This window comes from Gossypium raimondii, chromosome 13, assembly GCF_025698545.1.
Source record: "Gossypium raimondii isolate GPD5lz chromosome 13, ASM2569854v1, whole genome shotgun sequence".
NCBI lineage: Eukaryota > Viridiplantae > Streptophyta > Magnoliopsida > Malvales > Malvaceae > Gossypium > Gossypium raimondii.
The window spans coordinates 49,939,506-49,996,025 of record NC_068577.1 but is presented as its reverse complement, the minus strand read 5'-3'; the positions used below and the strand labels follow the sequence as shown (position 1 = coordinate 49,996,025).

Here is a 56,520-nt window from a genome sequence, read left to right as displayed (position 1 = left end):
AGCTGTATTTAATGGTTTCTGTTTTGTAAGGATGAGTAGTGAGGGGTTTTCCCTTCTCCAACAGAAAGATTGCGACTTTATCTCAACAAAAGTCCCTCCTTTAGTTTGGTCCAATCTACACAACACAATAAATTGAGACTCTTTTAAAAAAATTATAAACTATAATATAATGAAATAAAAAGATATACTAGTAATTTCATTAAAATAATGCGTTTTATTACTTTAAGTGAATAAGATATTTTCTAACAAAATTAAAAAAAAAAACATTTTTCATTCAATCACATAAAGTCATAAATATAAGGTTGACTTAAATGACTTTATTAGTTAAAACTCAAAGATGTCGTCAAATTAAGAATAAAAATATTACAAGAAAGAAGAGGAAGGAGGTAGAATTATACCTACAACAATAGTAGATTCAGCAGACCACAAATGGGAGTCGCCATGGGCAGCAAGCAGGTGCAGCGGCCAATTGAATACCTACAGCCCGCACAGCCAAGCAGGATGACAGGAGAGAGAAGGATTATCGCGCCAAAGCCGACGATGACCGTTCGAAAAATTATTTTAGAATCTCAATCTCTCAAATATAAAGTAAAAATTAATAACTTCAATTGATTGATGTTGATGGATGATGTATTACTCAAATGAAATTTGACTCTATTTAACTTGTAGAAAATTTCTTCTATTGCCATGGTTATAGGAAAATAGAGAAGGTTGAATGCTAGTAACAGTTGATTTTTTTGGGAAAAATTGAAATTCTTCATTAGCTTTAATGTTAGGAGTTGGAATTTGGAAACTAGAGGAGGTTTAGAGAAGCCAAGGAGTTGGAGATGAAGCGTTTATGGCGAAGAATTTAAGGCCCCTTTTATTTTATTTTATTTTATTTTCTTGTCTTCAATGAGGCGTCGATCAAAAGACTTAAAAGACTAAAGATTTTTTTCCCAACATTAAAAGCTGAAGAAAAAATGCACTCCCAAACTACCCCCAGGGCCGGACCTGTATATCTAATAATAATCAAAAGCATAGTTCGGACTATGCTTAACCTTTTACAATAGCTAGTGAGGAAACCAGGGGCAAGTAAGAGTCTTCACCCTGACTTCTAACTTCGTCCCTAATGATGGCATTAAGGGTCAAGTCAGATTTAGTAAGGAAGGAAGGTCATTTGTTTCTAAACGAGCAGAAGTGAATAATCTATGATACTGTGGTTAGAATTTTGTTTGTCATATTTTGAAGTTACAAGACTATTACAACATGCTTTCTGTAACATCTTCAAAATCCCCCTGGTCGTAAATAATATGAGATAAAATCTTACCGAAATAAGGTATAAGATCAAAGAAAACAAAAGTTGAAATATATCAAAAGAGAGTAAAATCAAGAAGTGTGACATGATGTATTAAGGAAGGGACTAAATCGTAAATATGTGAAAATTTTTTGGCTCAAGTGTAAATATTCAAAATTTAGGGGATCAAAGTGTAAAAATAAGAAATTTGAAGGACCAAAAGTGAAAATAATCCAATTTACTAAGATATGGAATTGGCATGTAGGGACCAAATTGAATAGGTGAAGAATTATGAGGGACTAAATCACAATTTTACCAAATTAAATGATGATTCAAGGATGAAACTTTAAAAGATCATGAAGGGTAAAATGGTCAATTAGCAAGAGGGAGAATTCTAGAATGTAATGATGATGTTGATGATATTTTGGTAATTTTTTTAATTAGTTAAATATTATTTTATTAATATTTTACTTAGATATTTATTATTATTTTATTTAAAAAGCGGTAGTATAAAAAGTAAGGAAGGATGATAATGAAGGAAATTTATCATCCTTCCAACGTGAGTGAAAGGGTGAGAAAGGAAGTTTTCTTTTCTTTACAATTTAGTCCTTTGTCATGAAAACCTATATTTTTACCCAAAATTTTTAAAATTTCCTTGGATATTAAAGAGAGAAGATGAAGTAGAGATTTTAGAGAATATGTTCATCAATTTAGAAGTAAGAAAATAGTAGATGAAAGGTGGAGAAAATGAGAAAAAAAGGAAGGAAAGTGGTGAATATGAGAAATGCATGGAAATGAAGAAGAAATGAAGAAATTATTGACAAAGGAGGTAAGTTCTTGTATTTCAATAGATTGAGTTAAAGATGTTTTGAGTGAGATGTATGAAACATGTATTTAATATAAATACTAGAAATAGAAAGTATTTGATGAAGAATAGAGACTTAAAACACTAAATTGGTAAGAGAGAATGTGATTTATATGGTGAAAAGTACTAAGATTAAGAAATGAATATGTAATCTACACATAAACATAAGTGTCTAAATTGTATAGTAATCAAAAGTATGGCAATTATGTGTGAATGAATGAAAGATAGTGCAAAGAACCATGGAAAAGAAAATAATTTTTTCATTAAAACAATTTGGATAGTAGCAATGACTTAACTTTGAAAATTCACCTAAAATTATAGAAATTTATTTAGAGATTGAATTAAATATGTAATTAAATTTTATTGAGTCTAGTTTCATATGGAAGAAACGGTGAAAGAAACGAAATTTTATAGTTTGAGAGATATTAATTTTTGTGAAACAAGGTCGGAGTGAATTCGGGTTCCCCTGTTCTGACTTTGGAAAATCATAAAAAAATTATTAGGGTTTTAAATTTATATGTTTAAATTCTTAATGAACGTATTTTCAAGAGAAACAAACGGAAACATCATCCAAACCCCGTAATAAGAGATAATTAATTTTAATAAAGAAAGGTCGAAGCTGTCAAACAGCAGAACAGGGACAAATTTAAAGAAATTATTGTACTTATTGGATAAGTCATAAATTCCTAAATTTTTATGGTAAAAATATATTTGAGTCTAATTTCAAAAACATCAAGCGGATCTTAATTTCGAATTCTGTAACTCAAGATATAAATAATTTAGTGACTATGACTCAAGTGGACAGCTTTGATATGAACACATAAGTAAATAGTGAAATTATAGATAATGTTACATATAAACATGTTATATACTAAAAGTTAAAGATTCTAACAAATATATATAAAAATGATGTGGAATGGAGAGGAGGAGGAGGAAAAAATATGACTATATATATAGTAGATGAATTTGAAATGTTTGAAATGGTTGTAAGTGATGGAATGATTAATACATACGAGTATGTTTAAACGAATTGATAAAATAATAAGTGAATAATTGTTAATTGATGTGATATTGAATTCTTTGTTAAAATTTTATGAAGAATTAAATTGATTGGCACAATTTAGAAATAAATATGAAATATACATAAAGTGGGTAAACTACTTTTGAAAGTGCAAGTCCTCCAATGGTCTTATTTGTAAAACTTTAATATTTGTGTTAATTTTATATATTTTGTTATCTTTGATTGAATATCATGTTTTTATGAGGACTTGATATTAGAAATAGATGTAAGTGGATGATATGTAAAATGAAGTGGCGGTTATGACATCTAAATATATATCCAAGTAATGATAAAAAAATAAAAATAAAAATAAAGCTTGGAACTTGTAGGAAAATGGAGACGACGTTATGATGACAAGTTCGCCATGTCACAACGTGGAAACCCCAATGTCGCAACGACAGTTCAAAATTTTTTATGAACTATACAATTTGGCCTTTGATCAATTGTGAATGTTTTAATGAGCTCCTTTAACTCATAATTAGTTCTATCGTAAATTCAATTATTACTAAAATTTTAATTATCTATTGTGAATGTTTTAATAACCTATATTAATTAAATAATATGATACATTGATCTGAAATTTTCAGTAGTTGCTTCGGCAATGAATGTGACATCCTGATGCCTTAACTCGATGACCGGGTCAAGTATGGGGGTGTTACACTTTCTGTTTACTTTTTACGCTTAAATAGTTTTTATATTATGTGTTGATTATTTTTAACTTGTAAGAAGATGTTTATTAAGTGATATTTATCACGATTTTATGCAAAATAATAGAAGTTTTTGTAAGAGAAAACTAGATTAATTATGGGATATGGGAGTCCTTAAGATATTTTATCTCTCTTCTTTTATGATCATTCTTTGACTTTAATGAAGAGATATTTTGAGTTTATTTAGAAAGAAATTATGGAGGATTATTCTGAAAATTTACTAAAATATTATCAATTCTCTACAATCATGCTACACACCTATAAAAGAATAGTTTTCCATATACTTGAAATAGAATTAGTATTTTGTGAGCACTAATATATTTACTTTGAGAGACTTTTTTTTGTCTTTTGTGAAAATTTATTGTACATATCTTTGAGTGTGCTTACTAGCTTTCGCTAAGAAAGTTTGGGTTGAGTGCGAGTGCATACAAACTGTATAATCTTTGTGGTTGCAACAATTATCCTTGATGAGCTTGGGTAGATTGAGTTGGTTAACAAAACTTGTATTGTTTAAGTATATATAGTGGATTCATGCTTTAGATAAGGCCTTGTTGATCCGAATTAAATATTTCAAAGAATCAATAATGATAATTTTTTAAAACTTTAACAGATTTATAAATTGGTACATAAGCTAGCTAAATCAAAGTTCTCATGACCTCAAATTTATAAAAATTACAAATAAAAGGACTTAAACTCACTTACTAATTAATGATCAAATGCTTAGGAGAATTTTTGAAGGTTTTCCAAGCTCTCAATTATGATGGACGGTGGAAAGAAAGAAAAAGACGAAATCCCATTTTTTTTTGAATTCACTTACTAATTAATAAAAGGACTTGAATTCACTTACTAATTAATGATCAAATGCTTAGGACCCTCTTCATCACACAGTGCAAATGATGATGCAAAGGAATTAGTCTTCATCATGTCTTCCATTTACTTGTTATCTATTGAATTCTTTAATCACATCTATTGATAGATAGGTTTCCCTTTTTCTTTCTGTCCGATCATATAGTGTGCTAGGTTATGAAATTTTTGGTCCTTGTGAAACTTGATATGTATTAGTCTACTTCTATGCTTAGCCCACTGCTGTTCCTCTGATTGTCTTATGCTATTTTGCTGATTCAATTGCCATTTCATAAGAGGTATCGACTGGAACAGCCCCAAAATCCAATCTGAACCAACCGGAATGTTCGGATGTCGTCCAAGGAGTTCATCAATACACAGAAGAGTACGAAACAATATGCAGAGAAAGCACTAGAAGTAGAAAAACTCTGTTTTTGAGAAAAGGGCAAATAAGAAAGAGGGTGATCCTACAAGGATCGACTATTATCACCTGCAATAAGGATATTTTTATAAACATGTTCAAAGATGGGTCGGACCTACTTTTAACAATGTATTTTTAAATTCAGGATAATCTTGATTATCAAAATTTAAGAAAAGTAAAAGTTAAATGCCCAATTTTTATTAGATATTATAATTATTTAAGTTTATTTTTACTTAATTAATATTTAGAAACTACTTTGTATTAGTTTACTAAATTAAACCAAAAAGTTACCAAATTTATCATTAAAAATATATATTCTATAAAAGAAGTCAAATTTAAAAAATCTTTGAAAAACTTTAGAGGCCAAACACAAATTTTTCCTTTTTCTAGACACTAATTATAATATCAAAATAAAATATTTTAAAACTTAAAGGGGCTTAAAAGAAATTTTACAAAATTAGTGGGGCGAGGCCCTGCCACCCCCTCAATTCGTCTTTACATGCGTGGGTCTCTAGTTCCACCACACTCAGTTGGCATATGTGGGTTCACGAGTGATGCTAGGAAATTTTTGTGGGGGCCAGAATTAAATTGTATCTTTTAATAAGAGCTAAAAATATAATTTTATCATTTTAATAGCTTATGTTTTTTTTAATTTTTTCAAAGATTAAATCAATATTTTATCATTTTGGAGGTCAAAGTGAAATTTTACCTTGTACTAACTTAAAATTTCATAAATTTTAAAAGGTTAAAAATGAGATTTCACATTTTAGGGGGTCAAAGCCCCTGCCAACCTCTTGATGCTACCCTTGTGTGGGTTTTGTTTGATTATATTTCACTTGCTCGATCATTTGTACTTTATATTAATTTGATCATTTATACTCGTATATATATATATATTGTATTTGTGATTATTTTATATTTGTCTTTGTAAACTTTGAAGAAAAAAAATCTAGTTTTGGGGCACTTATGAGTCTAAACCCTAAGGCAAAACCCATGTCGTTTTTCCTTACTAGGAGATTTCTCTTCAGTTACATATTCCCTCTAGCAGTTGTAGGCGCATCTCATTTATCCCCTAAACGCTAACACAAATGGAAACTCCATCACCTAAATGAAGTTAATTTTCAAGATTCATTTATCTTGATCAACACTGGGAAAGTACAATCTCCTACCTAACCTCAAGTGTTCAATGATATCTTACAAGACAGATACAATGTGTGTTAATACAGGTGATCAGGTAGGCCATTTGTTTTGTTTGCTAAACAAGAGCAGATATAGCTATTGTGATTACATTTAGTTTTAGCCTAAGGAGAGTGGGTTTCTCATATCTTATCTCACGAGGGCCTTCTCATATCTTATCTCACGAAAGCCTAATTTAGGAATATTTTTCAAAAGTGCTTTTCACTTATGGGGAGAAACTAAAATTATTATCTTTTGAAAAAAAGTGTTTTTGGGCCAAATTTTGAATTGAGAGAAGCACTTTTTCTCTCAAAAAGCAGCTTATTTAAAAATATTTTTGTCACAAAAGTGTTTCTTAGAAGTGATACGAGCCAAGGAGGTGACACTCAAGGGGTTGTTTTTCCTAGTGGTCCAATCACTCGAAGCAAGGCACGACAATTAAAATCAAAGATGAATGCTTTTGTCCAATACTTTGTTGCTACAAATTTAAGTCATCATGTTCGTGACGTTGACAAATACGAGAATGCAATTCACTGGACCAATCTTGGAATAGTGAAAGCCCATAAATTGGTGGATTAATCTTTTATGTATCTTGTTATTACTATTATTTACTTAATTCTCATTGGTTGGGACACATCACTTATGAGTTAAGTAATTTTATTGGTTAAGTTATTATTTATTTATTTTCTTAGATAATTTTAAAGAGTTTTTATTAGGATTCAATTACTCTTGAAAGAGTTTTATTAGGATTCAATTACTCTTTTAATTTGCCTATAAATAGGCTTGCTTTCTACACATTGGTGGGGGAATAAAAAGAGAGTATTTGTTTTCTTCCAAATTTGCGTGAGGCAAATTTTTGAGAGTAGAGTGATTCTTCTCTTCCTATTTAGTTTGGAGTTTGTTACTTTTGAGGGTATTTCGGAGTTACAAATATTCAAATTTCTTTCTCGTTCATCGGTGTTTCTAGAGGTTCTTCTTCTAGGGGTTTCGTAGGGAGCCGCTTAATCATTGGCGTTTTTTGTTACAAGTTAACCAAGGGTTCCATAGGGCAAATCTATCCTTTTATTATTATTATTTAACTAATTTTATTTATTCTCGTTTTATTTCTAATTTGTGTTTCTCTTGTGTCTAGATCCGGGATTTCCGCATCAGTTGGTATCAGTTTCAGGCCATTCGGTATTATTTTTGAAGCTAAAATCATATCCGAAACGAGTCAAAATACCAAAAACACTTCTCATCGGTTTCGTCGATTTTTTCTCTCCTCTTATTCTTTAAAAGAAACAAAAAGCGAAAAAAAACCGCAAAAAAAAGAAGAAAAAACAAAAAGCGCAAAAAAAAGTTGCCTACCTTTCATACGTAGGTTTCTTCTTTTCCTATTATTGTTATTATTTTTATTTTATTTTCCCAAAATTGAATTTCTTTTCCTTCTTCTTTTCTTGACTCAAGTATAATTAAAGGTTCAATTTTTGAAAATCTTAAGACACCAAATGTTTCCGATTTTTTTTTTTAAATTGGGTAGAGTTTTCTTAAGTGTTCTTCTTATTAAAGCTTTTTTTTTACTCTAGAGTTAAGGATCGTTGCAGGTCTACGTTTTCTTTTTTGTTTCTCTTACGCTTTCTAACACTTTGTTTCTTCTTGTGTTAGCAGATATTAAAGGCACGCACAATTCCTTGATCTGTGTAGCCTCCATTACAAATTGCCTCATCAAGTTTATTGGCCTCTTAGAGCAAATAGGGTCTTCATTGTCTCTTTGAAGTTTGCACCTCCGTTATTTGATCTTGATTAGTAACCCTCTCCAAACATATTTACAAGTTTTGAATCATTCAGAGAGTTATTCTTTTGAGAGCTAACGAGTGAGGTTATTACTATTTTTTCTTTCTTGTTCCTGTTTGTTTGATCTTTTACAGATACCATGCCGCTCACTAGATCCCAAACTAGTAAAAATGAAAAGGATGACCAAAAAAGAGAGAACGATCCTTTGGTCGAGTTGTTACAAAAAGAGATGAAAAAGTTGCAAACTTAATTCGAACATCGCATGACCCAGATGTTACAAGAGCAAAGGGAGTATCTTGATACAAAACTTACAACTCAAGAGAGATACATTGCCGATAATTACAAAAAGTTGAACGAAGCCTTTATAAGCCGATCAAATTCGCGAGATCGAACTTTTAAACGAAGGGAGGACCATGTTTTTGATGATGACTTTGAGTCCGAGTATGTACCTAGAGAAAGGTTGGAACGAAACAATGACACCCCAAACCAAAATTTCCTTCTTTCTCGGGGAAGAATGATCCCGATGCTTACCTTGATTGGGAGGAAAAGATGGAAGCGTCTTTGCTTGTTACAATTACTCGATGAGAAAAAGGTAACATACTGTCATCGAGTTCATTAATTATGCACTAACATGGTGGAATCAATTATGTAAAAGCGAGGATTCTTTATAGAGAGCAACTGTTACTACTTGGGTTAAAATGAAGCGCATCTTGCGAAAACGGTTTGTTCCACCATACTATTATCGAGAACTCCATCAAAGACTCCAACATCTTGTTCAAGGAGATAGATCTGTGGATGACTACTACAAAGGGATGGAGACTATTCAGATTAGAGCCAATCTTTGTTGAAGAGGCTGAAGTGACTATGGCTAGATTCCTTGTCGGCCTAAAGCCTGAGATTGCAAATCGAGTTGAGTTACAACACTACATGGATGTTGAAGAGATGCTTCAAACTGCACTCACCATTGAAAAGTAATTACGAAAGAAAGGGACAACGAGGGGTGTTAGTTCAGTTTCTAATCCAGCTTGGAGAGGAAATTGGCAAAAACAAGATGATAGATTGTGGAATGGGAGAGATGCACAGTTCAAGCCAAATGAGCCTAGAACTTACTCCAAAGATAGAGGTATGCCTAATTCACTTAAAGGTTCTACTTCTACTAATCGAGCTTCATCTTCTTCTTCTACTTCTCCTAGTGTCATTAAGCAGCCAAAATATATTACTTGCTTCAAATGCCAAGGAAGGGGTCATTATGCTCGAGAATGCCCTAATAAAAAGTCATTGGTGATTCGAGAAGATGGCGAGGTTGATTTTGAGTCTGATAACGAAAATGAGATGCCTCCTTTGGAAGATGCTGATGATGTGCATACTCATGATGAGTATGAAGAATACTTGGAGTTTGGTGAGAAAGCACTTGTTGCTCGAAGGGCTTTAAATGTCCAATTTAAAGAGGAAGGGCGCGAACAAAGAGATAACATTTTCCACACGAGATGTTTGATTAGTGGACAACCTAGTTCATTGATCATCGATAGCGGAAGTTGCACCAATGTGGTAAGTTTTTCCCTTATTGAGAAACTTGGCCTACCTTGTGTGAAGCATCCAATGCCATACCGCTTGCAATGGCTGAATGATAGTGGTGAGGTAAAAGTATCTAAACAATGCTTAGTTTCATTTTCCATTGGTAGATACTCTGATAAAGTTTTGTGTGATGTTGTTCAAATGCAAGCTGGGCACATATTACTTGGGCGGCCATGCAGTTTGATCGACGAGTAAATCATGATGGTTTCCTTATGAGTTAAGTAATTTTATTGGTTAGGTTATTATTTATTTATTTTCTTAGATAATTTTAAAGAGTTTTTATTAGGATTCAATTACTCTTGAAAGAGTTTTATTAGGATTCAATTACTCTTGTAATTTGCCTATAAATAGGCTTGCTTTCTACACATTGGAAGGAGAAAAAAAAGAGAGTATTTGTTTTCTTCCAAATTTGTGTGAGGCAATTTTTTGAGAGTAGAGTGATTCTTCTCTTGCTATTTAGTTTGGAGTTTGTTACTTTCGAGGGTATTTCGGAGGTTCTTCTTCTAGGGGTTTCGTAGGGAGCCGCTCAATCATTAGCGTTTTTGGTTGCAAGTTAACCAAGGGTTCCAAAGGGCAAATCTATCCTTTTATTATTATTATTATTTAACTAATTTTATTTATTCTCGTTTTATTTCTAATTTGTGTTTCTCTTTTTCGAAATAATAGACTATGCTTACCAAAGTGTTCAATGCGAGAATTGTTGGTTCGAGAGGCTCATAGTGGTGGTCTTATGGGTCATTTTGGAGTCACTAAGACTTATGATGTTTTACATGAACAGTTTTATTGGCCTAACATACGAAAACTTATTGAGAAAATTTGCTCTACTTGCATTACTTGTAAACAAGCTAAATCCACTGTGATGCCTCATGGTCTATATACTCTTCTTCCTGTTCCTAGTTCACCTTGGACTGACATTTCAATGGATTTTGTAATGGGTTTACCAAGGACAAAGCGTGGACGAGATAGCATCTTTGTGGTTGTGGATCGATTTTCTAAAATGGCTCATTTCATTTCATGCCATAAGACTGATGATGCAACCCATGTTGCCGATCTATTTTTCCGTGAAGTTGTGAGATTACATGGAATCCCAAGGACTATCGTTTCCGATAGAGATGCAAAATTTCTTAGTCACTTTTGGAAGGTGTTATGGGGTAAGTTAGGTACTAAACTACTTTACTCTACTACATGCCACCCTCAAACTGATGGTCAAACCGAGGTGGTAAATCGAGTTTTGGGATCTTTGCTTAGAGCCATAATAGGTAAGAATGTTAAATCTTAGGAAGAATGGATACCCTATGTTGAGTTTGCTTATAATCGTTCTGTTCATTCTTCCACAGGTTTTACTCCTTTTGAGATTATATATGGCTTTAATCCACTTACTGTTTTAGATTTGCTTCATTTACCTTTGAATGAGATTGCTAATTTAGATGGTGAAAGGAAAGCTGATTTAGTGAAATAGATCCATGAGAAGGCTCGTAAAGCCATTGAGAAAAAGAATGAGTCCAATGCACATCGAGCTAATAAAGGGCGAAAGCAAGTCTTGTTTGAACCTGGAGATTGGGTATGGGTACATATGAGGAAGGAACGATTTCCTTTTAAGAGAAAGAATAAACTTGATGCACGAGAGGATGGACCATTCCAGGTACTCGAGGAAATAAATGGCAATGCTTATCGTATTGATCTTCTTGGTGAGTATAGTGTTAGTACTACTTTCAATGTTTCTGATCTTTCTCCTTTTGAATTTGATGTAGGTTCAGATTTGAGGACGAATCTTCTTGAAGAGGGGGAGAATGATACGAGCCAAGGAGGTGACACACAAGGGGTTATTTTTCCTAGTGGTCCAATCACTCGAAGCAAGGCACGACAATTAAAATCAAAGATGAATGCTTTTGTCCAATACTTTGTTGCTACAAATTTAAGTCATCATGTTCGTGACGTTGACAAATACGGGAATGCAATTCACTAGACCAATATTGGAATAGTGAAAGCCCATAAATTGGTGGATTAATCTTTTATGTATATTATTATTATTATATTTACTTAATTCTCATTGGTTGGGACACATCACTTATGAGTTAAGTAATTTTATTGGTTAGGTTATTATTTATTTATTTTCTTAGATAATTTTAAAGAGTTTTTATTAGGATTCAATTACTCTTGAAAGAGTTTTATTAGGATTCAATTACTCTTGTAATTTGCCTATAAATAGGCTTACTTTCTACACATTGGAGGGGGAATAAAAAGAGAGTATTTGTTTTCTTCCAAATTTGTGTGAGGCAAATTTTTGAGAGTAGAGTGATTCTTCTCTTGCTATTTAGTTTGGAGTTTGTTACTTTGAGGTATTTGAGTTACAAATATTCAAATTTCTTTCCGTTCATCGGTGTTTCTAGAGGTTCTTCTTCTAGGGGTTTTGTAGGGAGCTGCTCAATCATTGGCGTTTTTGGTTACAAGTTAACCAAGGGTTCCAAAGGGCAAATCTATCCTTTTATTATTATTATTATTATTATTATTATTATTATTATTATTATTATTATTATTATTTAACTAATTTTATTTATTCTCGTTTTATTTCTAATTTGTGTTTCTCTTGTGTCTAGATCCGGATTTCCGCATCAAGAAGCAATACTAAATAGACCAAAATCCATTCCATTTATGTTTGGGTAACATTTTTTGTTTTAATTATATTTATCATGTATTGTATTTGTATAACTTATCAGATATTTTGTATAGGAAAAAGAAAACTTTTCAACATTATTCTTTTTTCATGTTTATTTTCCAATAAGTTAGTGTATTTACGTTATATCATTTTGTGTCTAATCTATTATAATATTGCAGATGCCAATTGAGTCTTAACTCGATTGGTATGAGTATTGTTGTCAATACAGGAGGGCATAGGTTTGAGTGTACTAAAGCATATTATCCTCCTATTTATGGGTTCGGGAAGGACTATGGTAGTTCTAGACATTGTGTTAAAAAAAGCAGATATAATTCGAACCTATAATGAGTTTAATAAAATAAATGTAAATTTTGTTAAAAAGAAATAATGTATAAAAAAAACTTTTTAAGGGTTGGATAATGGTGAATGAAACTCCTTGAAAGAGGGCAATCAGGAATTCTTTATTACCTCTAGTTAGGATTACATTAATGCCTTCATTTTCTCTTATTTATTATATTTATTTCCATGATAGTTTATGATAAATGGAGTCATTTATAAAAGATATGATTTACATTGAGATCAATAGGAGTAGAAATTACTCTCTTTTTTTAAATAGATATGATATATAGTTTTTTTTTTTTTTGTAAAAAGGAAAGAGTTAAAAAAACTACCAAGAAATAATAGGGTTTGAACACCCAGATATGCTATCCACCCTGACAAGATGACTGACTAAAGAGGGGCACTATGAAATATTGAGTACCAATCGACGCTTCCTTCATCATACTAGCCAACGAATGTGTGACGAAGTTTACCTCTCGTGGGATCTGCTTAAAGACAACATTCCAATCACGACTTATTAGCTCCCGAATTCTAATGACCAAATCTCTTTGAACCCCCCATCACGTCGTCAGTGATATCTTTAAAAGCAAAAGCACAATCTGTTTCCACAAAGATATCTCGCCATTGAGCATCCCATGCTATAATAAGTCCGTCATAGATCGCCCAGAGTTCCACTTGCTCCACACCACTTCTACCAATATTTTTAACTATCCCACAAACCCGATTACCAAAATCATCTCTCGCCACCGCTGTCGAAGCTGCCAAACCTAATACTGGATCATGAGCCCCGTCAGTATTTATTTTAATGATGCCCGTAGAAAGTGGGAGCCAACGGCTACACCTAGCTGGTCTTCTATTGCAGACAGCCAGTCTTCTAGTTGTGCATTTAAGAGCTCCAACCAAGTTCCATGAAGAGTTAAGGATAGACTCCTTACTGAATGGAACATGTTGGAACACATACCAACATCTCTGTTTCCAAATCCTCCAACAGAGTATACCAATCAGAGACCTCCAATCAATTTCATGATAAGTTAAGCCCAATATTATGCCATAAATTCATGTATTTTTTTAAGAATTTAGTCTTTTTACTTTTCATATTTCAAAATTCAAGTATAACGGTCTTTATTAGTTTTTTTAATCCCTAAATAACCTTACTTCTTTCTCCATTTTTACATTTTGTAAAAGAAAATTTTAAAAAGCTAAACACAAGAAAAACATGTTTACCATGGCTATCTTTGGTTTCAATAAGACATTAGTATTTTTTCCTTTTTTTTTTAAATATCATTTTATTTATAATAACCCCTTTGTGTTTGTGGTTTTGTAAAAGTGCGAGAAAGTAAAATAAATAAATAAATAAATTAATGTAAAAGTTAGGTGTGAATAAAAATCTTATTTGGTGGATATCATGATCTTGTAGGGACCAATGTCTACTTGTATGAAAATCCTGATTTTCTCTTAAAATTAAACTTTAATTCAATATTTAATTGAGTAGGATTAACACTAGCTTTTGAATTTTAGGGTGATTATTAGTGCATTAAAGATTATTATTGTAATGGATTTTGGTATAGTTAATAAACTTAACATATAATAATTCTTTCCTAATCTATAAATAAAAGGATAGTGCACTTCAAAGCACTCGAATCTACGTCCTCCTCTATTGACAATAATACCTATACCAATTAAGTTAAGACTCAATTAACTAATTTATAAGTTTTTTAATACATATATAAAATAATGATCTTCATGTGAAAATAAAAAACTATTATTTCTTTGAAGGAATTATCTAACAAACCCAAATAAAAGGGTTTTCTAAGTTGAAAAAGTTTGGTTTATCTGATATTTTAGGTTGTTAGATTTCATTCTGTTGAATTTTCTTTATGGTCAAATGTATGTGACCCACCATTTTTCTTTTCTTTTCTTAGCTATTTAAAAAATATATATAACATGCATTTAGAAGAAAATACATCCTATTAATAATAAAACGCTTTATCATACCGAAATAAATAAATTTATAAACAAAATCCTAACAATTATAATATTTTTCTGTTATTTTTAATATAATGTCTAAAATTATTTATAGCTCCCTCCGAACCCATAAATAGTAAGATAATGCGTTCTAATGCACTCGAATCTACATCCTCCTGCATTAACAACAATACTCATATCAATCGAGTTAATACTCATTCGAAAATAATATTAATAGTTTCTCTCAAAGGAAAGTTTCTAGATTTTCCTTCTTTTCTCTGTTTAGAATTCCCGTAACACCTTTCCATTGCAATTTGTCTGGTAAAAAATCTTCCTCTTCTCTTGCTTCTTGCCTTACTCTATGCTGGGTTTCCATTTTAACATCGTTTAGTCCCTCTACTACATTTTACTAATGTTTCTTTCTCAGTTTTACGCTCATCGTTATCTAATTACTGGTTTAACTTGTTGCCATTCTAGATTTCATTGGTGGTGGGGAAGGGGGAGAGGGACGGAGTGGAGAGGATTTTTTTATTTAATATTAATATTAATATTAATATGAATTTAAATTTATTATTATATTTTTTAAAAATATTTATGTATTTTATATATTTCTTTGAATTTTTTGAAAATTCAAGTTAAATTGAAAATATTTGTAAATTCTAAGAGTTAATATTTGAAACTTATAACTAAATCAATATAATATATAAAAATTAAGGGTTAAATTTATTATAATACTGATTTTTTAACTGCCATTATTTGTTTGTGATTTTAATAGTAGTGATAATGACCAAATTATGTAATGTGAGTGTTTAAATTGTAAACTTTTTATCATGGGTGCTTAAAATGAAAATTTTTATAGTTGGATGACTATGTAAGTAAATTGCCTTATTTTTACCCTTAAAAATTTTTTATATCAAACAAATAATTAAATATTTTAACGTACATAAATTAAATGAATAAAATATAAAAATATGTAAATTTGCATATAAAGTTAAAAAAGTATGCAACACTAATTGAATTTTACTTTAGTAGAAGTGGATCCCCCATATTTTTTATGACAAATATGCGTATATTTATAGACACACATGAATCATCCTTCATTCTTGAATATTCTCACCTTCTCCTCTAATTAGCTTCTGATATCTTCTTCTCAAACTCTTTTCTTGGGGGGTGGGTTTAATTATTCACTCAAAGGAGAAGGAGAGATGATGAGAATGGAATCACTTGGAAAATCATTTGAAGGCCAAGTTTTGAAGAAAGATTTTAAATTTACATTCGAGTCATGGCCTATATAAAAAATTTGCAGCAAATGTGATGATGCTGATGACGACTTCGAGGAATTATTAACCTCCTAGGCAAGTCTAATGCTTGGCTTTTTATCCTCCTTTTTTTTTATTTTCTTTTTCTTTTTTGGGGTTTTTATCATGTTTGGTTGCTGAGAAAATGGAGGATAGATACTATATGAATAAGATTTGAAGGCTATGTATGTCTTTCAGTAACCAAACAGCTCTTCTTCTTTTTCTTGATTTGGAGTTCTTGGATGCTCCGACACTGTAAGAGAAAGCTTTGTGAATTGTGAAGACATTAAATTGCTTTTAATTCATTGTTCTTCCTTGTTTACATTATATAAATCATCTTTCATTAACATTATAAAAGTCTAAGGATGTTTGAATTAGTTGGTGAGTGAATATTCCAGCTCCATTGTTTCTCGGGAAAATTAAAGTTCTCTATTCTGAGAAAATTCAAGTGTTGACAGATAACATTCCTCAAATTACTCAATTTAATTTTTACAGAATTAATTACATGAATCATCTCTGGAAATGCTGATTAAATTAATCTAATGATTCGGATTCCATCCATGTGTTCAGTTAGTTAATCTGTACATCAGGTTTAAATTATTATAATTAATACAAATATATTCAATTTTTTATACAGAATACCGACTTAAACGTGTTGAGATGTGTTTATCTTTGTATTTAAATGTCGAGTAAAATTATATTTTATACACGTAATTTAGGTCAGGGAAGTATAGTACTTGAGGATAAGTATGATGAAACTCCACTTAATTTCATAATTAAAGTTTAGCTGACACGTGTCTTAATTAATTGGAAGTGACACATAATTGCAAAGGAAAACAAGGAATCATCCATTAATTAACAATTTTCTAATCGTTAATGACTCACAGCCAAAAGTTAATACAATCATATTTCCTTTTAATTATAACAATTAATGGTGGATTAGCTCAACTACAGTCCATTACAATTCTAGAATATTAGGACCCCATAACATTTTTATTAAATTTGGTTATTTTAAATTAAATTATATAATGTAAAATATAAAAATAATTAAATAAACACAGAAAAATTCATGTACCAAATTGATATAAATTATTTAATCGGTATCACATCAATATTGACTGTATCGATTGGTATGCATACCATTTCGGTCTTCAATCGATAAAAAAAATAAACTAATATATACTTAATTATTTATGTTAAAAATAAAATAAAAGTAGAAATGATCAGATTTACATTTTATTACCTTTTTTTAAGCTTAGTTCCCACTTCATACTTTTGAAGTGGATAGTGGGAAAAATGAATGATATATGATGAATTGCCTTTCAATTGGGTGGATTGCCTTGTTGTCATGTTTTTTTCTGTTACTTTTAAAAAATAATATATGAAAATTAAACAGTTTTGCAGCCTTAAATTATAATTTTTTGGTCTTACTTTTATTATAAAATTTACTTTTCTGAAAAGTGCTTTTTATATTGGTGGATGACAAAATGCGGAGATGAGATTCTATTTAGCAACTTTCTTATTTTTAAAAATATATTTTAATTTTACCTAAATTATTAAATAAATTTATTATTTTTAATTTAAGTATTTAAATTTTGATTTCACTACTAAAGTTGGTATTTATTGTTAGTATGGTTAAAAAAACATCTCAACTAATTAAATTTTACCACATCATCGTTTCATTAAAATATAATTAAATACGATTTATTTTAATATTTATATTAATATTAAATAAAAATAAATATATAAATATTCGATAAAATAAAATAAAATTTATCTTCATGGACGATGAGTACGGTTTGGGGTTGATCGGAATATCGAGTGGAAAGGAGCGATGAAGTGAGATCATGTTCAGCCATTTCTGATTGAATCAAAAAAGAAGAAATTTAGTGTAAAAAAAATGGGTTTTTCTTTTTCTGAGATTTAAAATGTGAGATTTGAAAGAAAAGAATTGAATGAATGTTAAAATAAAATATTAATAAGACAATGACGTGATAAAATATTTCTCGTTTTCAAAATTGACAAAAATAAAATTATTTCGATTATTTTGGAGGAATTAATTTAAAAGGAAAATTTCATTCCCTCTGAAATAGGGATCAGAAATATGTGAATTATGGTGGTATTATATGGGAAACTGAGTATTTTTCACAACAAAGTCGCAAAAAGACGCCTAATGGAAAAAAAAAATTACATTTCTAATTAGCCAAAATTGACTGCAATATTTTACAGATCAACTGTTGTGATTAAATGTTAAATAGAACACAAATTTGAAGGAAAAATGCAGTGCTGGTAAGTGTCACGATCATTTTGGAAGTTTTCTTTCAACATAAGAAACATGCACTCCTCGACCGAGTGGTGTTCCGGTCTTCAAGACCTTTCAAGAATGACCTAATCGCTAGATGTTCCGAAGCATATGTCATGAATGCCGCTAATATAAGCCCTCCAACGACCATCAGACCCAACCTGGTGCGTAAAATTCACGGACCATGAAAATTAGTACAACTATGAACAAGGACTTTCAAACATCTAACTGGATTTCAAAAAAATACGGGAGAAAACAAGATCATCTCAGTAGAAATTACCTCATGAACAGAGCGGTGATCCCAAAAATACATGGTAAGGATGGGGCTGCGATAGCCAAAAAAGCCATCCCCAACCCATAATACCAAGTAACAATATCGCAAGAGGATGCCTGTCGATAACCTGTAAAGATCATAAGAAAATCGTCAACCAATGCTAAATTTATACAAAAAGGGAACGGACGTCATATTTTATCATGACCATGCATGATTTATGCATTTACTCCAAGTAAACAAACCTTTTCTAGAATCCGAATCAATAGGATCCATACGAGAGGAAACTGGCCCTGGTTCTCTTTTTCCCCACAGATAAATCAAATGAAGAAATGCTCCGAATGAAAGAAAGAAGATTGAAAACGTCCACTCATACATCAAGAGCAAACCAGTCCATGGCATCAATTGTCGAGGCACAATTGAAATAGAAATTCCAAGGGACACCACAGCAGCCATAAAGCATACGAAAACTGAAATTGCACCCAAGTATGCAGGCACCTTGTTCTGTGCACTGTTAGGAAACTGGATAGAATCACACCAACTAATAGAAGTGAGAAATTAACTAGTTTACAACAATTTCATTAGACAAACCAGAAAGAGATCAGTGTAAATGATGAATAGAGGAAACGAACCTGACTGTTTGCGTTAATGGTAGAAGATGAAGAAACACTAGTGTAAGCAACTGTCCCACTCGACCTAATTATGTGGTAGAAGTGTCTGACCTGATTGCATAATGAAGTTCTGCAAACTGAACCCCCTGTCTGCACCAAAAAGTAATATGGTTTCAGTACCGGAAAACAATCATCTAGGCACTAATTTCAGGAAAGCATAATGATCGATAGCTACTAACCTGAATGAAAGAACGATAGAAACAAAAAAGTAAAGCACAGAAAGGTAAGAGGAAAAGGAATTTGACTAGAAGCTCATCATTTGGATTTTTGCCTCCCCCAGTTCCAGGAAGGGACTCTTTAAGCTGTTCCCTAACATTCTGCAGCAACAGCAAACAGATTATATTGACATTCGTCCTATCTACAGAAGATTTTGGAAATATATCATAGATTTCATATAAATTTTTGCAAAGAGTTCAGTAATACCTGCCAGACATCGACCGGTTTCAAGAGCCAAGATGTCCACCAATCCCAAGGTTTAAGGGGGCCAAGTGTATAGTGAATTACACGAAGTTCACTCTCATCTACCATCCACTGCAAAGAAATAATGCAAAAAAATTAAGGATACTTAACCAGGAAATAAGAATATAATATGCAAAACCAGAAATTTGTCTCTTATTTTGGCTTTAGCATAAGTTTCATCATGGTATAGGAGAAAAAGGAATTCCTGGTAAACAAAGAAAAGAATTGAAACAAACCCTCATGATCTAAAAACAAGAGAAAGCATACAAAAGTCTGTTAACAGCATGCATAAAATGAGGATTCAAAAGAATGAAAAGCAATTTCCAAAACCAATTTTACTAATGAAACTATACTTTATTCTTGCTATGTTAAGAATACAACAATATAGCATGTGAAACAAGACTGACAATGGTACAACAGCATGAGATAAAGTTTAAAACAATATGTTAATGTTAATGTCAATGTATGTAGTAATACCTTGTTGGCAAGCATGTAAAGACCAACATCTGCATTGTATAGAGTAGAGAGTCGTTCCATCTCAGGAGCAGGACGGGATTTCAGCACCTCCTCGGGTATATTAGGGTCAAAAACATGTGCATTTGGGAAATCAGAGTAGTAAGAATTCAGAAAACCCTGATCTCCTCCAGTATAAGAAGGCAAAGTATTGACTTTGCTCATCATGTCATTGAAAACAGCTTCAGATGGTTCCACTACCATGACTCCTGAATTCAACCTCTCAGAATGCTTCAAATTTGCACAAAATTTCTGACATTTAAAGAGATCTTCAATGCTCTTGACTACTATAGTATCCGCATCAAGATACACAACTACAAAAGCAAATTCCAAGTGTGAAACAATGCAATCCACCAGAAGAAACATTGAGATAGAAAGAACAACGGATTGGCAAACTCCAAGCTGTAACCTAATTACAAGCAAACTTTTAAACAGGCGTAAAAACTTAACCATACTTAGTTTCATAAACTTCATAATTTTAAATATTTTCATTATGATATGGTCATTGATAGTGTATAAGTTTTGCACTGAGGGTACATCAAATTGAAGCTAAACCAACTACATCCATCCTTAAGCTAAACCATGCATTTTCTATATCCAACAAAGATGAACCATAAACAAACAGAAAAGGGTTTACCTTTCTTGTAGTTAGTCATATTAAAAATTTTCAATTTGGTGTAAACACCCCAAAATCTCTTCGGCCGAACTTGATTCGGATTTGCCAATAAGCTTATCATCTCCACCATCCATCCATCAGCCTGCCCAATTATCCACCAAATCAGAAAAATGGAAACAGAATTAAAAGCTATGTCAAATCTTACGACTTCTCACTGACAAACTTGCCTAATCTTCCTCAGTAAACTAATAGATCATTAATTGTAAAGCTTATAACTTACCATAGATAGGATTAGGAAACCAAAGTAACTAACTTTGAGGCTAGTAATTTGGGAAACAAACAGAAAAGTAAAAGGATTGCCTAATTTTACCTTTAGAAGCTTTTTAGCATAATCAGAGACGCCATCAGAGACCAAAACGACCATGTCTCTAGTTGATCCAGTGTCCCTTATCGATTTCCCTAAAACCCTAACCCCTAAGAGGAACTCATCTCCGTACAGCAGCGTCACATAAGCTTCTTTCGATGAAGATTGAGCTTTAACCCCCAACGCCGCCTTTGTTTGTATAATAATCAAAAGGAGCAGAAACAGGATCGAGAGTTTTGGTAGTTTCATAGTATTCGATTTTCTCGAGAAAATGATACGGATTTCCTCGAGGATAAAATTACTTTGTTTATTTGAATTTTTTTTTCCCTTCAGGATTGAATTAAAGGTTGATAAACACGAGGAGCTTTGAAGAAGAAGAAGAAGAAGATTCTTCGTTTTATTCAATTTGCGATGTCGTTTTTGACCATAGACTTTTTTTTTTATCGTTTTAGTTGCCAACTCTTTTTGAATTTTACAAAAAAGAAAATGGAGGAATATTCAACCTAAAGAAAAAATTAATTACTTTTATTTTGTTCGAAATTTAATTTAATTTCCTCTATTTCTTAATTTAATTACTTCTGTAATTTTCTAATTATTAAAATTTTTGAAATTAATATACAATAGAGTTATATAAAAAAGTTATTTTAAGGTTATGGAAAAAAGAAATTAATTAAATTGTCACTAAAAATATTCTTAGCATGGGTTATTTATAAATATATGATAATTTTCTTTCAAAGTATTAAATTATTATAATCAGGCTATCCAGTAATTATTAAGTAAAATCAAATCATTATAATACAAATAACTGATTACTAATATAATTCAGATTAAACCCAATAAATTAAACTAAAATTTGTAAACATAATGAGAGTCGGACCTATACATATAATTACATAAACCCGATTTATGATGCTAAAGAATTTAATATAAGAATCCGAAAAAACAAATCAGATGATACGAATCGAAGGTCCTTTCACTATCTAGTGCAATCCTATGAATAAACCATTTGAAGGTATTAATTTGATTAAGGCTTTAGCATTCATGGCCAGTAATGAGTATATACAGCAAAGTCATCTAAACCATTCATTATATTGATGAATACGACATGAACTGATCAAACACACCAGATTTTACAGACAATTTGAGAGCTTTCAACTCTTTTTCTTTTCCAAATTTTGCAAGGTTTCATGGCAAATCCGCAAGTCCCTTAACAAGCACAAGCACTACAACAGGAGCTATATATGCACAACCAGGATGCATGGGGAACTGCAGAGTTTTTATACTACTTCAGACTTCTTTATCTATGTGCTGAATGAGATCGAGCGCTCTGGGCGCATCGGAAACTACTTTCAACATGCATAGATACTCTGCAACATGAATGTGTCTGTTGCTGTTCCGAAACCAAATTACATACTGCCTCTTGGAGGTCCTCCAATATACCAAAACCGTGCTTTAGTATGACTATACAAGCGTACAAGCGTGCAAATGTATATATGTTGAAACTAACATCTTTCATCCCCTTCCCAATTATCCTTTTCTTTCGGCCCGGTTGGTCCTTCCTCGCCATAAAGTTCCGTAGGAAACAGGTCAAAGATGTTCTCCACTGAAAATCGAACAAAAAAGGGGAGCATATTAATTATCCTATCCAGTTCAGATCGTGAATCGTATACTATGGTTGGACCCCATTCTCTCATGTAATTCAACCAACATGGTTCTGTAACGACTCCATCTCCAAGATACTCTGCTGCAATAATCTTGTACCTCGTGCTTGAGTCGACAAAATACTTGCTTCGTGCAGCATCGTTCCTAATCCCTATCCCGAGTTTCACTGACCCTTGAAGGTAAGTCCCGGGATGCGGAAAACTAGCATGTCCATGTCTGGATGAGTAAACAATTGGCTTATTACCTTCAATATATTCCAGGTCGAAAGCATCAACCCACTCACCACCGCTATGCTGTGAGAAGTAAACTTGCCACAGTTCCCCTGTGAAGTTGCTTATCCGGAGAGTGAAGTGTTCCCAGTCACTTACATGTTGCCCAAGTTTGTTCATCTGTATGTTCATTAACCCGATCTTGAGATTGGCCGGTCCATTGAAGGGACAAAATACCCACATCACAATATCCGTAAATGTTCCACCCACTGCTGGTTTGACATGAACATATAGCTCTGCACTCTCCAAGTTTCCTTTCTTAACATTATCTCTTCCATTATTATCTCCTGGCAAATCTATCCAAAATGCACCATCATTTGTCCCTCCGCTGGGCAGGTTCGAGCCCCGATAATCAATAGATTTGCCTTTAAGCTCACCATCTTCATATAGAAGTGCACCGTTTTTGAAAAACCATTGCACCGACGAGGGCAGACAGTCTTCATCAGGATGAAAGAAAACCGTTGCACCATAGTGGTTGATGAGAGCATGAATCTGGTTTAAATCCGGCATTGCATGTAGCGTGGGATCCAGGTTCTTCAAGCACGCAATCTCCAATTCCTCATTTTCCAAAACAAAGTAGGTACTGCAAAAGAATGTCCCAACCGAAACACCTTTGCAACACATTCCCCTTTTGCATGGTCTTGTGTTCCAAACCTGAAATGGATGGGCACCGGCAACATGTATGGTATCCTTAATTTCACAAGTCTCTGTAAGATCTTCTCGAACACATCTTACTTCATCGTCATCAGGCTCCTCGGGCGTGTCGGTAACCAAAATTCCCATTGCTTTGTAACCCATTGGCGCGTTCGGGAGCCAGAAGAAACCACAACCATTGCGATCTAGATCTGAACTCCAAATCAATGAGTAATTAACAGGTTTCTTTAATGCTGGAAAGTCTGAATCCGAGTCATAGTCACGATAAACTTCTGGAGTCGAACCTTCCCTTTCACGAGCCACAAGAACATAGCCTCGAAGGGGCTGGTCATTTGGTTGACAGTAATAACCGAGACAGAAAAATCCATCCGGAATGCCAACAGGTTTGTAAAATGTGGGACCTTCAGCTTTACCGTGCAACGAATCGCAGCTCCAAACACTCTCAAACTTGGTGATTTTAACCACTTCTAGTTCTCCTAGGTTAATTTTTCCAGTGGCAAATCCTTGACCTGAGAAAACGGTAGTTCATTACAGAAATCGAGTCAACAAATCTATGTCATGTGGCTTGTAAGGACACTATCATCCATGCTACTCGGATTCGGGTCTGAATGTCTTTTACAGCATTCTTAAAGTTACTATATATAATAGTAATATCTTTATCCATTAGAAATTATTCTTTTTTTTCCATTTTGGATAACCTAAAATTCTTTTTTCTTTCTCCCTAAAGGGTGTATTATCCAAATAATCTAGCTAAAAAATCATCATGAATCATAATCGTCATACTCCATAGTTAAATAAATAGTTAAAAGAAAGACAATTTCCAAAAATAGAAAAGAAAAAAAATATCTCAGGTAAATCATAATAATGTTTTGAAAGGAAAACAGAAAACAGAAATTCATTTTAATTCCTCTATAAATCAACCAAAAAGGAAAATTTTGACTTGTGTAGAAAAATCAAAGGATAAATTACCTGGAGGCCAATCTGGGATTGGAGAAGGCAAAGAAAAAGGCTGAGGTTGAGGCAAAGGGGTGAACTCATCATAATCACTGTGTTTATCATGCCAACAAAAACATTCACACCCCAACATATCTTCAAAAACCCACCAAAACCCAGAATTTATCTTCAACAAACTTTCTCTTTCCCAACCCCTTTTTTAAACTTTCTTTTTACAGGAAAAATAATAAAAACAAACCCTCGAAGAGAAAGAGAAGAAGGAGGCAATTAAAAGAAAGAAAGTTTAAAACAATCCCCTCTCTCTTCCTCTTTCTCAAAGGATCAAATGAAGGAGGCAATTAATGAGAGAAGTTTCAACTTGTGTTGTTTTTGTTGGAAAAGTAAGAAGACGATGATGTTGATATTTATGTAATTTATATATAGATTTTCTTTGTTCTTTCTGTTTGGGGGAATGGGTCAGTTTGCCGTCGCTTTAGACTATCCCCAACCTTTATTTTTGAGATGAAAAATATTCCTACTTTCAGTTAAGTGAGTGTATTTCACACTCTGTTTCCCTCTCTGTTTTAATAATTTTGATTTGTCTTTCTATATACAACCACCTTTCTCTTTGTTCACTTGTTGTTGAAGTCTTTGTGTGATCATTTATTCCCCCTCTTTGAAGCTTTGATAATTGTTCTCTTTTTGTGGAAAAGCCATGCTTCAATGATAGGGCTATAAAAAGTAATTAGTAGTTTTTGATATAATCTAATACTTAGATTTAGTCGTATTGAGTGTTCATTTAAAAATTAATTTTACGGGTTTAAATCATAAAAGTAATTCACTTTATGGATTTGAATCATAAAAATAATGTTATTTGTGATGTGTGAATCGTCAATAATTTACTCTTTCTAAGAGTGTGTTAAGTTAATTTTAAATGTACCAAAAAAAAAAAGACAATTATGATATAGGTATGAAAAAATAATTTAATATTATTATAACACTAAGTCATACAAGATATTGAATAATATAATAGGGAAATTCACATTGTAAGAAATGTAGAAAACCGCTAGAAATAGTAGTTTGAGAGTGTTGAAGCTATACTTGGGTAGAGCTTATGTAATATGTCTTCTCTTATTCGTTTTTAGAATAGGAGATATTTTATAGATAAAGTAAAACATAGGTCCTAATTAGGATATGTGCCAAATGTGATTACTCGAGGAGTTTCTGAACTTCAAAAGTTAAAAACAATAACTAGAATTGGATCTGATATGATGTGTTATTAGTAGCATTATAATAATAATCTTTCACCTTTAATAAGAACAAATCATTGTCAATTCACACAAACGAAATTCTAAATGATTAGAATCATGGTGGGAGACGTAAGAGGACTATTAAGATTAGCTTTAGCTTTTGTGTTGTTATAGGGCTTTTAGCATTTTTTTTCCCACTTAAGAAAAGATTAAAGACTATAAAGTAATTTACCGAAAAAGACATTAAAATGTAAAATTCACGCTCCTAAAATCGCGTAAAGGCTCTGCTTAATATTTTCTTCGAAGTGTTTTTTTTTTTTTGGCCAAAGCTGTCTTCAGGAAAATATTATTAGCTACGCTCCTCCATTTAAAGGCGCGCCTCATCAACATTATTTCACGAGAGACCTTTTCCCCCCAAAGTGGATCATCAAATTATACTAAATTGTAATTTTTGGATAATAAAAGGATAGAACTGCAATTATATTAACGTGGCTGAACAGGATGTTGATGCTGATAATTATGTGGGAAAAATGCCACATTTCATCCTTTTATAAGTTAGGTAGAGGGACCACATTACTAGAAAAAATAACTTTAAATATTAAAATTAATATTTTTAAAATATAAATACCATATTAAAATTTTTACTAAAATTCAAATTATTTATGCTATATTAAAATATAACTTCATTATTTCAGAATTTTTAAAATCATGTGGCAATCAAAATATAATTTTATTATTATATTAATTTATAATTTCATATTAAAAACATGATTTATACAAGCTTGCTTTTCTAATAAAACTCCTCTCTCAATTATTAGGCCCCAAGAAATATTAATATCTTCTTTCTCAATTATGAAGACGTGGATTCGACATGACACAGCTATCTATTACAATATTTGTGATGCTGCCCTACATCACGTGTGCTTAACTTTCAAAGCTGCATTTCCGATCAATAAAAATTTCTTCATAAAAAAAAAACAAATTTAAATAAATTTGATTGTTAAATTAATAAAATTTAATAAAATAAATTTTTTTTATCTATTTTAAAAAATTTTAATAAAATAAAATTTTTTTAAAGTGTAATGACCGACAGAGGATGGTCCAATCATTGCTTCTTGCCTATTAAAACAACCATTTTGAAAACATTGCCGATATGTTTTGCTTTTAGGTTCGTTCTACGAAAAGCCACTCTTTTTTTTTTTTTTTTTTTACAATTTGGACCTTCTTTGGATTTTCGTTTTGGGATCCATGATTTTAAAAAAAAAACATTTTTAAATTATTAAAAAACACCGAATATGGATTGACGTTGAAATTATTATGTATTAGTAAAAGGGCCTAGGAAAAACGTGATAGAAAGGGATTTATTTAATAAAATAAAAAGGTCCAATTGGGGTTCAATCATACTATTGAACACTGCTCCATTTCTTGTCCTAATCCAAGCATTTCACACACACCTCCAAATTATGATATGTCGTGGGGTTGGTTGAAAAGGTCGATAGCCGCCCAATTGGAATTCAATATTCAATATCTTCATGTTACAAGTTGAACCCAAAAAAAAAATGAACATAGAAGCCGCCTCAAATTGGAGAATATTAATAATCATATTATTAGTATTCCTCTCTATGTGGTCTGTCGAATGTTTTGTGGACTATCATGCCCAAGCATGGGCTTTTCTTATAAGGGGCTTCTTTTGTCAAGTCTTTTTGCTCTTTCCTAAAATGGGCCTTCATTCAACAGATTCATATTTATAGCTTAATAAATTATTTACATACGAGTGTTTGTGTGTAATACACTATACCACAGTTGACACATGTATGTGATTAGGTGTAATGGTAATACACATTGTACTTTTAAAGGAAGAATTTAGGTTTGAATTTTGAAAAAATTTTTATTGGGAGGGACAGCTACGAATCCTAAACATAGATCATAAAACAGACATAAAAAAATACCAAGCTAATAAGTTTGGATTTATAAAAGAAAAACCTAATTAAATTTGGATTTATAAGCTACCAAGTTTTTGGCTTAATAATAAGTACGAGGTTTTAGGATCTGAAATTTTTAGATAAAAAATTATTAAAGCTTAATTATAACTCTTATTTTAAATTGGTCCTTAAACTTTAATACATTATAATTACATTCTCAAACTATTAATATTATATTAATAAGGTCCCCTTTCATTACTAAAACCATTAATTTAATTATTCATGTAAGGCACATTGCACTCTCAAAAAGAGAACGTAGGTTCAAATCTTAAAGATAATTGTTATAAGGGGCAATCACAGACTTCAAACATGAATCATAAAACGAACATAAATGATAAAAAAAAATTTATTAAACATGGATAGATCATCAAATATAAACCTATTAAATTTTATAGCTATGATGAGAGTCTTTCATCAATAAGTGTTGGGTGCAGTAGTAAGGCATATTGCACTCCTGAGAATAATATAAGGCCAAACCTTAGAGACGACATGACTAGGAGAGATAACCACAGATCCTGAACATGTGCTGTAAAACAGACATGAAAAATAAAAATTAATGAGTCTTTTCTTTCGATTTCTCTATTTTAAATATTTAATATAATCAAAAATGCTAAAAAACCATGTAAATAAATTATATAAAATAATAAAATAAATGAGTCAAAAAGCATTTGATGTGCTCATGTTTTAGCTTATTGCAAATTAAGGCAAAAATGTCAAAAATAAAAACAAATTCCGGGTTTTAGGTGGAGTATTTTATTAATTAGGTAAATAGGTCATTCTTGGTCAAGGTGGGTGGTACGTGGCAAAAGCGCGTGGAAGCGCTTTTAGCCGATGTGGCATCTTATAGGTCAAAAGCGTGACCTGTAGGATGTGCTTTCATTGAAAACATGTCCTACAGGGCACGCTTTTGCCCTGTAGGACACCATGTCAACGGCCCAGCAAATCTTTTAAAATTCAGCCGTTAGATGAAAAAAAAAAAAGAAAATACAGTCATTGGATCAAAATATGAAAAAAAAAGATAAATATGATGTTTTTTATCTTGAGAATTTCAAGATAACTTTTCAGTAAAACGCTTGTTGTTAGAAGTTTTTTTTTTTAAATTCAAGTAGACTTTTCCATATCAGAAATCGAATAGCAAAGCTTTCTTATAAAATGGATGTCGAGAATTTCAGACATAATTTTTCAAAAGAAGCGCTTCTAATAAGAAGTGTTTTCTAACTTGTGTAGTCATGTTCAATTTTTTAAAACATTTAGAAATATGTTTCATATTTAATGATAAAGTCTTCCTATAAAATGGAGAGGCTTTTCAAAGTTAAGATAGATTTTGAGGAGAAAATATACATGCTAAGGGGAAAGAGCGTTGATGTTTAAAATTTGAAGTTGTTTTATTCATTTGCTTGAACAAAGTTCGTAGTTGCTGCAACATAATTTGGAAACTTGCCCTAGTAGACTATTTTAGTTCAAGTAATTGAATAATTATATGTCATTGTCACTTTGTTTATAAAATTTGGTTCAAAAATTTGATATCACATGTTTATGTGTTAGTAATTTATGTTGTAACAAAATATCAGAATAATAATAAATATTTATTTTTGTATAATATTATCATATCTATTTTTTATATTATATGTTAAATAGGTTTCGTTTCCAAATATGAGTAAAATAATTAGAGCAATTATTTATTACCAAGGTAAAATTCATGACACTGAACTCAGGATCATTTTTTTATCCATCCAACTTCTGTTAAAAATTCAATAGAAAAGTCCCAAGTTCAAGCCAGAGGAGAATTAATAAACCTTGTAAGATATGATACATTTGAGCTACATGGCGACACTGATGTCGAGTTAACGATTGGTGCTCATTGCTTAATTGGGAATGTTGTAGTAGAGTTAAATGCCCAGTTTGACGATGTAGAGGAAGGTGGACTGAGTTCATTAGCATTTCTTGTTACTTTGGTTCCCAATTTTGGTAAGGAATAGGAAGTAGAAGGTCCAACAACGCGGTTTTGTGATGGTTTCATGATGTTCTTACAAAGCTCGTATCAAGGAAATGTCAGAATTGAACTATATGATAGTATAGTTAAACTCACGTACAAATACAATATATTGGGTTATGGAAATCTATTAAATGGATGAGGGTATTATCGGGGAACCGTATTGTGTCAACTTGCAAGAAAGAACCTGCGAATGTGATAGATTTCAGACACTTCATTATATATACTCACATGTAATTGCGACATGTGTTTTTGGTCATCTGGATTCATGAAGTATGATGATGAAGTGTACAAACTAAAACAAATATTTAAAGTATGAAAGACTAAATTCCCACTGAACCCAAATAAAGGTAGATGGTCGCCTGTTTGAGCACTTCATTTGAATTGCTATCAAAATTTGAGTTGTATTGCATGCTAAAAGGTCGGCCAAAGTTTAGTCGAATACACAACGACATGGATACTTGAAAGAAGATGGACCAACCTAAGCAATATGGTTTTTGTAAGAACCTAGAACATAGCAAGAAAAAATGTCCACATTTGGCAGAAATGTTGAGATGAGCGTCATAGAGATGTTAATAACTTGTTAATTGTTAAAAAAGGCCAATATTGAAGGAATGTGAGTGACATCAATATTTGGATAACAAATTTAGCACTAATATAATTAAGTACATTCAATATATATTAAAAATAAAAAATTTAATAAACTAATAGGTGATTTACTTAAAACAAAATTCACAAAGTAAAATCATCTCTATTTTCGGGTTGAATGCATGCCGTAACTCGGGGGGCATCAAGTGCGAGGAGGATTTCGTTGTGGTAGAGGTTCTGGCTCATTATCATCATTGTCACCTTCATTGGCTCCATCTCTGTCATTATCGTCATTATCATCATTGCCTTCATCTTCATCACTGTCATCATCATCCGCCTCATTTTATCGGGCATCACCATACTAATATTTGAAAAAGCTCATGTTTAATGGCAACACGAGCAAGTTCCTCAATACTAATATCTGTAGCTCGAACGCTACTGACCAAGATAATCTCACCCGTTATATTCAATTGGGATTCTATCGAGACCTTCAAACATCTTCCTAACCCAGAGAATCATATATAATACAACTCGTTGGTTGCATAACCAATTTGAATCCATTATCGCCGTACCACAACTAATAGAAAGACCTACATAACCAATTTGAACCCGTTTGTAACACCCTAAACCCAGTATAGACGTCCAGACCAAGTTTGGAGAGGCACGTCATCCGTACTAAAATTCATACTATCATAACACAGTCGAATTGAACAATTCATTACGTAAATTCATCACGACAATAATTTAACACATATAACCTTCATAAATTCCATAACATCATAGAACATAAGTCCCTAATAGTAATGCTTAAAAGAAAAGATAATAGTTTGACCGAGCTTCCGCGACACTGACTCGATCAAGATTGGGAACCACCTGAAATCCAATCAATAAAAGGGTGAGTTGTGAACTCAATGCATAAAAGAAATGTAATTAAACAATGATTGGTTATAAAGAAATTCCAGTTCAGAGATTTGATTTGACATAGAAGTATGTTCATTCCAGATTTAGAGCAAAGATTCAGTTCAAATATGGTTCAGATCTGATTCAGATGCAATATTCTTATTTCCGTCTGCTACACACCATCTTCGACCATCCTAACACACCACTATGGACAATTAATGCCCATCCATCCCTGCACACCTTTAGAGTGTTCAATGATACTTTCATAAAAATGTTGCTTAGCTGCTAGATTAATATGCGACAAGCGCCAAAATCAGAGTAATACTCATTGTAGCATAGCCACACTTTCAATACAGACTCCTTCATTCTTCATAACCTCTCAACACATGCCAATGCAGAACACAAATACCCGTAACATATGATCAGTCATTCTAACTCATTATACAGTTAACTAAGATAGTTCCAAAATAGAGTAGATATCACAGTGCACATATAATATTGTTACTCACGGATCAGTCCAAGTGTATCAGACAGTTCTCACATAATCAAATTCAATTATTCGTACGTTGAAGAAACTAATATCAAGGTTAAGTAACATTTCCGGCCTCAAAAGACAGTTTTCAGGCCCGATAACTTGCCACACGGCCTAGTCACACGCCTATATGCCTTGGTTGTGTGGTTTTTAAGCATAAACAGTGAGTTACACGGCCTAGACACATGCTCGTATCCTTATCCGTGTGACACACACGGCCTGAGTACACGCCCGTTCCCCTGCCCGTGTGGCTTTTGTGTCACAAACAGTGAGTTACATGGCCCAGACACACGTTCGTGTTCGTTGCCTGTGTGAACCCTGCACTACCATGGCCACACACGGCCTAGACACACGCCCGTGTGGTTGCCTGTATGGCTCCAATTCATTAAACAGTGAGTTACACGGTCGTTCACACAGCATGTCACACACTCGTATGACCCACACAGCCTAGTCACACGCCTGTGTGCCTGGCCGTGTGGCGTCGATAGCCACCATTTCCAGCGATTCGAAACTTGTAAAATTAAAGGTTTCGATACACACCTGATTTTATTTTGACAAGAAAACAACACAGAGACTACCCGAAACCTAATTAATCATTCAACAACCAATCACACCATCAATTTCAATATTTAGTAAAATCAACCCACCGCTAAGATTATGTCGAAAGATTCGACGTAATTCCAACTCAATTCGTACACTCACCTCAAAAGAAACAGGAGAAATTAGACCAACACGATGGATTAACATCTCTTGCTATATTTTTGCCTAAACAAAGTAACGAATCGGGTGTTTAACAGAACGTCAAGTAAACGAGCAAAATCCCGTTTAGACAAAAAAGTGCTAACACAACGAAAATCACAAACGAAAGAAAATCACAACGGAACTTACACAATATTGACCTTACAGGTAACAAGTCTTCCCAATTCCATAAAATCAATTGTAAAAAATAAGAAAATAAAAAGAAGAACAACAAAAATAAATAACTTAAAAGTTTTTAGAAAAGAAAAGAACAATAACATTTCCTTTGAAGGTTTTAAATTAACCACCACCCATTCCGGCATTTGCAAAAAAATATATTTCCTAACGTATACGATGGGATTCGAACTCAGAACTAGATAGAATATAGACAGATGCTTAACGTATATAACCGGAATAGATTCAACTAGAAGCACAATTATAATAATGAATTCTTAAATCTCAAGCTCCCAACAGAATCAGAGAATATCCAGTATAAATTTAACGTATCAATTATATGGCAGAACAATTTTAACTCAGAGATAGAACGGACCAGAAACAGATGTAATCATTCCTACCCCCATTACACACCATCTCTGACCATCCCAACACACCATTAAGGGAATTTAATACCCATCCATCGCTACACATCATATAATGTCAGTCCGACACGTTCAATGAGATGTAGACTAGTTGCCAGATCAAATTGTGATAAAACGCCAGATTCACATATAAGTCGTGACTTAGCTATTGAATCAGAATAGATTACTTCCTTCTTTACATAATTCCTGCCCCATGCAAATGTAGATTTCAGATGTCAAAAATGTACACACAATTATTTAGATTTAGTTCATAGTTAGGTAGTATAGATCAACATCATCGACAGTCATCACAATCAGTATACACTTGTACATTCAATATCTCAGTCTCATATTATCAGATAGCACTCAAACGGTCTAATTCAGATCATAAGTACACCACGGGTGGACTTCGTTCGCGTTAAACAACGCTTACGCCCTTAGAGATGAATTCCAAATCTGACCCATACGCCCATGTGGCTCAACATGACTTAGCGCATGCCTATGTGCCCAACTGTGTGTCTCACACGGCTTGACACACGCCCGTGTTGTTTGCCAGTGTGGTTCTAAATCACAAACAGTGAGTCACACGACCTGGACACATGCACGTATTTTTGGCCCGTGTGGTTCCTAATAGCAACAATGGGTCACATGACCTAGACACACGCCCGTGTGAACCCTGCACTAACATGCCCATACATGGCCTGGACGTACGCCCATGTCCCTTATCCGTGTGGCTCGTATTTGGTAAATTGTGTGGTACATAGCCTGTCACACAGCCGTGTGGCGTCGACAATCATGTTTTTCAGCGTCTAAAATTCACACAAACTCGGGTTTTCGGTATGCACCTGAAGTAATTTCGAAAGTCAGAGCAATGTAGAAGACTTCCGAAGCCTAAAACTATCACCCAATAACTCAATCAACAAATTATATCGACAACATGAAACCTTCAACAAAACCAACACTTACATAAAAATTAACAACGATTACTTTAATTGACGTTTTGAGGTTCACTACTCTTGATATCTGCACCTAATAGGGAAACCAAACGACTAATTATCAGAAAATTACACAATAGAGGAAAAATAGAAGAGATGACTACCGTTAAATCCTAATTTACCAATCAGATTCCTATCGCATACTCCGGGACTCAAACACAGGACCAAACAAAATACAAGAACTTAACCAATGAACTAATAAGCTTATTCTTATCATAGATTTACACAAAATTAGATTTAAGTCAACGATTCAAGAGCAGAGATTAGTTAAAAATTGAATTAACAAAACTTCTAAAGATGCAACTCGAACTCCCGACCTCAAAAACATAACCAGGGCATAAAACCATAGATACAGAGATTTAATTACACTAAAACCCAACACTTAAATACTCAAATTTTTGGGGCATTACAGGCGAAGCCAGAAAATTTTATTAGGGGGCCGAAATTAAATTGTAATTTTTACTATAGTAAAAATACAATTTTTAAAGGATTAAATCAAAATTTTATCATTTTTAGGGGGAGTCAAAGTGCAATTTTACCTTTACTAATTTAAAATTTTAAAAAATTCAAAGGGACAAAATGGGAAATTTTCCATGGGGGGCTACGGCCCCTGCCAGCCCCCTAGATTCACCCCTAAACCTAATCAACATGCCAAATTGATAAATTTTGGAAGATGATTCAGGACAAAATTACTGTTACATTTGTGAAGAAGAAAGAGATTCAGAAGATCATATCTATTATTGCATAGAAGGTATAAATGCGTTTTAACGCATCCGAACTCACGTCCTCTTGAACCGAGAACAATGCCACTACCAAATTGTTATTATTTCTTAAATAAACATGTAAATATACACAAAATTTCACACAATCATAATTTCAAATTTTATTGAAAAAAATAGTATTCTACCCACTTAGAATTATTTTAATTTAGTAGCATTCTCTTTTTCTTTTTCTTTTTGTTACTTTTGACATACAAAATCCTAGTAATCACTATGATGGATCACAGATAGTTAAATACTTTATTAAAAAAATTTATTAAATTATTTTATTTAAAACATTTTACTCCATTAAGTTGATTTGTTTTAATTCTTTAACTATACTCTAATTAATGAAAAAATAAAAATCGTCACTAGAAAAGGATAATAATAGTAGTTTTTACTATAGTAAAAATACAATTTTTAAAGGATTAAATCAAAATTTTATTATTTTTAGGGAGAGCCAAAGTGCACTTTTACCTTTACTAATTTAAAATTTTAAAAAATTCAAAGGGACAAAATGAAAAATTTTCCATATGGGCTAGGGCCCCTGCCAGCCCCCTAGATTCACCCCTAAACCTAATCAACATGCCAAATTGACAAATTTTGATAATAAAAAAATGCTTACCATTTTAATGATTGAACTGAGATTTTTAAATCAAGACTAAATATGAAATTTTGTCAAGTTACAAAGGGTGATACTGTATATTTACCTATTTAAAATAATTCAAAATATCTGAAAGCAATAAAATTAGGAAAATGATCCACTTACATATGTGTAAAATTAAAGTGGTTTTATATAATTTTGTAATATTTTATACAATTAATATTTTAACAATTCAATTGTTATATTTCATGTTCCATTCAGATAGATCATATATGCCAAGTTTGTTTGTAAATTAAAAATTTTAACAATTTTTTAGGTAAAAAACTTTCAACCGTTTGACAAGTATTAATATATACACTTTTTAATATTGATATGATAGAAATATCGATCGGTTCAAAAATTTTATACATGACAAGTATAATTATAACAATAAATTCAACAGTTAGATTATTACAATATTAATAGTATAAAAGTTTCAAAATATGTAAAACCATTCTAATTTTATACTTGTGTATGTGGATCCCGCCTATAAAATTATATGTTTACCTCTTAAGCACCGATTTTAATTAAGTATTGCATCAATTTTTGTTTTAGGCTAAAATATGCTCTAAATTCTTATCATTTTATAAAATTTAGAAATTAGTCCTATTTTATTTCTAAAAATTTAGTACGTTTATTTTTCAAATACAAAAGTACAAGTTTAATTGCTAACACCATTAGAAATCTTCATTAAATTTAAGTACAATATAATGTCATTATTTTTATTACATGCCTAATAATTAATTTTTATTTCAAAATGTCAAGCCAATAATTTAATAAAAGAATTTTAATGATGTTAATTATTAGATCTGAATTATTAAATCTGAAAATTAGGAGACCAAAATCCTTAAAAAGTAATGGAATAAATTCCAAATATAGTAAAAGTACACACTTCAAGCATATTTTAAAGTTGTTTTTATTGTTAAATTTATGTTCAACATTAAAGGATTTATTTTGTTCAATATAGACAAATATTAAATATGGTAGTTGGTAGTTGAGTCTTAGTTCGATTTGCATGAGTATTGTTGTTAATATGGTAGGATGCGGATTCAAGTGCGATGAAACAAATTATCCTCCCATTTATGGGTTGAGGAGAGACTATAAAAAATTCTAGGCATTATATCAATAATAATTTGATTTCGCTATTTACTTTTGATAAAATGTTTTTCTTCAAAACTAATTACAAAATATTTGCAATGTGATTAGGTTACTTAAACGTATTCATAATAATAGATGCATATATTCTTTTCCTCATTTATGTGTTGTATATATATTCGGACCTCCTCATTTTATCTCTATTTCTCAAATCTGTATTTGTCCATCTTTCCTTTTGTATCTGATAGTATGAACCTTGCACCTTCCCTCCATGTTAAACCATAAATAAGTGGCTAAATTTGTAATTTACCCTGTTTTCTAAACTGGAAACACATAATTTTGTTTATTGTTTAATTCAAACAGAACAATAACTCACGTGCTTTGGGTGTAGGGACTACGGGAACAAATGAGAAAAAGTCAACCTACCAGCTTTACCAAACTTTATTGGGCGTTGCATTAGTGATTTGTGACATCTACAAAAAAATTTGTAATTAATGACGTTCACAGAATGTCACAAAATATTGAAGTGATATTTACTGACCAATCGCAACCCTTGTGAAAGATATCTCAATAATAGCAAAGTGCACTAAGATCTACAATGCCGTTCAATTGGTCATAGTTGATGATTATTATTCTATGTATTTATGCATGTTTCGCTTTGGACTTTTATTATCTCTTATTCGTACAGAATTCATAAATTCCAACTGTAACAACCTGCATTATTGTTGGAACTAAAAAAGGATACATAAATTTAAGAAAGAAAAAATGATTATCGACAAATGGCACTACCTCTTACCAAAGAGGTTTCAATAATAGCGTAATGCCCAACTAGAATCATGTAAGCTTTTTTTTTCCAGCGTAAGAATATCTCACATGTTTTGTGTGCAGAGATTATGAGAACAAATAAAGGACATCTTACTAGATTCGCCAAATTCCATTGGGTGTTGCATCAGTGGCTGATCACACCTACAAAAAGTTCGTAATTAATGAAACCAGCAAAAGTTTGTATTTATGCATGTTTTGCTTTGGACTTTTATTATCTCTTGTTCGTATAGAATACACAAATTCCAACAGTAACAACCTGCATTATTGTTAGAGCTAAAAAAAGATATATAAATTTAAGGAAGAAAAAATGATTATCGACAAATGGCACCACCTATTACCAAAGAGGTTTCAATAATAGTGTAATGCCCAACTAGAATCAAGTAAGCTTTTTTTTTTTTCCAACATAAGATTATCTGAGAGTAAGAACAAGAGGCACTTTGTGATAAATGCAATAAGCACATGTATGATCGGGCCTTTACTTGTGAAATCTGCAAGTTTTGGCTACATCGTGAGTGTGCTCTGATTTCACATCCTTCTCATTCTCAACACCCTCTTCAACTGATCTACGAAGATAAGCATTGCTGTTGTAATGGATGTTCTGGCCTTAGTCGAAACTGGTTATATCGGTGTCAACGTTGTGATTTCAACCTTGATCTCAGTTGTGCTTCTTCAACTACTATTCCAACTCCGATAGATAAAGAGATTAACCATTTCTGCCATCATCATACATTGACCCAATTCAACTATCGTAAAGTGAGCAAATATCACCCTATTTGTTTTTGGTGTGTGAAGCTTTTGTCAGGAATCTGCTATGTTTGTTTACAATGTGACTCATTAAGGCTCTGCATTCATGAAAGCTGTTTGATTAATATGCCCACCGTGATCACAGAACATCCTTTCCATCCATCCCACCTGCTGTACATAATCGCTTCTTCTGAATCTGTTAGATGCTTTGCTTGTACTTCTTATCACACGATGATATATTCTTGTAAAAAGTGCAGATTCCACTTTTGTGTTCATTGTACTAATCTCAAACCTAGTCTAAAACATGAGTTGCATCAGCATCATCTTACTCTTTTTCCAATAATAAAATCTCACCGCATCAACGAACCATGTAAGAAGGGCGACATCTCGATTTATCTTAACCCACTTGATGAAATTAAGCTTTTCTATCGATGTTTAGAATGTGATTCCAGTTTTCATTTTCGTTGTTTAATACATGAGTCTAGTGCTAAACACGAATATCATCGATATGAACTTATTCTTACTGATTTCTTTGTCGAAGACTTTTCTGACCAATATTATTGTGATATTTGTGAACAAGAAAGAGTACCACAACATCCTGTTTATTGTTGTAAAAAATGTAGACTTGTTGCTCATATTGGATGCGCACTCACCGAGGTAAGTAGTAGATAAAACCTTAACTCTTTTTAATTTGTGTGAATAAATTTTGATGTAATATTTCCCATATCCCAGAGTAAAGATTATCACGGTTCAGCTTCTAGCTTGGTGGGTGGCAAAGGTACTTCAATAGGGAAACTAATGGAGCAAGATGAGAGAAATGCAGAATCCAAGGTTGGTTTCAATCTATTAATTCATTAATAGAGGTAAAATAAGTGAAATTTATTAATAGAGGCTGCTATCAAGCTTCAATTGTTTCCCAGTTCTTAGGGTTTTGGATTACAATAAATGATTAGATTGACTATGATTTATGTTATGCCACTTGGTGGTAAAATTTGTTAATAACTTGTTTTTACTCTTTCAATGCAGATTGAATATTTTGATCATGAACATCCCCTATGCTTTAAGAAGGTTGCTGAACAAAATGGAAGTGCTATTTGCAAAGCTTGTTTTCTGGAAATCTCAGATGAAGCCTATGCTTGTAAAAGTTGTAAATACTACATACACAAAGCATGCACCAATTTGCCCTGGGAGGTGCTACATCCTCTTCACCCCCACCATTCTCTCAAGCTCTTGTCTGAAGTTAGAGGAAAGGTTTTCTCATGCGATGGATGTAGAGACGTTACTGCAGGGTTTGCTTACGCATGCTCTATGTGCGGTTTCATGCTTGATGTGAAATGTGCTCTTTTACGGGTGCCTAAAATTGAGACTCAAAGGCTAAAGGAGACGGAGGAGAGACGACCCAAGTCATGCCTTCTTAACAAAGCTTATCAATTATCCTTCTTCAATATCAAAGCAATCTTCGACGAATGTTGCAGTTTTTGCCAAAGATATGTGAAGGGTCCGGCCTATAGTTGCAGCGATTGTGATGTTTTTCTTCATGAAAGTTGTCTTGGGTTTCCATGAGAGATGAAACTCCAGTTTCATCCACTACACCCATTTCACTCGCTTCTCGACAACAGTAGCAAAATTTGTCATGTCTGCAAAAGAGAGATCTGGTATGATATCTGCTATAGTTGTGTGCAATGTGATCTCCACCTTCATGCTTCTTGTGCTAAATCCTTGAAGCGGGTTCTGAAATCCACGTCTCACATTCATAATTTTATTATTTTGGACCAAATATTGAGGCCGAGGGCTTTAAATACGAGATGCAAAAATGTGGAAAATGCAGAAAAATGTTACGTTCCAATCCTCTCTGTTCCTGTATGGAATGTGATACCAAGTTGCATGTTGAATGTGCTTTGCCACCTTCACTCAAATCCAACCTCCATCCTTGCACTCTTAAGCCTGGTTTTAGATTCAGGACAAAATTACTGTAACATTTGTGAAGAAGAAAGAGATCCAGAAGATTATGTCTATTATTGCACAGAATGTATAAATGTGTTTTAACACGCTCGAACTCCCGTTCTCTTGAACCGAGAACAATGCCACTACCAAATTGTTATTATTTCTTAAATAAACATGTAAATATATACAAAATTTCACACAATCATAATTTCAAATTTTATTGAAAAAAATAGTATTCTACCCACTTATTATTTTAATTCAGTAGCATTCTCTTTTCTTTTCTTTTTCTTTTGTTACTTTTGACATACAAAATCCTAGTAATCACTATGATGGATCACAGATAGTTAAATACTTTATTAAAAAATTTATTAAATTATTTTATTTAAAACATTTTACTCCATTAAGCTGATTTGTTTTAATTCTTTAACTACACTCTAATTAATGAAAAAAATAAAAAACCGTCACTAGAAAAGGATAATAATAGAAATCTGGGAATGAGTGAATATATTGAAGACCATTACTTTAAAATTTGCAATTTATTTTCTGTGAAAGTAATAAGTTTAATGAAATCTAACACCAAATGCTTTACCAGGAAGAAGAAATTACAGCAGAAGGATCCTCAAATATGGCATTGGACTTTCCAAGCACCTCTGGCTGGGCTGAGAGAGAGTGTGTGTCCATTGATGAATCGGAGGAAGATGATCAAATTAGCATTGATGAATATTCAGAGTAGAATAATTTCATCGAGGAAGCTGTTATCACTTGAATGAAATTGCATACTTTATATACGTGCATATTACATTTAGTGCAAGCTTGAATAGCTATTGCAAATTGGCCATCAACTCATTTTACCCTTGATGCAGTTATTTGATGAAATTGAGTCAGTGCAGTAAAAGCAGAGAATTTAGTTTCCAGGATGGGAATCCAACCATTGTTGAAACATTAATTAATCTTGGTTTACTTCAACTTTTTGGGTAGAATGCAGAGATTCAAGCACTAATGTGGGGAAACCATTTCAATCTGACCTATCTATAATAGATCATCTTTTTGGTTATTCATCATATTAAAATTAAATAAATTATGCAAATAAAATTTCCTCACCTCTACTCTAATCTCGTTACATTGGCCATTGCCTACACCACAAATCTGGGGGGAAACGAAGCAAAGGAAAACTTGAATTGTGAAGAACTAACAATGACATGAAAAATAATAAAAATCACATAACAAAAGGAAAAGTAAATGAAAACTTGATGATCAATGACTTAGATACAAAGATTTTTTATGTCCAAGAAAATTTAGAATTTGGAACAAGCTATTTAAAGAAATCAAATGGGCAGATCATGCCCCTCTCCAATTCCACATCACATAACAATACAACAACACAAGAAGACAAGGCTCTTCATAATCATTCTGCACATCAAATTCCCAAAATGCAATTCAGGAATGGGTACAGGGAGGTGCCTTACCTTTTTCTCCATCAGATGCCATTGAAGGGGTGAAATAAAATGGACCGTGTAAAATTACTCTTCCACCTCTTCATTCACCTGCTGGCCTCCGTCCCCACCTTTGGCCGCTGTTGTCTGCCTTTTGTGCTTCTTGCTTTTTGCTTTTTTGGCTTTTATACGACGTTTTTTCTCATTGGCATCGACCCAAGTATAGTGGGAGGGTATGTGGAAAGGATCAACCTCATCCTTATACCGATGACTCTCGCCATCACTTGGCTGGCCTCCACGTGTCCCTCTCATCCATGAAATCCATGATGTTGATCCCTCTGGCTCTTTTGACTTGGAATCCTGGAAATGGGCTGGGCTGGAAAGAGGTGTTGAGAATTCCTCCACAGGTTGAAGCTCCTCAAATTTCGTGAAAGTGACAAGGACCCGAATAGTTGGGACAATCGGGATGGCAACCTGAAACAGGAAAAATGAGATCAATGTTGATAAAGATATTTTGCAGCAAATTGGCTGATAAAAAAAATGTTCAGAAAGCATGAATCAGAGGTGGAGGAATGTTTTATGGTATTAATATTATCGCTCATAAAATCACTAATTTCTGTAGTACTTGAACATTCAAATGAAGATCTTATGCCAGTGCTGAAAGTGAGACAAACAGAAACTGACAAGAAGAAAATGAGAAGTATTTTTGCTGCCTTACCATCCAACACGGTGGCCTCCTAAACTAGAAATACAAAAAAAGACATGCAAATAGTACCCAAAACCCCATGCTTTGTCACGTCCACATCATATATATGTAATTTACCATAAATTTTCAAGGCAGATTCTAGCAACACGGCAAACCTAAGTATAGATTTAAAAAGCGGGTTACCCTTCAGATAGTCATATGTCCAACATAACTTAAACTTCCAAAGCTTAAACATTATTCACCTTCACATTCAAGGTTAGTTTATAGTTCCAACTTCCAAGCATCCAGTCATCCTCAAATATAAAACACAAAGAGACTCTCTTAATACCCTATTTTAAACCCAAAGCTTCACCTAGTAACTTGTGCTAGGGTCTGCAAACATCAGCACTAATGCATTTCGATGGTGGCAGGAATGTTGTAAATCCAACAGAAATAAAGAGGATCATAGTGCATGTTCCCCTCACAAGTAAACATTAATTTCTTCACCACCCAAGCAAAAAAACCATCTCAGCTTCTATCATCATGAAAAAAGGAATAAAGTCACTAACAACACAGATTCAGGTGGGCAACAGCCACACTACTCCTAAGATTTCCAACCAGATAGACATATCAAACCATTATTATTCCTTTTCCATTTTAAGACATGACTAGGACTCTTAGTCAACTATGAAACCTCAATTCAACTTTAGTATTCTTTATTATCACTTTCTGTTCCAACCATGAAAAGCACAAATAATTTCTTTTAAGAAGCAAAATATTGTTTTGACATAATAATAATAATAATAGAATGCTTTATGCATACAATTAAAAACTAAACTGGATTTTTAATTACTTAAAGTATATATCGTAAATTACCTTGACTGGAAATGTACCCAATGGCAGTTTAGTTGTCAAAAGCTCTCTTAGTCTTCTTATAGCCTTGACCTTGTTGGCTAATATGTCAAGTAAAGGCAAGAGTTCCTCTGTCTTTAAAGGGAAATCAGGTGTTAACCACAAAACAGGTCTTAAGCCCTTTTTGTACTCACTCTCATGTTTAGCATCACTAGGGGCCCCCTTCTTCTTCTTCTTTTTGCTGCCTTTATCTTTACTCTTCTTGCCATCCACAGCATCTTCCTTTGAAATTTCTGAAGATGATTTGTGGCTATCAGCATGTCTCTGATTGCTACCTTCAGGGGCCAATTTTGAGAACTTCTTCAAAATCTTTGAATCCTCAGGATCATCACTATTCTTTGAACCTTTCTTATTCCAGCCAAACCAACCCTTCTTATCCTTAGCAACACCATTTGATTCACAATCTTCATAGGAAGCTCCCGAACCATTTTCTTTGCACTCAATGACACCATGCTCATCATCATCACAAAGACCATCTGAATTTCCCAAACAAAGTGCCGAATCCAGCTGCATCCGTTCCTCAGCTGTTAATACATCATCATACTCATCATTATCACCACCTTTTGCCATCCTTTCTTCATCATCCACAGAAAAAAGCTCTTCATCAGTCATTGCACCAGGAACACTTCTTGACTTCACACTCACTGTCACATGAAGCATATCATAAACTTTAGCCTTCCAGTTCCCAACCATCTCACTTCTCTCTTGTCGCCTCCAGTTCAAATGAGGAACAAGCTCAGCCTGAGTAACATCGATACCAGGCCTATACATGTTAGTTTGAGACATCAATGCTACTTCATGAGCAACTTCTGATTCTGTTGGTTGTTGACCAGCCCCCTCCAGAGCATTTGTAACTTCTTTTTCCTTGTGAGATAGAACAACCAAAGACCCTGGAGGAAGAGAAAGATTCTCATCCTCAGAAGTGTAGCCTTCCCCTAGAAACAGAAATGTCTGGTCTGACCTTTGAATACGGAACCCATCAAATCCAGCAAGTGTCATATCAGCACGGAGATTTGAACCTCGCTTCCAAATGCGGTAAGTGTCTGATGGCGCAATGCGACCAATAAATGGAATGACAGAACTTTCAAAATGAAAAGTAATCTCCATGTAGAAGTCACGGATACGAGATGCTGAGGCAACAATCCTGGGAAGCCTACGACACCATTTTGCCCAGGCAAGTGGCTGGTAATGTCGTGCAATGATCATAGCAATTGCTTCTTCCCTTGTGCATACCGCTTCTTGCAAAGCACTCCATCCATGCTCATTCTGAAGACTCCAGTCAGCTCCAGCTGCCATCAAAATCTCTGCCAAGATCGGATCTCGAAACCGCACTGCTAAATGCAGCGGAGTTTCCCTACCTGGGACATCACGACGGTCTATGACAGCTGAGACAGCATCAGCCTGGAGCTCAGCCTCAAGAGATTCAGCTTCAGTATTAACCTCGCCAGCCTTGGCAAGCCGAGGGAGAGTCGAGATAATGCGCCTAAGCCCAGCATGGTCTCGTCGGGCAACAGCTAAATGGGCAGGACTATGGGCATACTTGGAAAAATCCTCCATTGTACTATACTCTTTCAGTTTCTATCCCTAAGCTATGATTACCTCCATCTTTAATAACCCTAATACTAAAAACATAAAAACTAACAAAACACCTCCATCTCAAATTTCCCAAAATAATATCTTTTAAGAGATTCCTTTTTCTCCCCCAAGGTTTCAAAAACTGCCAAGTTTAGGGCTTTTAAGCTTCACTATCCAACTTCAAAACTAACTACTGCGAAATCAAATCGAAGCTACTGACAACATCGGCAATCTTTAACGTCTTAGCCATTGCCCAAAATCCTTCCATTTTGCTATCCTTATTTCCATTTGGACGAGTTAAAGCTTCCACAGAGATGAAATCTGTAAATGTAATCCCCAAAATAATGATCTCCGATAAGTAAAATTTTACATCAAACAATGAAAAGTTTGCGCTTTCCTTCCAACAATAAACAATTATTAAATTAAAAAAAATGAAATCAACGTTTTCACTATTTAAAATTTTTTTTTTCAATTTTTTTCCAAAACAATACGACAATATTCATTCGTTTTTCCTTTCTTCTCCAATTATTTTCGTTCATTCTCTAAGCAGACAAACCACAAAATAAACACAATTAAAAAAAACAAAAAGAAACACAAAAACCAACCTGAGGAAGCAGAAGCAGCATCCAAACAAATATAAGCAAGCCGACCCGATCGATTAGGTCTTTCTTTCTCTTTCAATTTCACTTAAAAAGACAGTTAAAAGTTGGAACTTTAAAGAGCGAGAGGGGGGGGGGTTAAATCGAACGGTTAACGTCAATTTCAAGATACCCGATCCGACGGGTCACGATCTTAATCTTTGAAACAGTGAATCGCATCCACACCATGAGTCGACTCAACCTTCCTCCCAACTCGTTACTTGACTCGGATCTCTCCTCTCTCTCTTTGAATGAAGTATCTTCTCTCTCTAGAAATGTAATCAGTTTGGTTTTCTATCTATCCATCTCTTTCATTCATCTCTGCAAATTTTCAGGTCGACTGACTTTAACTATTTTCTCCTCTCATTTTTTCCTTTTTTTTCCACTTGCTGTTTTGAAACGTTAAATGCCCCTCATTTTGGTGCGGAATTACCAGCTCTACCATCGACAGCAGTAATTCTATTAAAAGAAACTTGTCATTTTGGGTAAAATTATCGTAGCAGTCCTTGTACTATATTTCAGATTGCATTTTAATTTATCTATTGAAAAATAATAAATTAATTCTTATACTTAGATAAATGAGCAAAATAGACTTTTGGTATTTATTTTGACCATATGGATATAAGACATAATAATAAACTTAGCTCTTAATCTTTACATTTTATTCAAATTGACCCTAATTTTCTTATTTGAAGTAATTTGACCCTAATTTTTTATTCTTGGCACTATTTTATGTTATATGTCATATTAATAAATAATTTAAATTTTATAAAAACTAAAAAATTAAAAATTTAGAAAATTATAATTCCAAAAACAATGGAAAATGCACATCAAAATTTTTAAAAATAAACATAAAAGTTTTCTAAAATTCAAAAAGAATTATAAGAAAATTCCAAATTTGAAATAAAATGTTTTAAGAATTTTTTTATTTTTTAGGAATGCAAAAGAATTTTAAAATTTTAAAAAAATTATAAAAAATATTAAGATTAAAATTAATTACACATCGTGGATTATCCACATGACTTCGTTGTTGGTTGCCTGCATGACCTCATAATTGGTAAGATTTGGACAGTTACGTGAGTTGATCGATGATGATGTTGATGATATACTCGTGAGTGTTGCAATGTCTTTGGACATCAAATATTGCTTTGAAAGTAAATCTCAAGCAATCTACCAATATTAACCAAACTTGAAAGCACAAAAAAAAAATAATATACAAAATTAATTAAAGCCTCAAAAAGGCTGTGCAAGCGATGAAGCTATGGTGGCAACTGCAGCGGCAACACTTAAAACCACCGGCACTTTCTAATGACAATTGTGTAACCACCCCCTTAATCTTCCTTCACAATGATAGTCGCCACTATACCTGCTCATGGGTCGAATTATCTGTCTAAACTCGAAAATCTATCTAAAAATAGGAGGATTTAGACAAAATAAACCAATTATTAAAACCATTATTCAAAACTCTTTAATCTTTCAAGTTAGTTAGCCATATTAACTAGTTCAGTTAATAAGAGATGAATTTTAGTTTCTATTGGTTAAATTTTTATCATTATGAGATATATCAATGTTAAATAAATTTTAAGTATTTAAATGTATAATGGAGCAAGTTTTAATTGTACAAAATCATAGCGTAAAGGGCTTAACACCATAAGAATCTTAAGTGAAAGGGAATTTTTAAGTATTTAAATGATTTAAATGAATAATGGCCATTTATGTTTGAAAATGTCAATTTATGTTCCAATTGAGTCTTAACTCGACTGGCATAGGCATTGTTGCCAATGTAGGAGGACATAGATTTGAGTGCGCTGAAGCGCATTATCCTTCTATTTATGGGTTGAGAAGGGGCTATAGGTAATTCTAGATATTATGTCAAAATAGTAGATATGTTAAAAACTATAATAAGATTGTTCGAAAAAGTTAACTTATATAGCTGGAAATACTTTCATGTCAATAATGAAAAATTGAGAGCCAATTTGGTTTACATATAAGAATAAGGGTCAAATTGAATAAATGTACAAAGGTCAAGGCTCATTTTTTTTATTGTGCCTTATATATAAAAGGCCAAAAATAAACATTTGAAGGAGACTATTTTACTCTTTCGTCTAACGTATAAAGATAAATTTGTTCATTCTTTTTATTCATTTAGCTACAAAATTATACAACTTCTTTTTGTACTTCAATTTTTTATTTTCACTTTAGTAGCTGAAATTACACCCAATGATACAATTCAATCCAAAGTAGTTAATAAAAGGCTTTATATGATACAATTCAACCCAAAGTTGTTAAAATGTTGAGTGGAAAGTGAATTTTGAAGGAGATAATATCCTTCGTTTTAAAAGGCAATGAAGTGAAAATCTTGTTGGAGGGTAGGATGGTAAGTTACTTCCATATTAGAGGTGCACATGGGTCGGGTTGGATCAGATCTGGGTCGAGTTTAAGCATTATATTAATATATTTTATGTTTGTCGAAGCCTAACCCGACTCGACTCGAAATTTAGACTTAAGATTTTGTCCAAACTCGCCCATCTTTGTAAAAAACTAACCCAAACCTATCTTAGCCATGCCAATATTAGTTTTTAATTTAAAATATATATATATTTATTTTATTTTAATATTTAATAATTGTATACATTTTTTATTTATTGAAATTTTTTATATATTCATTTTAACATTATTTTAATGTTTACGTTAGAGTAATATTATATATTTAGTATAAGTTTATTTTTTTAATGTGTTCTAAATTACATAATATATAAAATAACATAATATAAAGTATTATAAACTTAAAACGGGTTGGGCCGGGTCAAGGTGGGCCTTGAATGTTGAGCCCTACCCATATTTTAAATGGGCATAAGTTTTTTTTTCAAACCCATTTTCCGGGTCTAATATTTTTATCCAAACCCTCTCAAATTTTGGGCGGGCCTCGGACCTGGGCTGATGTTTAGCCCATGAACAAATCTAATTTTTACAGATTAGTTTTTAGATAAAATTTAAAAAAAATTAGAGTAAATTACGTATATGATCACTCGACAATTAGTAAGTTTCTTGTTAAATCATCTAAATATTAATAAATTTCTTATTAGGTCACCCAATTTTAAAATATTACAAAATGAATACTCAAGTTATCATTTTTATTTTTTTTAGTTCAAAACCATTAAAACAGTAATAGTTTGCTGACATGCTGTTAAGTTGATGACTAGTAATTCTTACTATTTTTAACATAATTTTACAAAACTGCACCGTTTACGAGCAGGGTAAATAAGAGAGATTTGATTAGGTTTAAAATTTTAGAGTTTTCATAATTAAATTTGGTTAAGGTTAAAATTATTCTCCATCATCTTTTGGGATTTCTTTGTTGCTGCCGCCGCCATTGCCGGCCATCACCTAAGCTTCCTCCAGCAAATCCTCCAATAACCCATCGTCGTTGATTTGGTTCAAATGGAAATTCGTATTCAACAGGTTAAAATAACCCAAAGTCCAGATGTGGATGATGATGAAGAAATGACGTCCTCAATGACGAAGCAAGATCAAGTGTGACTCGATTTGAATAGTGCTGCATTGGCGAAAACGGTAACGTAAAGCTCAAGCCGGTAGCATCAAGATGATTGTTATTGTAATTGTTGCTTTGAGTTCCATCATGCTTGAATCGCTTGTTGCTATGGAAGAAATCGTTGTCGGTGGCGGTGTTAATGATTGTGGTGATGTCGAGGTTGAATTCCAGCTTAGGAGAGGCGACGGCAGCGTTGTTACGGCCACTAATTTAAATAATGTATTTTTTAAATTCGAGATAAATTAAAATCATACGAGTAGACCTTACATTAAATATAATCTTGATCATTAAAATTAATATAAAAAATCAAATAAGTTAAATGTTAAATTTATATTAAATATTGTAATTATTTAAGTATTAATTATTTTATTACTTATCAAATTAAATTAAAAATATAATAAATTTTATAAAAAAAATTAAATTAAAAGAAACTTTGAAAAACTTTGAAGGGCCAAACACAAGTTTATTTTATTTTTTAGCATTAATTAAAAGATCAAAATAAAAACTTTTACAACTTAAAAAGGGGGCTGAAATGAAATTTTATAAAATTTAAGGGGGCCAGGCCCTGCCATCCCCCTTAAATTCTCAGTTTCGTGGTGGTGGCCTATGAGAGATGTGAAAAAAAAGATTATTTAAACCTTCATTGTCCGTCCACTGTTTTTGCTTGCCTTCTTTTCTTCAACTTTTCCCCTTTCTCTACAATGGAAGAATAATGAAAGAAGATCAAGTTGAAGCTTCAACCTTTTAGGGTTTTAAAGCACCCAAAGCAGTAAGTTTTGGGTTTGAATTTTTTTTTATAATTTATGTACTCTAAAATGACATGGATATCATATGTAAAAAATTTAATAATAAAATTACGTGAATAAATCGTTAGTGTTTTAATAATTTTAAATTAAAAAATAAAAATGATAACTTAAATGATTAATTTATAACTTTTTACAGTCGAGTGACTATTTATGTAATTTACCCAAAATTTTTAAATTAAATTTGAGCACATTATAAACAAATCAATATGTAATAGTATTTTAATGTAAAACATTTCCAAAATTAAAATTGTATGTGATTGTATTGCAATTGCATCACAAGAAATATGCTTGGATTCTACTTTTACTTTTGAAATTTTCATTTTAAAAATTTTAATACTACAAAACATTTTTAAAATAAACTAAAATCTTAACTAAATTGGCCACAACTATCGTTATTTTTCTTTTACCTAAAAGGTTATGGTCAAATTTATCTTTAATCCTTTTACTTTTTGAGATATATAAGAATAGTTAAACTTTAATTTTAATCTCTATATTTCATTCAAATTTAAAATGAAAATCTATACTTTAATTTTGACATAATTTGGGACTTCAATTCTTATAATGTCATTAGTTAGTCTAAATACTTTATTTTGATTAAAATACTAATGTGAATTTTTAGGGATTGTTAACACCGTTAAAATTCTCCATTAAATTCAAGTCTATTGCAGTGTCTTTTTATTATTATTATATGGATAACAAGTGAGTATCTTTTAATTTCAAAATGTCATGTTAGTCAATTTAACAAAAGAATTATAATAATGTTAACAAATGACCTAAATTTATAAATTTAAAAAGTAAAGAGACTAAATTCTGAAAATAAAAATATGGATATTAAATTCAAATATCTGAAAACTACAAGAAATTTGAGGATATTATAACCTTTAAATTTTTACTCTATTTGCTAAACATAAACAAACGTAAGTTAAAAATTAAATAATTAACCCAACGCGAAACATATGCAAACTGAAACCTTACTAATTTATTTGAAAGGAAGTGATAAACACCTTCCACTTTAGTTCTTATATTGAAAAAAGGAAAAGAAATTCCCATGTTAAAAAGGTATTATTTCTCCCATAATCAATGCCTTAATTTGAGTGGTGATGAGTTCATTCACCAAAAGATTTGGGTTAAATTATGCTACCAGTTCATGTAATTTGTGAAAGTTGTGGATTTAAACTCTATACATTAATTTGATTATTTTTAGTTTTCATACTTTCTTAAATTTTAAAATTTCAGCTATTACCAAACGATAACATTAAATTTATTAAGTTATGTTATTTCCAAAATTTAAGGTGTCAAACATATTATCATTTGTGTAATGCCATATAAGCTTGTTATTTCAACGTATTACTCACTAAAAATCCAGTTAGTGGATTAATGAATGTCATTTGCATCACCGTTGGAATTTCAAAATTTGAAAAATATAGAGACTTAGAATGATCCAATTAGATAATATGGACCAAAACTACAATTGCATTTGTAGTACAAGACTAGTAATTAAATTTAACCAAATGGATTTAACTGCTACTGTTTGGGTCAAGACTAAAATTTCAAAATTCGAAAAGTATAGGGACTAAAATTGACCAATTTGAAAAGCACAATAATTGAAATTGATCAAAATAAAGTATAGAGACTAAATAGTCCACCACTTTTACAAAGTACAAGGACTAATAGCATAATTTAACCAAAGGTTTGGAAAGACTTTGTTCTACCTAACTTTTTATTATTGGATAATATATTTGATATGTCTTTGAATCTTTTCTCAAATAATGCTTTTAAACTTTATGTCATACTCAAATAGAACTCTCAATATAAATCAACATTTCATTTGAAGTAAGGACCAATTTAAATACAAATACAATTTATTTGAGTAACTATAAAAGCATAAGGGCTCGATTTAGTCGGATAAAATTCAACTCAATTCAAAATATATGAATAAATTTTTTTATCCAAATTCAATGTTTTTCTGTTTGTTCATGTAAATTTTTTTTTTTTTGTGAATTACAAAAACAAGGTAAAGCTTAAAACAGTAAACATGACTAGCGCGACTTAAACTCAGATCACACCTGAGACGGTGAATATCCTAATCATCAAGCCACCACGTCCTCATGTAAATTTTATCTCCAAAATGATTGGTTTTGATCCTTACTCAAATATTTGATTTACCGTTTTATAATGCCTTTATTAAAAGCATGTAATTTTCATGTACATTTATGCTTTCTTAACTTATATCTATACTATTCTAATATGCTTAATTAAGTTGGTGTTATGGTAGCATTAATTAACTTTATTTCAATTATTAAAAAGTTGTTTCTTTTACATAATAGCAAATTTTATTTTGAGGGTATTTTTGTTCTTTTATATTTTCGTAAATTTTAAAAAATACACCTATTATAAGAACAATGAAATTTAAACTCAAAACATCATAATATTTTTTGTTTCAATTTTACCATTTCAATCAAAATTACATTTAATTTTATATCAATCGTTATAATTTTATTATATTATTTCTACGCACATAATACATGAGTGTGTCATCTCCAGATATGACCTAAGTTCGAGTCATATTAGTTGCGTTGTTGTTAGGGCTTTACCCTCCTATTGTAATTATAAAAAATTGGGAAGTTTTTTTATGAAAAAGTTTTGGTGTTTAGTAATCATTAACTAAGTAAATGATTAAAAGAGTATAGAATTACCCATAAAAAAATCAATGATATTTTGTTTTTAATTAAAATGTTATGTTATAATATTTATAAGAAGGTTTATTTTGTATTTTATTTTACGCGGATTTATTATTATATTTCAAGTAAAGTGTGTAACGAATTTTTCAATATTTTAATTAACATTTTAGAATGTATATCAAACATTGTAATCATACATTCGCAGTAATCACATTAATTACTAAACACCTTTATTGAGCACTTTTATATATTTAGAAAATAATTAAAAATAGTGGGAGTTATTAGATAGGAAATAGATTTGGTTTTGTTTGTTATTGAAAATAACTTTATAAATTCTAAACGCAAGGCAAAATTTTTAATTTTGACTTTTCAAGGAAATTATATTTTATTTCTCATTAATTTTTATTTTTAATATTATGTCCACAATGGATATTTTATATTTTCAAAAAGCACATTTTGGCAGTAATGGTAAATATTATCAAAATTTTCAAAACTGAACAATTTCATTATAGATTTTGATTATATTTGCTCTTTTTGAGACAATACTTAGAACTACCCATGGTTCCTCTTCAACCCATAAATAGGAAGACAAACCCACATCCTTTTGCATTGACAACAATTCTCATACCAATCGAGTTAAAACTCAATCGACTAAACACAAGTTTCAACCTCATTAGTAAACTTACCGCATAAAATTTTATTTTTATTATTTTAAACTAATCTAGCTCACCAATAATCCTATCCAATGGTTAGCTAATGGCATGTCCCGTCGAGCTTTGGACAGGAAACTTTGTAATTTAGGTGGTAAGTTGACTTGATTTTTATTTATTAATTAAAACTATTTTAATTTATATTTTTCTAAAAACATTCATTTTAAAATAAATAAATAAATTAGTAATTTTTCAAAAGTCGAACCGAAGGAATTAGCCTTAAATTGCTCACCTAATGACCCAAATTTGGATGGATTTACATGAGTGGAAATTCATGTAATGAAATAAGTTTTAGGAAACAAAGAACACAATCATTATTGTAAGTTTGTTGTGTGTTTTCTTTAGGAAAAAACCTAAGCAAAACATGATTATCCATATCATAAATGCAATAGTAAATTATAAGTACTCCATCTAACTTTGACTTATTGCAAAAGTTCAAATAAATTATTTGGAATCATCAATCATCAAATCACACAATGCTTCAAGCTTCATCCAACATTATCATCATGTTTCTTTGATCTTCAAACTTTATTTGTATTTTGTTTCACATTAACATCATTAATTTGTATTGTAGTGATATTTCTAGTTAATCTGGTAGTGTTACGTGACAACCACTTGGTGTGTCACGTGGCGAACGTAAATAAAAATACAAAAATATAAATTATGTTTACCACATGACACATTAAAGTCAAACTTAGGAAGTTGTATGGGACAAAGAAAAACTCTAGTATCAGCTTGAAATGAAATAAGGTTCCAACTTAGACCTTAAGACTAAACTGAAGTACCAAATTGAGACAAAAAAAACTCAGATATCAAATAAAATATTAAAGTAAAATATATGTATATTAGCACTTTTGAATTCAAAATCACCCAATAAGAAGGGTGTTTCCTCTCTCAAAGTTGCAATAATATTTGATTTACCATTAAAATAGCATTTATTCTACTATAATAAGCGGAGTGTGATTTTCGATTAAAACCGAAAAAATTGATTAAAAAGATGTAATCGGTTTAGTCGATTTCGGATTAGGAGATCTGAGTAGTGTTTTAGTTATGGGTTTGATTTTCTTGATTATTTTAGTTAGTTATTAATTTTTGAATTTTTAAATTGATTTGATCGAAAAATCGATTTAATTTAACATATATTTCAATTATTTTAAATATATTTTTAATTTATAATATATATTAGGCTTAAGGGTGTAAAAAGCCCTCAAACTTAAAAAAGAAGAAGAAGCAATTAAGTCTTTTTTTTGTGTGCTCAATCGAGCACTTAAACTTTTAAAATACATAAAAAAGGCTTTCAAACTTTTTCAAAAAAATCAATTAAGCCCTTATTTTTTTGTTGCACTCAATTGGGTACTTGAACTTTCAAAATGCATCAAAAAGACTCTCAAAATTCTTCAAAAAAGCAATTAAGCCCCTGCTCTTATTAAAAATTAGAAAAAAATAATTATAAAAAATAAATTTTAGATAAATTATTAAATTTTAATAAAATATAAAAATTTAAAATTTATTAAAATTATAAAAAATAAAAATTATAAAATGCATCAAAAGTCCTTTAACAATTAACTTTAACTATTGACCATTAAAGTTAATGAGCCTTTTTCAATTAAAGTCATCATGTGTCACAACATAATGTGACATGTGGCGAAAAATGATAAAAAAATAAAAATTAATAAAATTATAGAAAAATTATAAAATGATTCTTTTGGTACGATCATTTTATAATTTTTTCTGAAATTATATTTCTTTACATTTTGTATAATTTTCTTACAACTTTATAAAATTTTATAATTTTTTTCATATTTCTATACATTTTAAAATTTTTTATAATTTTTATAAAATTTTATAATTTTTACTATTTTTCCTAATTTTAATATTTTAATTTTCTTATTAAAATTTAATAATAATTGTAACTTTTATTGATTTTAATATTTTATAAAAAATTCTAATTTTTAATAAAAACAATGACTTAATTGATTTTTTTAAAAGTTTGAGGATGTTTTTGATGCATTTTGAAAGTTCAAGTACCTAAATGAATGAAAAAAAGCAGGGGCCTAATTGTTTTTTTTCCTTCTAAATTTTGAGGGCTATTTGCACCATGAAGCCAATATATTATTCAATCCAATAACTAAAGTCGGTTAAGTTGGTTAACCGATCGACCTACAATCGATTCGATTATGACAATTTTTTAATTCTAATTCGGTTAGATCGATTTTTATAAATTATAATTAGTTAAGTTGATTTAATAAAAAAACTGATTGAAGCGATGGAAATAATGAAATGTAGTCCCCTATCCATAGTAATTAAACCTTAACAAATATGGTAAGAAGATAGTGGATGATAAAACCAATCTAGTTATCAGTTTAATAATCATAAAAGTTAGATACTTAGAAAATCCACTATGTCTGTAAAGTCCCAATTCACCCAAATTAGATCAAACAGATGCATCCACGCACGTTCTATTTTGTAAACTTTTAGGGTTTCTTTCTTCTTTTTTATTATTTGGACCATAGAAATGAAGATCCATATACTAGCTAGCAAGAGTTCTGAGCTCAAAATGTTTGGGTATATATAAAATATTCTGATTTGGGGGTGCTTTCTTTTTTGCTTAACAAACACATGCTTTTGCCCTTAAAATCTGTATTTGGTCCCCCCCCCCCCCCTGCGAGCTCTGGTTTCTCACCAAATCCTCTGTAATTTTGACACCATTAGTTTTAGCCTTCGCCCAAGAACTAGACAGTTCTCATTGCCTGGCTAGCAAGTTTGGGGTGTTACTCAAAACTCACACCAAATTCATATTCCACACATTTATGAGATATAACAGTTTACATATATACACAATTTAAAAGAAATTGAATACTATGTATAAGATATGCATAAATCCAAATCGAAAAACCTATAACAATGTTCCAGTCCAAGGTCAGTTTCACAATTGTATGGTGAGGTCTGTTAGGGTACACTACACTGGCAACTGTCACCATTGATAATTATGAGTAAGTTACAAGGGGCTGATATGATGGCAACTCAGCTTCTACTTCTACTTTATATGATGCAAATCCAGGAATTTAATCTATATATTTTTATTGATTAATAAATTTGTTTCACAATTTATGAAAACGAATCATTTTATGATCTATGATTACCTCTTTCAACAATATCATTTATAGGATTCGAACTTAAACTCTCTACCTAAAAAATACAATAATACATCTAGCCATAGTTAGTACTCCTAAATCTAATATGGATAAAAAAAATTTATTTGATCAGTAAATACATAAAAATGTATTCGACTAG

The 56,520-nt window shown here is 31.8% G+C and overlaps 4 protein-coding genes across 4 annotated transcripts; 1 reads left to right on the top strand and 3 right to left on the bottom strand.

Annotated features, from left to right (window-relative positions):
• Positions 1-18,057: 18,057 nt before the first annotated feature.
• Positions 18,058-21,527, bottom strand: LOC105783595 (inositol phosphorylceramide glucuronosyltransferase 1). The gene is made up of 9 exons (XM_012609147.2): positions 21,157-21,527; positions 20,808-20,928; positions 20,135-20,484; positions 19,622-19,729; positions 19,378-19,515; positions 19,160-19,288; positions 18,773-19,049; positions 18,537-18,657; positions 18,058-18,417 (listed from the first exon to the last, which is right to left on the bottom strand). Exons 1-9 carry the CDS (start codon positions 21,397-21,399, stop codon positions 18,276-18,278), a joined length of 1,629 nt encoding a protein of 542 aa, XP_012464601.1. The 5' UTR covers positions 21,400-21,527; the 3' UTR covers positions 18,058-18,275.
• A 693-nt stretch (positions 21,528-22,220) lies between these two features.
• Positions 22,221-25,071, bottom strand: LOC105782980 (hypothetical protein At1g04090). The gene is made up of 2 exons (XM_012608120.2): positions 24,705-25,071; positions 22,221-24,244 (listed from the first exon to the last, which is right to left on the bottom strand). Exons 1-2 carry the CDS (start codon positions 24,820-24,822, stop codon positions 22,653-22,655), a joined length of 1,710 nt encoding a protein of 569 aa, XP_012463574.1. The 5' UTR covers positions 24,823-25,071; the 3' UTR covers positions 22,221-22,652.
• A 13,344-nt stretch (positions 25,072-38,415) lies between these two features.
• LOC105782827 (uncharacterized) lies at positions 38,416-40,966 on the top strand. Its single transcript, XM_052627135.1, has 4 exons — positions 38,416-38,487; positions 39,022-39,120; positions 39,316-39,816; positions 40,826-40,966. Exons 1-4 carry the CDS (start codon positions 38,416-38,418, stop codon positions 40,964-40,966), a joined length of 813 nt encoding a protein of 270 aa, XP_052483095.1.
• A 503-nt stretch (positions 40,967-41,469) lies between these two features.
• Positions 41,470-45,843, bottom strand: LOC105782826 (uncharacterized). Its single transcript, XM_012607835.2, has 3 exons — positions 45,444-45,843; positions 43,228-45,159; positions 41,470-42,140 (listed from the first exon to the last, which is right to left on the bottom strand). The coding sequence occupies exons 2-3, from the start codon at positions 44,818-44,820 to the stop codon at positions 41,754-41,756; spliced, it is 1,980 nt and encodes a 659-aa protein (XP_012463289.1). The 5' UTR covers positions 44,821-45,159; positions 45,444-45,843; the 3' UTR covers positions 41,470-41,753.
• Between the last annotated feature and the right edge of the window lie 10,677 nt (positions 45,844-56,520).

Coding starts and splice junctions, on each gene's coding strand:
- LOC105783595 (XM_012609147.2), bottom strand. CDS start 21,399: ATGAAACTACCAAAACTCTCGATCCTGTTTCTGCTCCTTTTGATTATT. Junction 20,485..20,807: donor TATGACTAACTACAAGAAAG/GTAAACCCTTTT, acceptor TTGCTTTTGTAG/TTGTGTATCTTGATGCGGAT. Junction 18,418..18,536: donor ATCACCGCTCTGTTCATGAG/GTAATTTCTACT, acceptor TTTACGCACCAG/GTTGGGTCTGATGGTCGTTG.
- LOC105782980 (XM_012608120.2), bottom strand. CDS start 24,822: ATGTTGGGGTGTGAATGTTTTTGTTGGCATGATAAACACAGTGATTAT. Junction 24,245..24,704: donor AATCCCAGATTGGCCTCCAG/GTAATTTATCCT, acceptor CCGTTTTCTCAG/GTCAAGGATTTGCCACTGGA.
- LOC105782827 (XM_052627135.1), top strand. CDS start 38,416: ATGCCCACCGTGATCACAGAACATCCTTTCCATCCATCCCACCTGCTG. Junction 38,488..39,021: donor TAATCGCTTCTTCTGAATCT/GTTAGATGCTTT, acceptor CCCATATCCCAG/AGTAAAGATTATCACGGTTC. Junction 39,817..40,825: donor ATAGTTGCAGCGATTGTGAT/GTTTTTCTTCAT, acceptor ATGCTTTACCAG/GAAGAAGAAATTACAGCAGA.
- LOC105782826 (XM_012607835.2), bottom strand. CDS start 44,820: ATGGAGGATTTTTCCAAGTATGCCCATAGTCCTGCCCATTTAGCTGTT. Junction 42,141..43,227: donor TGGGTACATTTCCAGTCAAG/GTAATTTACGAT, acceptor TTCCTGTTTCAG/GTTGCCATCCCGATTGTCCC.